Genomic DNA, 72,089 nt, shown 5'->3' on the forward strand with positions numbered 1-72,089 from the left:
TTTCTCTCTCCTCACTCTCTCTCAATCTCTTTAAAAAGAATTTTTTTGAAACAACCTGCACAGGCGTGGACTTTTTGTTTAGAGAGATTGAGAGGGATGGAGGAGAGAAAGAGAGAGAGAGAGAGAGAGAGAGAGAGAGAGAGAGAGAGAGAGAGAGAGAGAGAGAGGATCGTATGTGGGTGAGGGAATGCTGCGAGGGAAGAGGCTGAGGCGGTAGAGATCCTGCATGTTGTAGGATCAACATATCTGTGCTGATGTGCATCACGAGACCTTGTACTCTGGCACAAGGAGAGCTTTTGCATGTTGATGCATCTCGACATAAGCTCTTGTCGCACCATTTTTTTTTGGTGTTGCGTCTTGAGTAGGTTTTTCCCGACCCAATCAAGCATCCAGTGTGAAGAATCATGGTGGTTGTTGGACTAAGCGAGGCAGGGGAGAGAGAGGCTAGAGCACGCGCTCCTGCGAGGCAAGAGTTCAGAACTTCTGTAGGGGATGGGTAGAGGCTGCAAAAGAAGACCTCCAGACTCCGAAGAGGCGCAGCTGCTAAATCGCACTTCTCTCTCTCTCCCTCCCTCCCTCTCTCTCTTAGTCAAAAAGAAACTCTCTCTCTCTCTCTCTCTCTCTCTCTCTCTCTCTCTCTCTCTCTCTCTCTCTCTCTCTCTCTCTCTCTCTCTCTCTCTCGATCCAGAATATTGTACTAGGTGTGTTCAAAATTTGAACCGCTTGACACAAAAATTTAAGCTTTACAAAAGCCGATCCAATTGTATGATAGAAAAATTGTATTCCTCAAAAAGTAAACCTTATTACTGGCCAGTTTCTTCATCGATGTTGCCCATATGGTGAGGCAATTCATTTTTAATATAGCTTTCATGGGAATCACTCCAGATTCTCCTTCTCTCTACCACTTTTATCTTTGAGGCAATTCATTCTTAATATAGCTTTCACATGAATCACTCCAAATTCTCCTTCTCTCTACCACTTTTATCTTTCTCTCCCTCACCTCCAATGTGTGTATTAGTTTGCATGCTCTCTCTCTCTCTCTCTCTCTCTCTCTCTCTCTCTCTCTCTCTCTCTCTCTCTCTCTCTCTCTCTCTCTCTCTCTCTCTCTCTCTCTCTCTCTCCCCATACACGTGTTGCACACACTTTGTGTTGTACCATAGAAGCCCTGTGACATGGGTGAGAGAATTTACGATGAGATTGCTATTGAGGGTTGTCTTGTGTGGTGGTGCTTTGGTGGATATGTATCCCCAGGGGCACAGAGGAAAAGGGGTAAGCAAGAATTGTTTTTGAGTTTCGATCATCTCCAAAAGAGACGACTTCAACTTTATAATACCAATAAGCTGTGGAAGCCAGCCAACAACATCCATGAACTCACGATGAGAGAGAGAGAGAGAGAGAGAGAGAGAGAGAGAGAGAGAGAGAGAGAGAGAGAGATACATAGATTTTATTATCGTCCTTGGAGGTCAAATATGACCTATGGGACCAAAGTTACATGTGATGTAGTATGTGTATGGCTGATGAGTGACTCTCGATGCTCCAAAATTGTGAGCCCACACTTTGGCTGGGAGAGGAAAGTATGTAGGTCTAAGATATGGCTGAAAATGTGAGAGAAGCAACTTTGGATGTGATCAAAAGCTGAGCACTCTAGTAGTGTGTGGTACTCGGACTCTCGAATTTGTAGTGAGCATAATGTGCACAGTCGATTTGACTCTTCTCCATTGCCCCAACACCTATCTCGCATCGAAGGAAATGGGAGCTAAGCCGAATGGCTACGATAGTGCGTACTGTCAACAAGGGGATAGGGTCAAGCATGTAAGTGTGAGTACGGTTTCCTCTTTCAGCGAAGAACATGGTTTTGTAGTTGGGGGCAATATGGGTGGTGTAATGTATGAAGCGTGACCCACCGGATTTCTCCCAAGCCGTAATACATTGGCGTTGTAGAAAAGCTTCATTCACTTGGGAGTCAATTGAAGCATCATGTAGCAAGTGTTATGCATCCCATCTCCCAAAACACTTGTTTATGTCTTGCATCCATCCCATACTCAAGATCTTACTTTTATGCGTCTTTTGAATTTTTTTGCTTGCTTCCCATGCAATTGTAGGAAGTCGATGTGAGGGGTTTTGATGCATCTTTATCATGTACTCCACAACCCTTTCCATGGCCATAATCTCAATTGGGAGACATCCCGACTCAAGAAGTAGGAGCATATATGGTGTTTGTGTCTTCACTTGAAGAAAGTTTGTAAGAAAATGCTTTTGGACATTCTCAAACACTTTCCAAGTAGAATTTTAGACGCTCCTCCCCCACACTTCAACTCCATAAAGAAGAACCAGTGTCACCAATGCATCAAAAAGATGCTTCTTTGAGAACCCAACACTTGATGTTTTTCGCATTACACATGTTCTCAAATGCATAATATGCTCTCTTTCTCGCTTCCAAACGATGCATAGCACATTCATGCCACTTGTGATTGGATGGAATCTCAAGACCAAGGTACTTAAAGCTCTCAACAACTTCATGTGTCTCATTGTTGTACACAATGCATGGCTTCTCCTTATGGTTGGTTTTCACAAGCATAACCTTTGTTTTGGATTCATTCACAATCAGCCCACTATACAAGAAAAAGTTCTCAAGGACAACCATAAGCTTTTGTGCATCTTCTAAAGTGTGTGCTAGAAGCACTACATCATCTGCATACAACAAAAGCATGATTACCGCATTGCAAATAGTGACTTCTTCAATGCCTTCTTCTTGCATAAAGTCAAGTACCATTTGTTCCAATTGATCGATGCATAGAACAAAGAGAGTTGGTGACAATGGAGATCCTTGTTTAACCCCAATAGTGCTTACAAAAATTTCTCAAATTTCTCTTCCCATGCGCAATTGACAAATCACCTTCTCATAGATTCGAGAAACCGCAAGCATAAACTCACTTGGCACTTGGAGTTCTTCCATCCTTCTACACAAATTATTACGTGGAATCATATCAAAGGCTTTCTTAACGTCCACAAAACAACAATACAATCACTTGCCTTTCAACCGAATTTCCTTTATGAGAACACGAAGAGTGACAAGATGATCAATGGTTCTATGGCATCAACAAAAACCCGCTTGTCCCTTTGCACGTCTGTCATTATCTTTAGTCCAATCACTCAATTTCATCTCCATTATGCACCCAAATAACTTTTCCACAAGAGACCCAATCATTATAGTCCGGTAGTTGTTTACATTCTTTACATCCCCTCCTTTATGCAAAGGCTTAACCCAATTAGTAATCCATTCATAAGGCATACCATGTTGAAGTGCAAGGTTGAACATATTACACATCCACTCATGGGTAAAATCTCCCATCCATTTGATCATCTCCGGCTTGATACCTTGAAGATCTCCCGCTTTGCGAGTGGCCAACTTTTCAAGCCCAACCGCATACATCCTCAATAGTAAAAAAAGAGGACATACATGGGAGTGAACCATAAAATGACATCTTTTCAGCATTTGCTTGCTCATATAATTGCTTACAATGTGTGTACATATCCACAAAACTCAATTTACCAAAATTCTCAACCCGCTTGCCCCTCAAGTTTCTCTAAAATCTTCCACATGCATGTGCATTTTCTTGGACTTGAAAAAGTTGTTGCTTTACTTCCCATCTTCTTCTCTTATTTTGAATCAATGCTTTGTATGTATACAAATGACTTTGATAGTTGTCTTTGTCCATAGTTGCATCAAGCTTTATCAAGGACTTTCGAGCATCTTGACATTCTTTATCAAACCACCTTTTGCGTGATCTATCTTTGTTGATACCATGGAGATGATTTATGGAAAAGCATTCTTCGGCACAAGAACAAATAACTTTCTTGAAAGCTTCCCATTTAGTTTCCAATGGTGCATCATATTGAAGCTTTGTCATCCATAATTTTTGCTCAACCATGTCAATGTACATTGATGCCCGTTTGAAATCCATACATAGTGATAATTTCTCTTTCCTTTGGCTGAGAGATTATCATGCTTAGTTGCTTCTCCACATAAAAGTTCAATACATAAGGTACAAAGGTCGGATTCGGGGGTCCATTGGCCAAACAAAAAACTCTTTATGCGATATATGATGGCTTCGGAGAGTAGCATATAGTCAATCACACTGTCCCCATTATGTCTCCTACATGTAAATCCATTGGTTCCACTCCACAAAGATACACCATTGGCAATGAGCATACCCGTGCTATTACACATGTGTAAAAGTATGTTTCCATAGTGATCCGGATCTTTCTCATCCATTGAAGTATGATCATACAAGTGAACTTCCTCCAACTCCCTTGAAATGTATGGCATATTAAATTGTTAAGTATCATGTTGCAATGTTTTTGTGCGAGCATTCATATATCCAAATACAACAACATCACCTTCACCTTTGAGATAAGCAATGTCCTCTTCTAAATCAAAAAATGACTGATCTCTATCCATGCAAGCATAAAAGGGAGAATCATGATGAGGAATGTAGCAACCGGCTACAAAAATGGGTGCTCTTTTTGGTGTCATAATTTTTAGCCATACATAACATTTGTACTTGTCATCTTTCAAAATTGATACAAAATCTTTCAATCCTTTCTTAACCATACATGCTACCCCTCCTTGTACTCCTCGTTGCTTAAGATTCTTTGACCACATCAATGAATGTACATTGTAATTCTCGAAGCCGTATACCTTTGTGTATCATGCTCCCAAGTTTCAACAAGAAGTACAACATCGGCTTTGCTTGTTAGTTCATCAATGCCAACCCCCGCATTCCATGGGTATCCATTACAATTCCAAAAGCATATTTTAATTGTAACTGGGTCTCATAGGTCACACATCCCTATTTGCTTGAGGGACTTGCCTCCTCCTTGAACACATTTTCTTCATGAGAGATCTCCTTGTTTTTCTTATTCTTTTCCTCATATGCCTTGCGATGCATATTTTGTTGCTTAATAGTGCGATCTTCACATACAAAACATTTTGTATCCCTCAAATAGATCCAACTATTATCAAGGATAATCTTTTGCTTGGTCTCATCCGGCATGGTGCATACAATTGGTCATTCTCCCGAGCAAGGAGCTCCTTGCTTCCCTACTCTATGTGCTCCATAGACCATAACTCCGGACACGCCAAAGTGGGTTTTGAAGAAATATTCGATAACAATGGCAAGAGAAGGAGGTGTCTCTAGCTTAACTTTGGGAATTCCATGAATAACAATGCTCTTGGAACGCCACTCCCGTTCCTTCAACTCCTCCACATCCACATTCTCAACATTCTTTGTTTGAACCATATCTTGCATGAGTGAGGAATTAGAAACTACATTGCTACCACATACATCAGCCCAAGACTTGTTTGTGCATACATTTTTCATGGTGCATACATCCTGGCTCATGGTGTCAAATTTCTCCTCTTTCAATGCATGGTCATGCTCTACTTTGCTCATCCGCTCCTTCAAAGCATTCAAATCCACAAGAGAGCGTTTACATTCCTTGACTTCCTCTTCAAGTTGCATCAAACATGTTGTTTTCATCTCAAGTGTCCTCTTGAGATTCTCATTCTCAACCACAAGTACCCATAGTGTGCCATTCTCCATTGCAAGTGCTTGTAAGTCTTTGCCTTGTTTGTTTACGGTCTCTTGCAATTATACCAAGTATGCCATGATCATGGTTTTCGATGTCGTTGGTTGGGTGGTTGTGTTGCTATCTCCACACTTAGGATATTTTAGATCATTTTCCACAATGGTTAAGGACCTTGTTGAAGAAGAAGAACCCTTGCGAGTGCCGGAAGACATTGTACGTAAAATAAGAGATGAGAGTTAATTTTCTTGAACCTGTTTACTTCAAAAATGCTGTTACAAAAACACCTTCCATAACTCTAATTTTTTTTTGTATTTACATCAATGTGTAGAGGGCTTTGTGCTCTTTGATTGAGGCTATAAATCATCCAAATCGGAGTTTGGATGAAGAAGTTATGATGAAAAGAGTGAATTGTTGTCTACTAGGTCAAAAAACGGATGCGTTTTTTGTTGGGGAGAGAGAGAGAGAGAGAGAGGCTCAGTGGGGATGCAAGGAGGTAAAGAGGTATATTATGGTGTGGTGCATTGGCAAAGGAGGGAGGAAGTTGTGAGGTATGGGGCACAATAGTAGATGGAGGCTATGGGGCAGAAGGAACAGCACCAAGGATGCGAGAGCAGGAGGAGGTGAGAGGGAGAGTCCAGACGACAAGGGCACATGCAGAAAGGGAGAGGAGGAGTGATGGAATCTTTGTGTTAATGGATTTAATTTTATGTGGAGCCATGGCAGAGGCGGATTTTTTTCTAGCTGCATCACTGCAACAACGACAGACAGTTGCAGCTCTCCTGCGCACTCTCCTCAAATGTGCCCCAGAGCCAGAGAGGGCAATCTATGGACTGTGTAGAGAGAGATGAGAGCTGAGAGAGAGAGAGAGAGAGAGAGAGAGAGAGAGAGAGAGAGAGAGAGAGAGAGAGAGAGGTTAGTATGCATGTAACCAGAGCTATGTTAATCCAACAGCTTACCCATGACCTCCTCTCTTCATGCATCCCAACCTTCCTCTCCGCTTCTTCTACTCTCAACCTCTTGTTTGAGAGTAAGATAAGCGGCCCACTGTTGCTTTCTGCACCAAGGTTTACATGGAAGCTGGGCACGCACGACGTTGTTAGCAGTGTAGACGCAAACTCACTTGCACCCAATTGCAGATGTAAAGCTCTTTAATTCGTAAGCCCCAAATCCGTGCAATCGCCTGCCATCTTGCTACCATATACATGTGGTAGTGATGTGTGTGAACACACTAGGACCGCCGGGGCATTTTTTCCCTCTTTAGGCGTTTTTTTTCCCTGAGCATTGTATATACGCCCATCACTCTAGGGCTATCTATCTTTCCATTTGCACACCAAGTAACACACTCTCTATTGTGTGCCTTGAGCTTCCTTCATCTTCTCCAAGCTGTGTGTGTTTCTCTGCAACCCTAATTCCAACAATTGGTATCAGAGGAGGTTACGTCCTCCCGGGCTTAGTCGCCAATTGCTCCAGCACACGCCTGCTCACTTTCTCCGATTACAATGAGGTTTGGAAAGCGTTCGTAGGTCGACAAACATTTCGGGAGAACTCATTGAGCTCAGTCTGCTCAGATTTTTGATTCGCGCTTAATTCGGCCTCCATTTCCACTACGGCAGGTCTACACAGGCAATTTTGTCATTTTGTGCAGAATTTTTGTCAGTGCCAATTTCTGCATAACAGGTGCCTTACAGTCTTCTACGGTTTGTGCTATATAGCACGTTGTTCCCGCTCCGTTTCTCCTATTTTTGGGCAGTTTTCACATCAGGTGTAGCATTTACCATGGCTGACAACAACACATATGTCTTCAAGATGTTTGCTACTGAGGAAAGGTTGGATGGGGACAATTACCCTATGTGGGCTTATATGATCCAACACGTTCTTGTGTCAAAGGGCATCTGGAATATTGTGCAGAGCATTGATGTACGTCCTAGTTCTGAGGATGTAGGCGATGTTGAGGATGTTGCAGGTTTTGCTGCAAGGATTGCTGCTATTAGAGTTGTTTTGCCTACGACAGAACAAGCTCGTTGGGATGTAAAGGATGCGTAGGCTCATGCATTGATTGCGTTGTCTGTGAAGCGCACCATTGTACTCACATCCGTTCAACAAAATCTGCAAAATAGGCTTGGGATATTTTGGCTGGTCTTCAGTGCAAGTCGCAATGAGGCTAAAATTGCTTTGCTGCGTAAAGAGCTGGAGTCAAAGATTATGCATGAGGAAGATGATATGGACACTTTCCTTGCTAGTGTCAAGGATATCAATGAGCAACTTATTTCTGCAGGTGAAGTCATTTCAGACAGTTCCCTTGTGCAGACTGTTCTTGATGCCTTACCAGATTCTTACCAGACTTTTGCTAGTACTTGGAGACTTATGACCCAAGGAAATCCTGAAGTTGTCAAGTTTCATGCATTATGCCACATTGCTGTTGCAAGAGCCAGTCACTTTCCAGAAAAAACAGGACTAGACAGCGTGCAGTTGAACAAGCTTTTATTTCTTCTCAAAGAAAGGGTGGTAACAGCAATGCAACCACTACTTATGGTTCTGCTGCGAGTGGCAAAACTTCTGTTCCCAATGCCTCTGATGCGTTGCCATTATTGTAAAGCTAATGATCACTTGATCAAACAGTGTCCTATGTTGAAGGAAAAAGAGGGTGGTTCCATTGCAAATGCTGGTTCCATTACAATTGCAGCCATTGTTGAGTCTTCTGTAAAAGGAGACTATAATGCTGATGTTGATGCAGAATGGGCTTTTAGCTTAGAGTGCACTTACAATCCTGTTGTCCATGATGCATGCTTGTCAGTTGTTGCAGATTCACATGTGTGGTATTTTGACAGTGTGCTACAAAGCACATTACCTCACATCGTGAATTGTTCACCTCTCTCGAGTCTGTCCCTCATGGGACTTCAATCACTTGTGCCAACAATGTCTCTTATCCGATTCAGGGAGTTGGAAAGATTTTGTTTACTGCTGCAAATGGTAGTTCCTTCACACTTGTTGATGCACTTTATGTACCAGGGATCAAGAAGAATCTCTTGTCTGTATCTACACTTCCTAGACTTGGACTTGTAGTCAAATTTGTGGATGACAGATGTACAATTCATGATCTCAGTTTTGGTGATGAAATTGTTGCATCTGGCCTTTTGTGTCGTGGGCTGTATAAGCTCACTTTGTATGACAAGTGTGGACAAAATTTTACAAATGCTGTTGCAGATTCAAGGGCTATTTCAGATGCAAAACTTTGGCATGCACGTTTTGGTCATCTGAATTTTGCCAGTTTGTTTGCAAAAATCTGATATGGTTGCTTCTTTGCCGCCTCTTGAAGCACCTGTCAAACATGTTTGTGAAGGCTGTATTTTGGGTAAGATGCAGCATTTTACATTTCCAAAGGATGGTTCAGCTCGGACCACATGCAGGTTGCAGCTTGTGCATAGTGATGTTTGTGGGCCCATGCAAACTCCGTCCTTGGGCAATTACCTTTACTTCGTGACTTCCATTGATGATTACTCCAGGCATGCATGGGTACTTCCGGTTAAAGCAAAGTCGGAAGTTTTTATGTGCTTCAAACAATTTCTGGCTATGGTTGAAAATGTCTCGAAATGTACTATTGGCACCCTCCATCCCGATCGAGGGGGGGGGGTATATGTCTCATGAATTCAATGCATTTCTGGCTAGTCGTGGGATAAAACACCAATGTACAGTGCCTTATACGCCTCAGCAAAATGGTGTTGCTAAGAGGAAAAACAGGCTTTGCCACATTCTTTTTGGCTTGAGGCCATCATGTGTGCCGCTTATGTACTAAACAGGTGTCCTACGAAAGCTTTGCAGTCTATTACTCCATATGAAGCATGGCATGATAGAAAGCCTTCTATTGAGCATATGCGTGTTTTTGGCTGTTTGGCATATGCTTTGGTGCCACAAACACAACACAGAAAATTGGATGATAAGGCTGTCAAATGTATTTTTTTTGGTTATAGTGCTGAAAGCAAAGGTTACAGGTTGTATCATTCGCAAACAAAACGTATTCTGGTTTCACAGGATGTAGTGTTTGTGGAAGATTCTGTTCAGCCCTTGCTGTCATGTACTAGAGATAGTAATGTAAGATCACATGACATTTATGACACTTTGTTGCCTCTTTTCAGTGGTGGAAATCTGAATGTAAGTTCCAATGAGGAAAATGTACAGCCTATGGGGGTTTCTAAAAATGTTACGGATCAGCCTATTACTGATGCAGATGTACATGATGTACTTGATGAGGAAAGGGCTGAAAATGAGCAGGCTAGAGGTATGCCAAAATGGATGGTGCACACTTTGTACAGTAAATTGGATGCACCTTTGTCTAATCGTACTCGTTTAGGCTCTCGCCATGCATCTTATGCATCAGATTGTTATGCTTTGGATGTGTCTAGCTTACATGATGTTGAGGAGTCTCTGTCTTTTGATGAAGCACAAAATTCAGAAAATTGGATGGCTGCCATGCAATCAGAATATGATGCACTTATAGAAAATGACACATGGACTTTATGTGATTTGCCTCCTGGCAAAAAGGCCATTGGTACGGAGTGGGTTTACAAGTTGAAACGCAAGCCGGATGGTGAGATCGATCGCCATAAGGCTCGACTTGTTGCAAAGGGTTATGCACAACAAAAAGGCATATATTATGAAGAGACTTTTGCTCCCACTTGTCGTATGACTATTGTGCGTTTTCTATGTGCATTGGCAACTCATTTTGGTTGGGATGTGTATCAATCAGACATTGTTACTGCTTTCTTGAATGGTGACATATTTGAGGAAGTTTATGTAACGCAGCCTCACGGTTTTGTCATAAAAGGACAAGAGGACAAAGTGTGCAGATGTAAGAAGGCTTTGTATGGGTTGAAGCAATCTCCTCGTGCTTGGTATGAGAAAGCTGACACTCATTTGGTCAAACGAGGCTTTCGTAACAGTCCAACAGAAAGCATATTGTATGTAAAATGTGAGGGTGATGTACTTCTCATTGTGGTTCTTTATGGCGATGATTTGCTGATCACTGGACCAAATGAGAGACATATTGCTGAATTTAAGGCTGATTTGAATTCTACTTTCAAGATGAAAGATTTGGGGCTATTGCATCATTACTTGGGTATATAGTTTAAGCAGTGTGATGGTGGTATTGCCTTGTGTCAGAAAAGTTACATAGAGACATTGCTATGTAAGTTTGGACTTGAGGATTGCAAACCTATTGCCACTCCCATGGAAACAAGTTTGAAGTTGAGTCTACATGATGCTGGCGATCCTGTTGATGTCACTCTTTATCAAGCTAATGTTGGCTACCTCATTTATGTATGCAACACGAGGCCAGATATTCAGTTTGCAGTCTCATAGGTCAGCAGATTTATGCATAGCCCAGGGTCTAAGCATTGACAGGCTGTCAAGAGGATTTTTCGCTACCTTAGTGGCACTTTACATCTTGGCTTGTTTTATCCCAAGGGGGGATCATTGCCGCCAGACTTACATGCTTTTTCGGACTTAGATTGGGCTGGTTGTTTTGACACGCCAGTGTCCACAAGTGGTTTTTGTTTCATGCTCGACAGTTCATGTATATCAGTTGAGCAAGAAGCAACCTACTGTGGCCACTTCGAGTTGTGAGGCTGAGTACAGGGCAGTCTTCACAGCTACGGTTGAGTGTGTATGGCTCAGACGCCTGATGGCTGATTTGGGTGTTGGATAGGACACTGCCTTTACTATCTACACTGACAGTCAGAGCGCATTGGAAATTGCGAGGAACCTAGTTTTTCATGCTCGCACAAAGCACATTGAGGTACATTACCATTATGTCAGGGAGAGGCTCTCAGCAGGAGAGATCAACTTGGATTATGTGCCAACACAGGACAACCTTGCAGATCTTTTCACAAAGGCATTGTCTCGTGAGAAGCTTGAAGCTTTTTGCAAAGCTTTGGGCTTACTCCCCTTTTTGGACTGATCATGTCCTTAGGGCATGGCACTTCCCTTTACTCATGTGCCAGCTCTCGTTCATTGCATCACTCCAGAGGGGATTTGTTACCATATACATGTGGTAGTGATGTGTGTGAACACACTAGGACCGCTGGGGCATTTTTTCCCTCTTTAGGAGGTTTTCCCCCCCGAGCATTGTATATACGCCCATCACTCTAGGGCTATCTATCTTTCCATTTTCACCCCAAGGAACACACTCTCTATTATGTGCCTTGAGCTTCCTTCGTCTTCTCCAAGCTGTGTGTGTTTCTTTGCAACCCTAATTCCAACACATCTGTGGCAATGAAAAGCTCATAGGCTTCTCCATCATCTCGATGGCAACAAGCCCAACACCATAGCCATTCCATTTTGTGATATGTTGCTGCTATTGGATAGGCTGAAGGTTGTGTCATAACGAGTTTGATGATCCGAGCTTCTCAGACGAGCCCTGTTGTTGAAGCGAAGGTAATGAATTGATGAGCCCTGTTGTTGAAGCTGATGAGATTGTTTATATGCATTGTACAACTTTTGAGAATCTACTCTCTCTCTCTCTCTCTCTCTCTCTCTCTCTCTCTCTCTCTCTCTCTCTCTCTCTCTCTCTCTCTCTCTCTCTCTCAATAAAAAAGAAAGTCTTTGAAAGAGCGTGCGCCGGCGCATGCTCTTTTAGAGAGTTTCTTTTTTATTAATAGAGTATGTGCTATCCATTTTGGAAAAATAATAAAAGATGTAATATTTTGTGGATGTCTTGAGCAACCAAACCAGATGGCAATACACACATGGGGGGGGCGGGGGGGGCGACCAAAGCAAAGATCGTCGATGCACGTGTCATAGACCTGAGTAGCAAGGTGGCGGCATCACCCTTAGCAAGAGGCGACAACGGAGGTGGGGGGGTTGTATTTAAATAAAATAAATAAAGATGATGAACCAACATCTAAATTACCTTACTCATGTGGTTAGCGCAAGGAATGTAACACTAATCTGTCCGAGTTCAAATCCGCTAAATGGCCCTGGGTTTTGCTGCTCCATGTGCACTAGAGAAAGGTATTGAGAGAGGTAAGGATACGAATCTTCCCAGATTCGTGTGCAATATAATAGCAAAGCAGCCAGTATTTCTATGAGAGGGAGAAAGGAGAAGTGAGGGTTTCTGTGTGTGCTATTGCAGCCATCCCATCTTGTCAGCACTTTCCTCTCTCGCCGGAAAGCTCTTTTAATAGAGTGTGTGAGGGGATTAGTGGCAAACAGCTCAATGTCGAGGCAAAGGCATAGGGGAATATTTCCACTAGTGCAAGTCATGGTCTAATGAGCCTTTGGCTTGAGTCACACTCCTCGTCTAGTCACACTCCTCATCCAGCTCTGTTGATAACTCTTTGAAAACTTGATGAGGCAAGCATTTTGGAACGATTTGCAGACAGACATAAATATCTCTCATGACCGATTCAATGCAGAATATGGTGTCCACAAGAGTTGGTTAATGTGACATAGCTCCAAGGAGATGCAGTAGCATTGTAGCGGAATTCAAGTAGTAAATCATGCAAGTGCAATTAGGAAGCCAGAGCTAATGGGCCATCCAAGATTGGGAAGAAGCAGGAGGCATGAGCAGTAACTTGCACTCCTATGATATGATTCCTACAGCCGCCAATATTTCAGCTAACTACAAGTAGTAGTGCAAGCACCAGTGTACAGCATTCAAAGAGCATAATAATTCATTGCTTATTAGATATGATGCTGATCACTGCACAACAAAATTTCAAAAAACTCTCTTCTAAAAGATCTTCTCACAAACAATCGGCCACAGAGCGTATGATAAGGCCTATGATAGAATTGAATGGGAGTTCATAATTCAAAGTCTATATGATATGGGTTTGGACAGATTCTTTTTCACATTCTTTTTGGGAATGCATCAGCTAGAATTTCAGCTAATGGTACTGCCATCATAGGTGAGAAAAGAGATACTCTTTCCTCCCTCCTTGAACTTATTTAGCTTTTGTGACCTTTGCCATGCAGGGAATGATTTGCGATGTCCTCCCCTCTTGTATTGTCTAGGAGAATAACCATAGCTTTCATCAGAAGAGGAGGAAGGTGAAGAAGAAGGAGAAAAGGATGACCTCTTCCTAGCCCTTTTCTTCCTTTGTTTCCTCTCTTCTCCTTCGGAATGACGAGGAGAGGGACTGTGTGTTGATCTTTTCCTCTTGGGAGGAGTGGGCGATCGTTTAGACCGTTGTCTTTGTGGAGCCACATCTTCAGAGGAACTTAAACTTTCATTGCTTTCTTGCTCTTTGGATTCCTCCTCTCGTATGGGAGAGAGTCTTCTTTTGGGGGTCTCTTCAAGAGGCCTCCTAAGCTCTCTCTCCTCTTGGAGAGGAAGGGAAATACCATAAGCACGAAGTTGTTGAGTAACTTTGGCTTGCAAAGCAGGGTTGCACATAGCTTGCTGCAACCTAGTTACGAGATAGTTCACAAACATGCGAGCATCATCAGTAGCACCTTCATGTGCAAAATCAAAACTATCAATGTTCATTATACTCTATTGATTATTGTCAGCCATGGTAACAAAATTTATGTATGTACTTAGTGTATTCTTTGGCAATTCAAAACTTTAGTTGCCACTCCTTTTAGCCTTTGAAAATTGGCTCTTAAGTATCTACACCCATGGCTCGAAGTGGTTAATTATAGAGAGTAGTGGAGTAGGTCTAACATAGCAGAGTTGTCGAGGGCTAGCTCCTTTCGGACTTCTTATGGCTCAATAATGGTAAAGCCATAGGCAAGTCTAAAAAGACTCCATTATTAAGTCCAGGTGTGTACCATATCCCACATAGTGGGCTCAACAAAACTGACAATAGATCCTAATTCCACTTACCCTAATATAATTAACAACATCAACCATTAATAGGCTACTTAAGGACCTCTCTTCTTAAGCAAGAAAAGAGAAACCAAATGCTCTGATACCAATGTAATGAAATTAGCCTTTGAACTTGAGTTGGAGCAGAAAGTGAATAACATATTGAGCATTTCCTTGAGCATTCCTTTGTTTGTAGATGTAGAGTGAGAAAGAGAGTGCTTGGATGGAGAGAGCAACACTAACACATTACTTCATTAACATGGCATGAACAATACTTGTAAAAGAGAGTGAGAGTTTAGAGAAAGTGACACCAATAGAGGACTGGATTAGTTGGAGTCGGTCCCCCCTCCAATAGGCATTTGTATTACAGATTCTTCCATGACGGAAGACTTGTTTACAATACAACTGTTTGTGTTCCTTGAGACCTTCTTGATGAGGTGAAGATGGAAAGCTTCACTCATCTAGCCTTAGCATAAAAACAATAAACATGATTAGCATGCACTTGAAAGATGCCCAGCCTCAATCCCAAGACCTTAAACACCATGAAAGGTGAGGAGAGCTGGCAGGGAGTGAGGAAAAAGAGAGAAGTAGAAGTAGCTCTACGAGAAAGCAATACCCCCTTGCACATAATCACTCATAGCTCTTGTAGCATATATTAGCATAGTGAAAATGGAGATTAGAGAGATTGATAATCAAGCATAAGCATTCCTCTTGTGTGGATTTGCATCCATAGCCAAGAGCTTGTTGTAGTAGGCACTCAACTTCTCAAGCTTGGAGAAGGAGGTGGAGTTCTTGCTTCACAAGAGTGTGTGAAGAGAGAGAGAGAGAGAGAGAGAGAGAGAGAGAGAGAGAGAGAGAGAGAGAGAGAGAGAGAGATGTAGCTTGGTCGACCCCCTTTCCTAGGCTTCCCTGGAAGCTTATTGGGCCATGTAGCCCTCTAGCCAATGAGATATTGGCTCCCTTTGGGGCAAGGTGTGTAGCCTCTTGACAAGTTTCCTTCTTTCCCTCTTGTGAGGTTAAGGTAGCACCCCCCTTGCTTAAGCACAACCCTTGCCTGCTTGAGCAGTGTGACTCTACACCTGACATGTGGCCCCTTTCCTCTCATGAGAGTATGGGACCTTGGTGATGTGCACACACTCTACTCACTTCCCTCCTTTGTAGGGCTCGACCCCTCTTTCGCAGCAAGTTCTTTGAACTTGGTAAGCAGGCAGGCCCCCTGCTTAAGCACAGCCCTTGCTTAAGCAAGCTGCCCCCTTGTTCTCATTTGGGCCCCTTTACCATTGGCCCCGTGTTGAAATAGATCTATAAGCACATCTATATCTTAACCCTTGTTCCCATATATTCTCCCACATTAAGTGATCAGTTTAATATGAGAAAATCATTTGGGTTGGTTAGATATTAGATTTTATGATAGATAGAGGTAGAGGGAGAGATAGAGGGGAAAGAAGGAGAGAGAAAGAGAGAGAGAGAGAGAGAGAGAGAGAGAGAGAGAGAGAGATAGAGAAGAGATGAGAGAGGGAGAGAGAAAGAGGGAAAAGAGGGAGGGAGAGGAGAGAGAGGGAGATATAGAGAGATAGGAAAAGAGGGAGGGAGAGGGAACGAGAGGGAGAGAGAGAAATAGAGATATCCGTGGAGAGAAAGAGGGAGAGAGATAAATAGAGATATCCGTCGACAGAAAGAGATAGGTAGAGAGAGGAAGATAAAGAAATAGGGAGATAAAGAGCAAGGGTTGTAGACGGAGCAACCATTTTGTGGTGTGTGTAGTGCATGTATGCTCCTGCTTCTGTAGAGTGCTATGAAAAAGACCTTCTTTACGTGACGTCAACAGACCCTTGGAAATTACTTTCTACTCTCTTCTCCTTAACTTCTCGTTCTTTCTCTCTATCTCTCTTCCTATCTCTTTCTCCCCACCAAATAGGCATTAGGTTGGAGAGTTTTAACGATATCGTACCTCAGAATGGAGGCAATGTAATCCCTCGAACAAGGAGCTGCTTTGTGAAGAGATGCTGCGCAAGAAGCACAATAAAGAAGCTCTTCTTCATAGCACTCTGCAAAAGCAAGAGCACTCTCGCAACACAAAATGATGGCTACATTTACAACCATAACTCTTTATCTCTACTCAAAACGATGGCTACATTACATATATGTATATATGTTTGTGTGTAGATATATATTTGTTAATGCATGTATGTAGACACTAAGTACGGTAGTATAGCACCCGAAGGTTAGATGTTTCCTCTTGGGTATAGTCCTTTTTTAATCGTGGCGTTGTGGTCCACTCATGCATGGATTACCGCAATGTAACTTTGGTTTTACTACGGTTGAGACCGTGATGATATCTAAAGAGGTACACTTGACCTTTGGCACTACTAGCCTCTACTTAGGTCTACTAGTATGTATATGTATATGTATCTGTATGTTTGTGTGCTAGTATACTTGTGTACGCATTTATAGATGAGTGAGTAGGGGGAAAAGCTTAATCTTATATTGCTCTTTGTAATGTAGATGTCAGACGATAGACCTACTTGTGGGGAGCAGTCAACTGGCTCTTCTTTTGGTTGGTTCACATCCCAGGTGGGCTCCCACCTGGGCTGGACAAGCAAAGAAATAAAGAATGTTTCTGGCTAGTTAACCCTAAACCATGAGTGTCATAGGTTATTTTTGTTATTTGCAGCCATGACCATTCTACAACTACCCTTCTCAGGTTCCTCCACCAGTCGTAGATCTAGACCTACAGCGGGCTCTCTCTTTACGAGACCAGTACCTCCGAGAGATAGAGAATTTGTTTGCTTGCTACATTCTGCAGCAACTTGCGACCTAATGTATTTCTTCACAAACTACACCATGGGGGAGTCAGGGAGGGACTCCTTACCTATAGAGCCTCGCACCAACAACAACTCAGTCTACAGCCCCTTCTTATCGTCCTACTCCCCTTCCATCGCAGTGTCCCACTCCCATGGCATCGTAGGGTCCAACTTCCATTGCATCACAAGGTCCAACTTCCGTCGCATCACAGGGTCCTACGCCACTCCATTCCACTCTTGCTTCGCCATAACACCGAACTTCCTATAGCAGAGCGAGTCGGCGCTCATCTTAGGGCAGCGAGCGCCGTGAGAGACGAAGCGGCTACGGATCTTGTGGTTTCGCCTGTTTTGGTAGTGGCAAGGGAACGGAGTCCCCACTTTTAGAGCGTACTACCCCTGACATAGAGGACGAGCATACTGACGCACCCGTGCCAGACACGCATGGGCGCTACTATAGGGTTAAATATGACGGGGAGGTGGACTTCGGCATAGCACAGTGTAGGGCATTTCAACGCCATCTAAAAATTCTTATACATTCAATGTATAAGACCTGTTTTATAAAGTTTAGAGACCAACTTCCCAATCATGCACGATACATTGAGGATGCTCTATAAGCTAGATTTCCAAATACCCCCGATCAACGTTTTTCACAATAGTGATTGGAGGGCTACATAAAGACATTTCTAAAAAACAAGCAGTCCAGTGTGCAACGCGCAACAACCAACCAGGTCAGAGATCCAGACAGGAGCTACCATGGTGGTAACATGTTAGACGCAAAGTGGGAGTGGGAAATTCAAGAAAAGAGCGATCAAGCTACGACAGGCTCATCATACAGACAACAACGCGAGGCTCGCGCCAAACAAACTCCCACACACTATGGCTCAGGAGGCAAGGGATCTTGAAAGGACAAATATGTAAGATTGATTAAATTATAACGTCAATTGGTGATTTATAAAGATTGTAGTTGATAATTTGGTATTGTTATTGCTAACTTTGGAAAATATCACTCTCTCTCTACCAACCAGAGAGATAGTCAAGTATCAGGAGCGACATATAGAATTTGATACTTGGCGATGGTTATTCGAAAACAACATCTCTCGCGAGCAATTCAACGCGGAGGTTGTATCACTACAAGCGGTAAGTTTTAACACGTAATTTTGTATCAATTGTTTTGAGCTGTTGATAATTGGTTTATTTGGTTTGGATTTATGTAGAGTCAAAGTGATCAAACGTACGTGCCTATGAACGATGACGAGATATAGGAGGACTAGATAGAAAAATAATTTGTCCAAACTTTTGTAAAGTCCCAATGTGGCACAATGTATGTACAACTATTTACTTTTTATTGTAACTTTTTTAAATAGTTGATCTTCTGCATATTAAATTGTTAAGGTAAAGTACTAAATTCAATTTCAATTCTTTGGTATTTTTTATACTCTTCCAAAAAAAATTTGATGTTTCATTGTTTCATGCAAGTCAAAAATAAAGGTGCTCATTTGGGCCACCCAGTTTTGGGTGGCCCAAATGAAGAGCTTTATTTTTGAATTGGCGTGTAGCAGCAATAAGCGCAGTAATAGATGCGACAACTATGGCGATAATAGAAGCGGGTATATTGCCGCAACTATTACCGCGCTTATTGCTGAGAAACCACTACCGCGTCCATAGCCGCGGTTATTGCCGCTCCCACAAATTTTTCTCTCTCCTTTTTCTTTTGTTTTTCAGCGGCAATGCTAGCGGTTATAGACAACTCCTCTTATAGTGTTATAGCAACCCCCTCGAGGCAGGTTACTAGATGAGTTTAGTAATGATGTGTAGGATTTTGGCAAGGCTTGAGCAATGAGAATAGGGAAAGGGTCCCATTTATTGGTGAAAATTTAATAGATAAGGGATTCTATAAAAAGTCCTTGAATGCACGTGACATATAGGTTTTATATATAGGAACCCCCTCGAGGCAGGTTACTAGATGAGTTTAGTAATGATCTATAGGATTTTGACAAGGCTTGAGCAGTGGGATTGGGTAAGAATGTCTACGCAATGGAGTTGTACCAATTGTGTTGGCCAACTGGCCGGACATCCCACTTATTACTACCCCATCTACTAACTTAACCATATATACACTTATTCTTTAATAAATAAGGAGTTGCAATAGTATAACGTTGATGTGCACTCCACCCAACAGCAGGTCTCTCTCTCTCTCTCTCTCTCTCTCTCTCTCTCTCTCTCTCTCTCTCTCTCTCTCTCTCTCTCTCTCTCTCTCTCTCTCTGTGCTCTCGCACTTGCACTCGCACATGCTTCCCGCGGCACCTTCAACTGTATGCAAGAACCTGTGAGGAGATGGATGCCTGAAAAACCCGAGACAAGGTCGATGCCAAAAAGTGCTCCTAATAAACCCATTATAAACACCATCTCAATAGCACATAATAGCCATAAAACAGCTATATACAATCCCAAAATAGTCTCTGAATAACCTGCACTTGTGTCTTGTACCTGTACCTATACCTGTAGTAGCAAAAGTGGAGTTGAAAAATACAACTCCTGAAGCGTAGCTCGGATGAAGCTTTTGACTGCATCCTATTGTGGCTCCTTATTCCTTTTGTATTAAAGAATAAGTGTATATATGGTTAAGTTAGTAGATGGGTTAGTAGTAAGTGGGATGTCCGGCCAGTTGGCCTGAATCCCAACAACAGGTCTCTCTCTCTCTCTGCTCTTGCACTTGCACTCGCACATGCTTCCCCCGGTACCTTTAAATTGTGCACAACATCTGTACATTGTTTCTATTACGAACGGGCATTGCAATTGCGGCTCATTGCTCAAATTTAGCATGGCTTGAGCAATGAGATTGGGTAAGTGCATCCTCATAGAGAATTTACCAGTTGTGCATGGCATATATGAATATTATTTCAATTACAAACCAACATATGGTTTTCATGTGGTAGTGGGGGTGTTTTTTTCAATCCGGTCATGGCTTGAGCAGTGAGATTGGGTAGGTACATTTACACAGTGAATTTGTACCCATTGTGCACGACATCTGAACATTGTTTCGATCAAAAACCATCATATTGCCTTCATGTGGTTGCAACGGTCAATTTTTCAATCTTGGTTAGCATATTTTTTGTGAACATTATTTTCCATAGGACATTCTAGAAATGGATGTGCATGTTGTTTACAAAATGGACATCGCATCTCAAAATGGATCTCATTAAGAACCAACAAACCATCAGACAAACTCTCCTTCAAGGCAATAAGAACATCACAAAAAAAATTAATAGGTTAAAAGAAATTGGTTTCTCGCTCACAAGAAGGGCATGCCAATAGAACCACATTTGGACTGAGATCAATGTTTTAGGAAAAATATTCTCTCTACATCAACAACCATGGCATTGTAGAGGATGATATGACCATGGCAACACTTGAAATCGCCTTTGCTAGTCCTCTTTAAGTACATACGCAAGGCTTTTGATGGAGGGCGCAATTTTGAACAGGGCCATTTTTAAGCCTTGCTAGATTTCTCGCCTTTCCTCACCACATTGCCGTACCAATTCCAACCAACTATGTTGTAGATCAAGGTTTGCTTCAAACGGCTAGTGATTGCTCTCGACAACATCTTTCTCCCATGCAATCCACTTGCTCAAACCAATCCACTAGTTGCCAATTCACCTCCTCGAGGTCCTTGCCAATCCTTGACTGTGCTGGTTGTTTCCTCTTGTGCCCACACGTTCTTTCCTTCTTGTGATGGCTCCCTCACTCAGTAATGGAGGACCAGGGATTTAATATTTACGTAATTACGACAAATTTTGTGTGATCACAAGGTCTTATTGACACATTTACATGATTACACTAAACATAATCACACAGAATCCGGTTAAGGGCGACCTGCAAACCCAATAAATTCTCACCGGGCTTTTCAGTATTCCCGACGTGCCCGCCGGGATTTTTCATTTTCCCTGTGGGCCCACTGGGAATACTGAAAAGCCCAGTGGGCTCACAGAATTATATATACGCGGGCTTGATTGGGCCCGCTGGGTGTTATTTCTTCTTGCTTTCATCTTGAGAGAGAGAGAGAGAGAGAGAGAGAGAGAGAGAGAGAGAGTCAACCACCTTTGCAGGTACGTCGAGAGGAGAGAGGAGAGAGGGGGCCATGTGGGAGCGTGCTCTACGTCGCAGTGCACGGCAGCAGCAGAGTACCTGACCACATGATCCGGGTATGTGTTGTGTGGTAGCGTGCCTTTTGTCGTATTGTGCGGCAGTAATAAGGTACCTTACCACACAATGGGAGTGTGTGTAAGCTGTTCTACGGAACAATGCTTATCAAGGGGGCATCACCTCGGTGACACGGGGAAGATGGTGTCCTTGTGGTAAGTATTGGCTTACTGTCTGGGTACTACGTCGGTAACGCGACGAATCTAGTATCCTTATGGTAAGTCAACTTCCCTTCCCCTTTTCCAAAAAACATATGGGCATTAGTCGGTAACGCGGCTATATGATGTTCGTATGCAAGCCATTGTTTTTCCTTAGATTCAGGCGGCACTCAATCGGTAACCCAGCTAATAGAGTGTCGTTTGTTAGAAGTATCTGGTTTTGCATAAATGTGGCGTTCAAGTCGTTAACCCGACCGTATGAACGTCATATAATTTGTATGTGCATGTACAATTAATTTTTTAAGTATCAAGTATTTGAAATACTTGGTCGGTAATGCGGCTGTGAAGAGTATTTCATATACAAAATGTATGAATTGTTTGATTTTGTTGTTTTTAACTGTCCATTTGAAATTATATACTAGCTAATAATATTCAACAGAATAATTTACTCATCAATCATCTCTATTTTAAATGTTCCATTTGAAATTATATACTAGCTAATCATATTCAAAAGAATAATTTTCTCATCAATCATCGCTTTTTTAAATGTTCCATTTATATAAATTATATGTAAAAAAGTATTTGCACACAAATTGCATGTTAAATATTCTTTTTTAATCTTTTTAAAGAGCATCAATTATCATCGCTTTTTGATTGCTACATTTACATAAATTCTATGTAAAAAAGTGTGTGAACACAATTTGCTAGTCCAATTTGTATACCTCCAACGTTTTAAATGTTTTTGAAGCTTTTAAGTCGGCGTGTGCTTTGTTTGAATTAGTATGTGCGCATGGAGAAAAATATAAGTTAAAAATTCAATATATGTTGAAATGTGCCAGACTGTTAACACTAGAATGGTAACCTAACGGGACATAAAAGTGTCCTTCAGGGTTTTGGGAAAAATTTCCAAAACCATAGTAGATCCACTCATTTTGAAAAATCCTTTCATGAGCTTATAGTTCAATAACTACTACATATGGAAAAAATGAGAAACTTGTAATTTTTCTCATCCCTTGGTCACTACAAACCTCCAAAGTTGATGGACCAGTGCATTTTGCCCAAAACAACAATTTCTTATGGTTGATTGCATATAAATAAGAGTGGAGAATTTTGTAGGACATGAGATAAAATGCCTCGTTAACTTCAATTGGTTGGTGACCAAAACATATGGTTGCTTTTACCTCACTAATTTTTTTTTGGGCAAAAAAAATACAAAAAAGTTGCATTTTTGCCATTCTGCGGACCTATCATCAAAGTTTCTATAGTCACGCTCAATACAAATACTATATACATGTTTTCTTAGTTCCCTTTGGGCCTCTGGATTCAAAAGGAGCAATATATCATGTCAAAAGGATAATGGATCTCTTACAATTGGAACCTTGGGGGCAATGATAAAGTGCTAAATACAACAAACATGAAAAAACTGGTTTTAGCATTATGACCTCTAGAAACCCATAGAAACTACTCAATATCTAGCCAAGTTTGTAGTCCATGATTAGATATGGTTACTACCTACAAAATACACACAATTGGCCTAAGAAACTAGCAATATTGAGAAAGTTATACTTGCTACTCTAAAATGTATCGTATTCTTCAGCAATCAAAAAACTCAACCATCATCATATACTATGCTATATAGCATATTAGGTCCCCCAAAACTGAAGGAAGATTAGCTTTATGTTATACATTACACTTACATAATCAAAATTGAATTTGGATATCAAGAAAGCCACCAAAAAAATCATAAAAGTGATAATTTTGGCCAAAAAACAGGATTATGCAATTCTTGTAAATTGGTCATAACTTTCAATTTTAACACTTAGCTCTCCCTACAAGCATCAAAACATGTTGAGAACTATGAAGGCCTAACCTCTAGCCATCTAAACCTCACAAACATGAAGTTTAGAGTGGTATAGTTGCCAAACATTTAAAAAAAAAGCCAAAAACAGGACTCGTTTTTTCGCACAGTTTAGGTTCAAAAATGTTGAGTAAGGTTAATGGTGAGATCGATACTAAAAAAAAAATGCTAAGTTTTTTTCAACTCATAAGGCAACTTTGTGGATATATAGCACCTAGAAATTCATTTTCATACTCTTCAAATAATTCAAGCAAAATGGTCACTTAACAGGTCCTGTTACCATTCTAGTGTTAACACGTATTGTTTGATCTGAATTAAGTTCTTATAAACCACTTGTTTGATCTGCATTTTACACGTGTAATAGATTTCAATTTTTATCAATATTTCCTTGCACATTTCTTAAAGTCTTCAAGTGGTGGTTAAGAGTTTACTTGAGATAGTGTGAGAGTGTTAGTGTCATTCGCAACCATGAATTTGTATTTGATATGCTGATTTTCCTTGTCCAGTGCAAATATGACGCCAGATCAAAAGAAATGTATTATGCATGCCATTCGTAAAGAATGTATTTTGGCAATCTCATCATGTGCAGCCGATCGCATACAGTAGATTAGTGAAAGCGATGTCTACATCAAAGACCTCACTAGCGCTATATGGGAGAAAACAGAGCGCAGGTTGCGACTTGAAGGCCAATACGAGTTGTTGCTTCCAGTAGGGATACGAGAATTTGACCTCCACCACAAGGTTAGGACAGTGTTGGAAAATATGAAAGTATGTTGTAGAGACTTAAAGGAAGATATCCCACCTGGCCTGCGACATGTCAAAATTAGAGCTCTGGGATAAATTGTGGGAAGAAGACAAAGTAAAGATGAAGCGTGTGAAAGCGCAAGACCAAGCAGCCTTACCCAAGAGATTGAAGATGGCCCAAGATGTGCAAACAGCTTTGGGAGGTCGATCTGATGCCAGCGGCACCGGCACAATCATGTGCACTGCTTTGAATGCAAAGTGCGCTCATCTTGTCGGCATCCCTCGCGAAGCCTTGGTAGAAGGTATGAGGATTGGAGTAGGCTCCTTCGGTGTGTGCACATTGTACACCATCAAAGGCATCTCATTTTTTCCAGACCACATTACATATGTGGAAAAATGTTACAAGGGAGGGATTGAGAGAAAATTTGACAGCTTTCAGATAGAGCAAGGAATGCAAACGCTTCACCCCTCCATTGTAAGGTGCATTGGGTTTACTACCGAAGCTCCTTGGATCACAATATTCCCATACTACAACGGGGGTACTCTGGGCGACATGATGTGTCGCTTCCCGTTCGCTCACGGATTGTTCAGACGACACATGCACAGGCTACAACACGGCTGGAGGTCATTGCCTGTAGCAAATCTTCTTGTAAGCAAGATAGACACGGTGCAGATCAAAGCAGTGATTGAGTAGATGCCAACCATTTGTCATGCCTTAATCGACAACGTTGTGGCTTCCCACTCAGCCGGTATAGTGCACAGTGACTTGCACCCGTTCAACATAATGTTGGACTTTACTCACGCCAATAAAGCCCGTGTCGACATCATTGATTGGGGTATGATGTTGAGAACACCAGCTAAGCGTGTATCAAATAATTATCTGTATCCAAGTGCACAGTCGAACGAAGCAGTTTTGGATGCACAGAGAGCAGGGAATGCCGAGATGGCTAAGCAACCGTGGATTGCTCCCAAACTATACGATCCACGGTGCACCGATGCATACACAAAATCGAGCGACATTTATGCATTGGGCTACCTATTTGACATGCTGGCAGATTTTTGGAGTGCAGCCAGAAAAGTTTATTTTCCAGAAGAAGTTTTTCACCACCCGGACGAAGATGTTATGAGGGCTATTCGAATTAAAGTAGATTGTTGGATGAAGTTAAAAGAGCAGGAACAAAGAAGGAATGCTTTTGACGTGTTGATATTTTTCAAAGAACACTTAAAGACAGACCCTAACCCTGTCCAACGTCCACTTGTTGAACTTGCACCATCATTTTATCCGATTTAAACATTTCTATGATATACATATGTCTTGTCCACGGTATTCTATTTTTTATTGAAGTGTATTATCTAGTTTGAAGTGGTTCACCTAATTGAGTCAATTTATATCTTTAGTCATTTCAAATTTATCATTTAACTGTCAGTATTTAAAATTTGCCTTGTAGTTCAATTAGTTGCATTTGTTGTGGTTTGATTTAGTGGATTCCGCGCACTTTCCCTGTGAATGAGAAGTTGCTATATTCTGCATATGTGAGATTGTTGAATCGTGAGAATATATATTTGCTAATGATATTGAATATTTGTCTATCTGTTGACTGCAGCTCTAAGAGAAAATGGCCGATGAAGAACAAGATATTGGCACCCAATCACTGCCCGATGATCAACAACAAGCGACTGTTAATGCATTTCAGTGCATGAAGTCTCTGGCACTCGGCACAACAAGCGACGCGTACTACTCGACGACTCTCAAAGTGGGCAAATCCAAACCACATGCAATGGAAAGAGGTCAATAAAGAAGTGACAAAGGACATGATCAAGACAATATGGCCATGTGAGGATGCAGAGATCAAGAAGAAAGGTGGAAGGTTTCGAAGTGCAACCATGATGCGATCAAAGAAAACGATGAGAGGATTTATTTGGAGGTTTATGGCCATCCCCTGCACAATGCAGATTGTGCGCTATATTTTGCAAAAATGTTATATGTTCACTTTGTGCAACAGCGACCAATAGACTTCTCGTCAAAGGAGACAACTGTTGCCACTCATGATTTAAGGGAGAGTTGTGTCACTTTCACCAGAGATGAGCTGACATTGATAGTGGAAGGCATTGACCTACAATTAAAAAGAGAGAAGGATATTTACATGAAACAGTTGGCAGAGAAAGATGCAGAAATTACACGACTTTATATAGCCACCCAGACACCCCAACCCTCACAAGTCCGGATGGAGCAAAGCATTCATCGCTTAAGTCAGGACGTTCAAAATCTGACACAGCGAGTGAGTCCAATACCTGTACAAGGGATACACATCAGCCCCCTTGTCATGCATTTGGAGTTGGTCTCCTCGTCTACTTCAGATGTATCTTCATCTTCCCAATGTCCAGTTTTCTACAAGAATTTTGATGGATGGAGTGGATATTATACATTGACATGTGGTCATTATTATCATTTACTTTGTCTTATTCGTTTAATGCAAAATAGTAGTTGATGTGCAATCTGTTCACAAGATATTCCACAAGGAATATATATTATGTTTGGCATGGCAAACGAATATAAATTCAAGCAAGTACGCCCAGATACCCCTAGCACAATTAGAAATCTGTTTGATGAGCAAGATGCTGCTTCAGGGAAACACAATTGAGATGGACAAACTATGTACTATCGCGAATATGAAGCATTGTAATTACTCAAAACACATTTGAATACAAGGTCTTTTACAATGGTTTTTGACATTTACTCGTTCTACTCTCAAGCTATATTGAATCTGTTGAGTAGTTATCTGGTTCTAAGTTTGAGTGTTATGGTTCTCCTTGTAATTCAACCTCCACATCTATTATCAAATTCTCTTCTATTTTGTCTACAGTGCATTGAGATACACCAACATTGAACTCTTGTTCATTTTTGTTTTCACAATCATACAACCAGGTTGGCATTTCCTCCTCGTAGCCAGCACTTTCAATGTGATTCAATATCTTTTTGTTGCAAAACATATACACTAATTTTTCTGCTCTGTCTGCTAATGTCTGTTGCGAATAGTGTTGTGAACATACTTGTACATACTCCAGTTTCTCTCTGAACTTGAGTTTGCTGCACATTGTGTGAGTACTTACATTGCAAGGGGACATAAGGTAGAGTAATGCTCTCCACCATTCATCATCCCACCACTTCCATGCAGGTTGCTCTTTTGCCATTACCTGCACAAAATAATTCGCAAAAGGACCTTCTTTTAATATAAATGCACTTATTTCTTTGATGCAATCAATTCGGTCCTGAACGTTGGAGTAGAACGTGTTGACCACGTGATAGAAATTGCTTACCACCTCTGTATTGGACATCAGATCTAAATTTTAATACTCTAGATCGAGCATGTAAGCAACACTATGGAGTAGACTATGAGCGCTCTTCCACCTTGCATGAAAATACTTAGCCAAAATTTTTCGCTGTTTGCCAATGAATGGTAATCGCCACTCCTTCTCTACTACAGACTCTTTCAACTCTTCAAGATTTTCAAGACTCTGTTGGACTGAACACCATGTCATCCACACTTTGCCCAAGTTTGGCACCCTTTGACCAAGATTGCGGATCGCGAACATAACGGGCATCATTACATGGTATGCATCCATTACACTCCTCCACCAAGCAACCTTGTTTACATTGCTATGTAGACATGTAATTTTATCTTTCACTTTTTCTTTCTGCTCAAGCTACCATTCATCAAAGGAGGCTGCGCAATTGAATTTGTCAATCACAACGCATTTATTATGGAGAAGTGATTCCAAGGTATAAAAGTGTGTGCAGAATCGAGTTTCAGCAGGAAGTTTCAACATCACTGACATGCGCATCCTATACAAATCGAGCACTCTTTGTTGTTTCAAGAAAAATTTCACAACCTGACGTGCTGTATCAATTATTTTGGCGAACCATGTGGTTTCTTCGCTAGTGTACCAATCTTTCATCACCAAGTTTAAGCCGTGCGTATTACAACCATTGGCAAAAATGTGTGGAAAGCACTTCTTTGTTAATTTATTGGCGTTTTAAAACAATTCTTTGCGTTGTCCATGACTACTTGAACGACATGTTCAGCACCAATTTCTTTAATTACATTAATCAAGACCTCAAAAAAGTATTTGCCACTTTTAATTGCACTAGAACTATCAATCGCCTTTATAAACGTTTCTCCCCTTGGAAAAACTAGCATTACATTGATCAGTGGTCTTCTATGAACATTTGACCACTCATCACTCAGAATCGTACATCCTGAAAGCGAAATATTCCCAAGTATTATTTTGCCAACACGCTCTTTGACTTCGATGTAACATTTTTCCAAGAAAACATTTATTATCATGTGATAAGAAGGAGTTGAAAATCCTGGACCAAACTCACCGATTTTCTTCCAAGCAGCCTTCCAATGATTGTTGTCTACCATGACCAAAGCACTTTTAGTAAAGAATATTGCATTGGCGAGTGCAATTTGTGCTTCTTCTAAAGTCTGCACTCGAAAGCTTTGACGTAATGATTTTTGACGCATTTGACAAAGTCCACCTTCATTGTGACGTTTAAAAGAAACACTGCCTGGAATTTCCTCTCCTTACGCAGGTTGTTCTCCAAGGTTAGTTGGCATCACTATAGGATCTGCGGAGTTGACATTTGGCTCTGGGAACTCTTGACTCGAAGCCACAGAGCTATATATCTGTTGTATCTTGCCACCCTTTTTGGCGAGCTCTTCTCTCAAACGCTTTGCAACTGTAGGTGCCTGAGGATGTTCACATTTCTTACAACTACTTTTAGTGCTACCCAGAAAATGATCCCTAATATGTGGTGCACCGCCTGATTTTGTTGTGTGACAAAATTTACATTGCCACTCCATATATCGGTCGCATATGTTGTGAGCATAATCCCACTCTTTACCATGAGCTTTTTTATTTTTTGGCTTCTTCGTACCACTTGTGCCCACATTTTGCTCCATTGCTTTTAAATTAAAACTAAAGACAAAAGAACAAGATGTTCCGTTTTTTAAACATTTTTCTTATTTTCAATATATATTATAATTTAAAAACCATCCAATATGAAAGTAACCATGATACACAATATGAGATTTTCAATGCACGCTAGTCAATCCACATATCGATCACCTATATTGTGAGCGGTTAACCATACACATTGCAATGTAGTCTATGCATGGCATAATAACTATAAGAATGCTATGAATCTCTCTATGCAATAATTATTATAATGATTATTTATATGTCCACTTTGATTTTCAAACAATAAGACACATCTAATTTCAATTGCTACAAAAAAACAAACGAAAGCAATAAAATATATGATTGGTCATTTCATGTACTCATAATCTATCGTAATACATAATGCACTCTCTGTATAAACCAATGTGTTAGGACACCGGCAAGGCCGGACTAGACAAGGGCAAGGCCGGCTAGGAAGTATTGAAAGGGAGTCCAACTAGGGCAAAGGGCCAGGGGCTATGCTATATAGTAGGTGGTTGGGTGGTGGACTCCTAGGTTCTAGTTTCACTTGTCTAACATTGGTATCAAGAGCTTGGTTCTTTTTTGGGAAAGGCACAGCCGTGGAGGAGGGGAGCCACACAAACTTGCATGAGCAAGTTGCATATCAGGGTCAGAAAACCGTGGAACACCTCTCCTGTGAGGAGGACAACAGGCAGGCATTTCGTGGGCAACCCCCCTTGCAAGGAGGAGCCGTTGAGGCAGACCTGCACTAAATTCGTCCGTTGCGGGCTCTACGGCTTCGCGCCGAGCGGGGGAGCATTTCACGACCCTGGGCCAAAGCCCCTTGCTCACTACAGAGGCCGCCATAGCCGTTGCGTGGTCGTTTTTTCACACTACAAGGGCGCCAACCCCCTTGAGGGTTAGTGGCCACACCCTATTTTCAAGAACAAGGGGCGGTACCTGTTGGGGTATAAAGCCCAATGTTGTCGCCCAGGTAAGTGGGCGGGCCGCCAGGTATGTACACATATTCTTTTGTAAAAACCTAATAAGAACTCACTATGCTCTACACATTACAGTAGAGCGAGTTCACCATATCGTCGTGATCTTCTTCTCGCACTCTCTCTCGCGTCGCACTTCCGCTCGTACTCCTTCAACTGGTATCAGAGCTCAGATCGAGGCTCGGGGCAGCACTGCAGGAGGCTAGAGTCACCAGCTCAGATTGGAGTGAAATTCGACAGGCGAAGACACGGCCCCAAATCTTGTGAGCAAGCCCTAAGGGCTTGGTGTTCTCAGAATTTCATTCTGAGGTAATCTCGGCCACCGTTCGGCTTCGACAAAGGTCTACGCAGGCCATTTTCGACTACGTGGTCTCGACGGGTGCAGATTCGACTTTGCAAATTTGGGGTTTTCGGCCTACGACTGCAGGTGCTGAGGATATCGACACTCCCAGAGTGTTGATTTGTGGTTTTCTACACATCGAAGGACGGCTCACAGTTCTTGGAGGCGTGTCACATACGACACAGGCGCATCTACACACAGACTGTAGGCGACATCCACTAGTTCATCAGGTAGCTTGTGTTTGCTGCTTGATATTCAAGATTTCATCCTGACATTGCAGGTACTTCCACATGGGATGTATTGTCAGAGATGATGTATGTCTGTTGAGGGTTTGCTGGCTGTGAGTCACGCAGCAAACAACCGCCGCAGCGGCTACAACATATAGTGGGAAATTTGTGGATGTATGACTTTGTGGGAAGTCTATGTACTGTCAGATTTACTGCAGCCTTTGTTGAGGGTCGAGTGAGGTTTTATTGAGCTGGGGGATTCTCGAATGTTGAGATCCTTTCAGTGATACAGGTCTTGGAGCGATCCCTCAAGCACCCTTAGATAGGCAGCTAGGATGTATTGACTGTGAGTTAGACAGTTGAGATTGCATCTTTGCTTTACTGCCGTTGAGGCATTGTCGCAGTCTATGCTTATAGGACAGTGACAGGACAGTGAGAGACAGTACAGGTGCACGACAGGTTTACCCGCAGCTTACAGTGTCAGAGAGACAGTGTTTTTTGCGCTGTTTTTTGGTCTGTTTTTAGTACACCAGAGCCATTTTACAAAGGAGACTCTGCCAAAATTTCTGCAGAATCTGAAGCTTTCTTGGTTCATTTGACAGGTTGATATTGGTTCAGAGGTCAGTTCACAGGGGAAACTCTGCCGAATTTCTCCCAGAAAAGTAAACTACTGTGAAGCGTAGCTATGGCTGGATCACAGGACACTGCTCTTTACAATATCAAGAAGCTGGATGGAACCAATTTCCCATTGTGGAAGAAGCAAATTTGGCACGTGTTGGTACAAAAGAAGCAGATAAAACCTATAAAGCTCAAGGGGATAAAACCAAAAGATATGGACGAAGATGAATGGAGCGAAATGGATGAATTGGCACTTTCTACCATTATGCTGACTTTGGCAGAAAGCGTTTACTTCAATGTAGCAGACGAGATGTCGGCTTATCAAGCATGGTTAAAGTTGAGTGATCTTTATGAGAAGCAGAGTGCATTCACAGGTATAATGGCTTAAGAAGCTTGTTGACTTGAAGATGAAAGAAGGGACACCTATGTCCAATCATCTGAATGAATTCAACACAATCTATAGTCAATTGTCAGCTCAAGGTGTCAAGTTTGATGAACCTGTTAGAGCTATGTTCCTGTTGATCACATTGCCGGAAAGTTGGGACACTTTTCGCACAGCTTTGATTAATTCTGCACCTCCAGATGGTTTGAACATAGCAGGTGTAGAAGGAAGTCTACTTACTGAAGAAACCAATAGAAAGACAATGGAAAAAGGCAAAGGAACAGCCTTAGTTGTCAGGGGAAGGACCAAAGAAAAGTACAAAGGTGGAAAGAGGAATCAGTCTCGTAGCAAGTCCCGCAGTGCTAAAGGCAAGAGTGACATAGAATGCTACCATTGTGGCAAGAAGGGTCACATGAAAAGAGACTGCAGAGAATGGAAAGCAGAAAGAGGCAAAGAGAAAGCTGAAGACCATGGTGAGAAGAACAAGTCCTCAGTGAAGATTCAAGAAATAAATGTGACAAACACTGTTGCAGAGGATGACAGTTGAGTGTCAGGAGACATCTACTTCTTGAAGAATACAATGGACTCAGCTCTTCTTACAGCATCTGATGGAAATGCACTGAGTGAATGGATTATAGACTCAGGTCAGGGGCATCACTTCATGTGTCTCCAAACAAGGAGTGGTTTACCTCTTATGTGACCACTAAAGATCATGTTTGGCTAGGCAATGGGCAGACATGTGAGATCTTAGGTGTTGGAAATGTTCAATTGAAGTTTCAGAATGGCTCTTCTTTCACGCTGAAGAATGTGAGACATGTTCTCGCAATTACAAAGAGCTTGATCAGCACAGGTTTACTTGATGATGCTGGCTACGTCACCACTTTTGGACAGAACATGCGGAAGATATCCAAGGGTTCTATGACAGTAGCACATGGAGTAAAGTCTGGAGGACTTTACATGATTTATGTATCAAATGTCTCTAAAAATGTAATCAATGTAACCGAGCAGCCGAACGTTTCTTTGTGGCATAGCCGGTTAGGACATATGTCCAAGAAGGGAATGGAAATCTTGTCTTGTTCTGGTTATTTGCCTAGCTTTTCATTTAATGATTTTGAATTCTGTGAACATTGTCTGTATGGTAAGCAAACACATCAGCCACATAAGCATAGAAGCAGTAGAAGAGATACACAGTTGGCACTTGTTCATAGTGATTTGTGTGGACCTATGCCTAACCTATCTCTAGGGGGAGCTTCTTACTGTATGACATTTATAGATGATTACTCGAGGAAAGTATGGGTTTACTTTCTCAAGCACAAGGATGAAGCGTTTAGTGTTTTCAAAACGTTTGTGACACTTGTGGAGAATCAGAGTGGCAAGAAGCTTAAATGCTTACGCACTGACAATGGTGGAGAGTATGTTTCAAAGGCCTTTCAGGACTTTTGTGAGTCAAAAGGTATAAAACGTGAACTTACTGCTCCTTACAATCCTCCTCAAAATGGTGTTGCTGAGAGGATGAATAGGACCATACAAGAGAAGGTCAGAAGTATGTTGTCTAATGCACAACTGCCAAATGGGTTTTGGGCTGAAGCTGTATCAACAGCTGTTCATCTTATAAATAGATCTCCTCGCAAGGTTTTGCAGAAGGATTCAGTGCCAGAGATGGTATGGTCAGGCAAAATGCCCTCATACAAGCATATCAAAGTCTTTGGCTGTGAGGCATATACTCACGTTCCAAAGGAATTTAGGAACAAACTTGAGCCAAAGAGTAGAAAGTGCATCTTTCTAGGCTATGGTATTTCTAGTGAGATGGGGTACAGACTTTGGGATCCCGAATCCAGAAAGGTTGTCCGCAACAATGATGTTCACTTTAATGAATCCAAATATCATTCTAAACCAGAGAGGGTTGAGGAGATTAGAAGAGTTGTCTTCCAAGAAGATGGACCTGCACGTACAAGACAAAATGTCAGGGCTCAAGAGGATCAAGGACAGGATAGAGTGGAACCACAGGTTGTGGCTGAGCCTGAGCCACCTATTGTGCGTAGATCTGGACGTGTCACGCAACCTCCTGATAGGTTTGTTCCATCTATGAACTATGTCATGTTGACTGATTGCAATGAGCCTTCATGTTACAAGGAAGCAGTGCAAATGAAGGACTCCGGGAATTGGCAATTGGCCATGCAGTCAGAGATGACAGCTCTGCATAAAAACCAGACATGGAAGCTAGTTAAATTACCACGGGGCAAAAAGGCTCTACCTTGTAAATGGGTTTACAGGTATAAAATCACCGCTCATGATAGTCAGCCAAAGTACAAAGCAAGGCTTGTTGCCAAGGGCTTTAAGCAAGAACAAGGCATTGACTTTGATGAAGTCTTCTCTCCGGTGGTCAAGATGACTACATTGAGATGCTTTCTTGCATTGGTTGCCATATTAGATTTGGTGTTGCACCAAATGGATGTCAAGACAGCGTTCTTGCATGGTGATTTAGATGTGGAAATTTACATGCAGCAGCCAGAAGGGTTTGTTGAGAAAGGCAAGGAAGATTGGGTATGCCAGTTGTTAAAGAGTCTTTATGGCTTAAAACAATCACCGAGGGCATGGTACCATAAATTCCACAAGTTTATGCTTTCTCAAGGCTACAAACGTAGTGAGTTCGATCACTGTCTATATACAAAAAAGGCTAAGGATGGCAGTTGGCTGATCCTTATTTTGTATGTGGATGACATGTTGATTGCTGGCAAGCACTTGGAAGAAATTTCAGCTTTGAAGTCAAAGATGGCAAAATCGTTTGACATGAAAGACATGGGTGAGGCAAGTCATATACTTGGTATGCGCATTGAGAGAGACAGATCAAAGAAGTTGATTTGGTTATCTCAAACAGAGTATATTGACAAGGTTTTGCAACGTTTCAATATGGAGAAGGGAAAGGCACTGAGTGTTCCATTGCCACCATATGTGAAACTTAGCAAACAAGATTTTCCTGTGTCTGAGGAAGAACAGGCTGAAATGGATAAGATTCCATATGTGTCTGCAGTGGGTAGTTTGATGTATGCAATGATTGCTACTCGCCCAGACATTGCATTTGCAGTGGGAGTAGTAAGTCGATACATGTCAAACCCAGGCAAGAAACATTGGGAGGCAGTGAAAGGAATATTGAGATACCTGAAAGCTACAAAGAGTATGCGTATATGCTATGGGAGTCAGGAGCTAAGTGTAAAGGGTTTTACAGACTCAGATTATGCAGGTGACTTAGACAACCGAAGGTCTATGTCAGGGTATGTCTTTACATTGGCTGGTGGAGCAGTATCATGGCGTTCTAGATTACAAGATTGTGTTACTGAGTCTACTACAGAGACTGAATATGTTGCAGCATCAGAGGCATGCAAAGAATCAATTTGGCTTAATCGACTAGTAACAGATTTGGGAATCAAAGAAGAGATGCCTGTGTTATATTGTGATAGTCAAAGTGCTATACAATTGGCTCGCAATCCAGTTTATCACTCAAAGACAAAGCATGTGGATGTGAAGTATCATTTCATCAAGGAAATGCTCGAGGATAAGCAACTTCACCTTGTCAAAGTTCACACCACAGAAAATCCTGCTGATCTACTTACAAAAGGACTTCCCTCAGAGAGCTTTGCGCATTTTTACAAGCAGTTAGGTGTAGGGTATTACATCACTTCTCTACATCTCTTGTATATTAGCTTGTATAGTAGCTTCTCTCACACTTAAAGTACCACATTGGACTTTAAGTGGGAGGTTGTTGGGGTATAAAGGCCAATGTGGTCGCCCAGGTAAGTGGGCGGGCCGCCAGGTATGTACACATATTCTTTTGTAAAAACCTAATAAGAACTCACTATGCTCTACACATTACAGTAGAGCGAGTTCACCATATCATCGTGCTCTTCTTCTCGCACTCTCTCTCGCGTCGCACTTCCGCTCGTACTCCTTCAGTACCCACTGTGGGGTGCCCCACCCCCTCCCTTGTGTGCGGATTCGGCAAGGTCCGACAAGGTGCGGCATCTCGACATGGCTGGCATAAACTTCGAGTACCCAATTCTCTGCATACTACCGGCAGAAACTCAAAAAGCATTCCGACGGGAGTTCAAAGTACAATTACCTTTCAAAATTAATTAACAATCGCAAGTATAATTGATTCGGCTACCAAGGAATTGCAGAATTCCCTATACGGAGGACAATTCGGATCGATTTCCACCGGGATACTATCAATTTTGACGAAATTAGCAAGGCTAATTACACTTTGCAAGTGCTCTCAATCTCAGGTATTTTTTCTGACTATTCCTTGCACCGCACTGTGTCGCCATGGATTCAAATATCAATATGACATTTGATTTTGAGCAAAGTACGCTTGATCCTGCCAATGATGGCCCGCGGCCGGATCCTCTCAAGGAGAGTATCCGCGACGCTACGGCAGGTGATGACACTTACGAATTGCTCGATATTCAAGAATTTCGTGCACTTTAGACATGCATGACAATCATGGATGAAAATTATTAAAGCTTTAAATGCAAATGTTACTAAACTATCCACATTAGTAATTCAATTAATACAATAGCAGTCCAAGGGTCCTGCTGACACGCACATGCATGAGCACGTTGCTACATAAGGGCAAGGCCCAAATGCTGATACGTTGCATCCTCTCACTGCAAAAGAGGTGGATGAATTGTTGAAAAACACCAAACCATCGATTTTTAAGGGAGAAGACCGAGACCGCAATAAGGATGCAATGAATATCTTTCTTAGCAAGTGGGATGGAATTCACGCCTTACGGCGTACTCCAAATGTAGTCAGAGCTCTGCAAACGAGCTTAACTCTGGAAGGCAAGGCCTACAAATGGTGAATGTCTCTCAAAGAGAAGAACATCATACCACAGAGTTGGCCAGTGTTTGAAGCTATGTTTAGCAAAGAATTTCTTCCTACAAATGAGGCAGATCGGAATTGGACGGCTTGGGACACATGTTCCATGCGCCAATACCCATCATTGCTTAAATATATCTCTCACTATCGGGATGTTATCCTCAAATTGGACGGGTTAGATAACTTTCAACAAGTACAGGGGTTTGTACGAGGTTTGACACCAGAGCTTAAGAAGTACGTCAAGACCCAAGACCCTAAAACACTTGAGGAAGCCATAGTGAAAGCACATATTCATGATGATCCAAATGAAAAGAAAGCACATAATAGTCACGTGCCCGTTAATACACATGGTAATATACGCCTCAGTATGGGCACAATAAAAGGAAATTTATAGTTGCCAATTTAGATGCATCTAAAAAACCCAAGGGGTCTAGGGGTCCTCTCTGATCTCCTGAGGACTTTGATAAATCTAAGAAAGAAAAATTATGTTTTCAATGTTTAGGAAGCGTTCATGGCAAAAAGGATTGTCCCAAGGGGAAATCTGCTGCTCATGGCAATGAGAAAGCAGTACACACGGTGCAACTGCTACCTCTTGAGTCTTCCTCACGCTTCTCTACAGTGGAAGTAACACACACAGAGGTGGTACATAATGCTGTCTCACAGCTTCCATGTGGCAACAAACCTTTGGACCACATGAGTTAGTACGTATGCACGGATCTCTGCAAGGCCACAAGGTGTGCATCTTGGTAGATGACGGCGCTACTCACAACTTCATCAATTATGGATTGGTGAAAAAACTCAAATTGCCTCAAACTCCGAGTACCCACCGCTACAAGGTAGCAATGATGAACGGACATGATACCAAAATCTGGGATACTCAATGCTGAGTTGTTCCGTTGGAAGTACAAGGTTACTCCACATGCTTGGATTTTTAGGTTATGAACATGGAAAGGGCAGATGTGGTTCTTGGTAGGGAGTGGCTGCATAGCCTAGGACCATCACTGAAGCGTAGCTATGAGCACAACAGCTTGATGTTTGAATCCCATGGGGCACATGTGTTGTTGTTAGGAGAGAAGGATATACCTTCATCACCATTGATTTGTACCTCTGAGATTATGCAGTTCATTTCTGATAATGAAATAGATCAAGTTTTCTTGTGTTACTCACTGTCTCATTTTCTTTCTAACATTGAATATGTTGAACATTCCTCAACTCCGCATGCTTCTCTCTCATCTCTTCCACCAATGGCTAATTCTAAAAAATCAAACATTGCTAGTGAGTTACAGAAATTATTAAAGGAATTTCAAGATGTTTTTCCTAATGATTTGCCACCAAGATTACCACTGACACGATCGGTGCAACATAACAACGACGTGGCTGCAGGCTGTAAACCTGTTAGTAAACCGCCTTACCGTATAAGTTATTCTGAAGCTGCTGAGGTGGAATGTCAGCTTGCTGACTACCTTAGCAGAGGGTATATACAACCCAGTTCTTCACCATGGGCCTCTCCTATCCTATTAGTGAAGAAAAAAGACGGCAGTATGCGCATTTGCGTAGACTACCGTGGCTTAAATGCGGCTACGGATAAGAACAAATATCCATTGCCCGGAGTAGATAAGCTGTTTGATAAAATCACTCATGCTCGAATTTTTACAAAAATAGACTTGCGGTCAGGATATCAGCAAGTCCGTATTCGACTTGCTGATATACCCAAAACTGCATTCCGAACACGGTTTGGACACTAGGAGTTCTTGGTGATGCCCTTTGGGCTAACCAATGCGCCCGCAACATTAATGACACTTATGGATAGTGTCTTGAAGTCGTACTTGGGAAAATTTGTCATTGTTTTCCTCGATGACATTCTAGTCTACAATGCTTCTGAAGAAGAACACTTACAACATCTCAGGCAGGTGTTTGTGTTGTTACGAACAAACAAATTATATGCCAAGGAATCTAAGTGTGATTTTCTAAAAGATGAAACTCACTATTTAGGGCATGTTATTTCAGCTAATGGGTTATATATGGATCAATCCAAAGTGGATACCATCCGAAAATGGCCTTCTCTTGAAAATCTAAAAGAGCTACATATTTTTTTGGGATTTGCAAGTTTTTACCGAAGGCTTGTTAAAAACTATACTAATATTGTTGTTCCCATGACGGATCAACTAAAAGGCAAAGGCAAAGCTTTTCAGTGGGGATCCACTCAACAACACAACTTTGATACGCTCAAGGATGCATTAGCTACAACTCCCATACTGGCTATTGTAGATCCTTTGAACCCATTCGTTTTGGAAACGGATGCTAGTGACCGTGCTATTGGAGTAGTCCTGTTACAAGACGGACGGCCAATTGCATTTGAAAGCAAGAAGCTTGATGCAGCTCAGCTGAACTACTCTGCTTATGAGCGCGAAATCTATGCAACAGTGTCTGCCTTAAAAACATGGCGGCATTATTTCTATGGTGCTCAGTTTGAGATTGTGTTTGACCATGAAAGCATCAAATGGTTTACACAACAAACGGATTTGAAGGGTCGAAAAGCCAGGTGGGCCGAAATTCTTCAAGAATATGATACCAAGCTAAGATATCGTAAAGGTCGATACATTATGGTGGCTGACGCTCTAAGTCGTATGCCGGAGATCAATTCTCTCTTGTTCATGGAACTTCGTAGTGAATTTTTGGATTCTCTCAAAGGCAAATATGAGCATGATGAAGCATATTCCAAAGTGTGGAGCCATGTTCAAATGAGGGATCCTTCTCACTCCAACGATGGTAGTGTAACGTTAACCTCCACACCGAGTTTCCCTCTATCGAGTGATGAACTACAGCGATGGAAGCATTTCACCATCGACAATGGGTACCTACTCCATAAGGGGAGAGTTTGTGTACCAATAGAAACAGACATAGACATTTGGTGCCAAATTCTTTATGAATTTAATGATAGTCCAAGTGCAGGGCACCCGGGTATTAGAAAAACTTATGCTCTCGTACGACGATAGTTTTATTGGCCAGGTATACATGGCTTTGTTCAAGCTTATGCCTTTGTTCATGGCTTTGTACACATGTTGAACCTTAGCTAGCCAAGGATATGGTGTTAGACTGGGAAGAACATCCCACACTGCATTCTTACTGTAAGTACAAAAAAAACTATTTGATATAGTGAATTTTTTTCATTATCCCATTGTTTTTCTCATTTTTTGATTCCATTCTAGATATATTTCCTTCAACAGCTGTGGAATGGCAGCCTGTGGAGAGTCTAAGTGGGACGTTCAAAGCAATGCATCAAGGGATTGCAGATGCTATGTATGTTGACAGCCACCTTCCTTTTACAAAACAATGGATTTGTTTGTCTATTTTGCAGAATACAAAGTTCCATCACGAGAAGGTGCATATGGAGAACTACATCAGTTACCCATTCCCACCATAAGTTCACTTGACTGGGAAGCTCTTGATGCATGTACTATATCAAGCTTCAAATCCAAGATCAAAGAAGACATCCTTAAAGCTATGTCTCCGGGCAGGATATCAAGAAGGATTAAAGTTCAATGGTTCTTGCCTATACATGTCTTTGTGGCATGTTTCAAAACAATGGATTTGCAGAGGACAAAGACGATGTGGCTTAATAGAAGACTTTCTATGACTGAACTAGATAATGTTCTTGGAGACGGATGGAGCACCAAAGAAACTTTCCATATTGGTGACAATATTAGTTGTAGAGTAAGCCCAAATTCTATGTCTATCTCATATCAACTATGTCATCAATCATTAGTTATGGGCTATGACTATAGGAGATGGAGAAGAAAATTAGGTAGCTGGGTTCCTCTCGACTCTGAGGAAAATTGTCCAGAGTTTGAACTAAAGGTCACAGTCCATCCACACACCGAGTATAGAAGCCTGATAGTAACAACAAATTGGAGACTAAATGATGTTAGAGAATCTCTTGAGTTTCTTGATGAAACATCTCCCGAGTATAGATTCAAAGTGGATGAAATTGTGGTGAGCACAAGGATGGAGAATTCAACCTCTTGCATCACATGCCTTCCCCCAAAAAGAGTTGTATTTGAGCCACTTGCAAAGGACTTGAAAAAACAAGTTCAATATTGTAATCATTTTGCAAATATATTTATCTTTTCTCTACTTATGTTGTTTTAAACTTACATGACATCATGATACACATTTAAGAATCGACAGTTGGTATTAAGTATTTGAAGTACAAAATTATGAATCACCAAAGGGTATATATATATGTTCATATGGACAAAATGAACAAAAGTGTACATAGCTTTTGTGGACTATTCAATCATGAAATTCCACTTTTCTTTTTTCCTGAGAGGATTCTGCATCCTCAGAGACCCTTTTCCTTTTGTGTTCAGAAGGGGGTGAAAGTTCAGGAGTGGGTGGTGGTGGTGACTTGGCAGGGGTTGGTGCTTTGGGCCCCTTAGGGCTTGCTGGCTTGGGTGATTTGGAAACTTTCTTTGGCAACATGAATGGTAGCTTGAAAGGTGAGCTAGGTGCCTCCCCCTTATTGTTCTTAAGTGTACGACGCTTTTGAACCTTGAATTTCAATGGTGAGTGGAATGGATGGCCCTTTGTATCTGCTCTTTTTTTTGCAGGGCTCTTAGTGGGACTCTTTCCCTTGGCAGTCTTCTTAGTGGGACTCTTCCCCTTGGCAGGGATCTTCTTTTTGGTAGGACTCTTCCCCTTGGCAGGGATCTTCATCTTCGTGGGACTCTTCCCCTTGGCAGGACTCTTCTTGTGATCCTTTTTCTTTGTATGGATCTTCTTTACATGACTTTTCTTCTTTTGATCCATTTTCTTTGCATCCAAACCTTTGGTGGCTCTACCTTTCTTTGGTGGCAAAGGAGAATTTGGATCATTTGGATTTATTGATCTTTCCAAAACCATAGAAACAGCCTTCTCTCTCATCCACGTGACCCAAGACTCTGGATAGTCATGCAACTGAAAAAAATAGAAAAAGGAACTAAAGGAAATGAGAACATACATACATAAAACATCAAAGTAAATACATGAACCACACTTACAGTGAGTGTAGTCATCTGGCACCTTGACTCAAGATATCTCCATGCATTTGCAAGCACCCTCCATCCACAAGATGTTGAGTCTGTCTGTAAAGGCACTTTTTGATTGTAGTACTTGAAAGCTTCTATATTGTAATCCTTATTTGTGGTACTCAAGTGACCAACAATAAGTTTGGCAGCACTGCAAGAAGACATTGAATCAAAAAGATACTAATAGAAAACAATGGGCCATCATCAAGCATAGATTATGCTTCATACTTACAGTTTACTTTTCCCATGGATACTTGACAATGAATTCATAAATATAATATCTTTCTCCAAAAGATTGAAGATAATAAGACTCCAATGTCCTCTACAAAATAAAAAACAATTAGCTAAGAATACCACAAAATGTTAAAAATAACATGTAAGGAGTTAAGAATTACCCTTCAACATAGGGGTATAATATGTAATTGCAGGTCAGTATGTTAAAATCATCAAAAAAACTTGAAAGGGTTCCTTGCTTGTTAAAAAGGCACTGTGTCACTAGAGGGTCAAGTATGGCAATTTGCATAGCTAGAGCCTCTGGAAGATCCCTCATAAGACACCTGGAAAAGGAAACACAAGCCCCAATGAGCCCCTTGTGCCTGTCTGCCTTGCACATGCACTAATAATTAGCAAAGCAACACATACCTGAGACAGATATAGAGCACAATGTCACCAAGCTCAATGTTGGGATTTACAAGCATACTTGTGTCTTGAGGGAATATGTCCAAATATGCCTCAGTATCTCCAAACAAGGAGACATCCACCACCATTTGGCCTGTGACTTTTTCATAAAGAAGAGAGTTGGATGCTCTTAAAATTTCAGCTTGCTCTTTAAGGATAGCATCCTCTGATATCATGTATTGCTCCCTCTCAACTTCCTTTCCTGCTTTGATATCCTGGGCCTTTCTTGTCTCGTACTCATGTGTAACATCCTCAATGACAACCCCAGAATCTTTCTGCTGCCTGGAAGGAGGGATGTTTAAAATTTGGAAGGCTCTAAGATCCTCACTAGGAATGAGCTCAAGAGCCTTATCAAACTTGTACCTTAACCTTGACACAAGCACAAAATATTTGCTCATAAGTGTGACCCTGTGAGCAAATGCAGCTGCAATGTAGCTATCATTCATAAAGTCTATGAGAAAATCCTCAGCAGCTTCCTGAAGGCACATCACAGCTTGAGATTGCCACCTTACTGAGACAAAAGTTTTGATATTCATCATACTTACAAGTCTATCAGATATCTCTTTGACAACTCTCATGAAAGAGAGCTTTGGAATCAGTAGACAAGTAGACTTTTGTGCTTTCCTTATTTCTCTTAGGGATTTCACCTGATAATTCAATCTTTTTCTGGCATTGGGCCTCTGACGAGGTAGTGGAGGGGGTGCTTTCTCTGCATCTTTCTCAACATCATCTATTTCTGGATCAGTTGGGGCTTGGTAGACCTTCCTTGCAGTCTGCTTAGTCCTTGCCATTTGGGTAAAAGAACATAGCACCACGCGACAGACGCGTCACCCACTACCTGCAAGATGTTTCTATTGCGCCATGTGTGAAGAGGAGGGTGACAACAACACGATGCGATAGAAGGGTGACCCAGGCTGTGGAATATGTCTGTATCGCTTCGTACGTGAGCATCGGAACCTCCAAAGAAAATCTCACAAAACGCCCTGTACGACGCGATAGAGGGCGCACCCACACCCTAGAACATCACAGTATCGCGTCGTATACGAGCTGTGAAAACCTTAAGTAAGCCGAGCAGAAACCCCTGCACGACGCGATGAGAGCCTCACCTAACCTTTGCAACATGCGCCTATCGCGTCGTATGGGATGCCATGAGTATTTCAAGAAACAAGACCTTCACAAAGCGATAGAGGGCACACAAACACCCTAGAACATCACCGCATTGCGTCGTATGCGAGCTGTGGAAACTTTTAGTAAGCCGAGCAGAAACCCCCATACAACGCGATGTGAGCTTCACCTAGACTTTGCAACTTGCGCCTATCGCGTCGTATGGGATGCTAAGAGTATGGGAAGTGGTAGAAGGTGCGCCCACATGCCCAACACATCCAGGTCGTGTCGTTTGAGAAGAAGCTTGGCTTGGCTTAGTGGACGGTTGACGCCCAGCGTGGAAGAATCCAAAGCGCGGATGACTCGAGGTGCGGGTAGTTGAGGATGACACGACGCAAATGTCGAGTATGGGAGAAAGAAAAGAATGAGCACGTGACAAGGCTTTATAAACATAAGACCGTCCGTACGACGACCGTTGTGCGTAGGCCACGTGACACGTATGCATGGTTGACACGTGTCACTAACGATCATATTTTGGATCTTATATAAAGCTTGGTCTCGAATGTTATTAATGTTGCACGTTCACTTGTCGCATACGACGCGAGTAATTATTCATTTTTGTGTACTAATCCTCTCATCCCGCACGATCTCATCCGTTGCAATTGCACATCGGTGGTCCCTCCCCTATCGTGTCTTTTAGGATTCTTGTTTGCTTTGGTGTGGCTTTGTCCCGTACGACGCGCAAGGAAGCAGTTCCAAAGTCTGGGTCTAGCGCGTATCGCGTGGTTCGGCGTTGTTGTCCGTTTTGGTGTGGCTTTGTCTGCGCAGGGAGGCAGTTCCAAAGCCTGGGTCTAGTGCGTATCGCGTGGTTCGGGGTTGTTGTTCGTTTTGTTGTGGCTTTGTCCCACACAACGTGCAGGGAGCAAGTTCCAAAGCTTGGGTCCAACGCGTATCGCGTGGTTCGGGTTTGTCATTGGCACTACTACATTTGCAAACGTTGGGCGTATTTCTGTACCTTGTACCTAGCTTCACCTGTCGACTTTTCCTCTACCATGATTGAAGGCCGGGAGGAGATTTTGGAGGAGAGTCCAAGTGAGAAACTATTGGTGGCTGTGATGGATGGTGGTGACATGGAAGTGTACACCAAAGCATATGAAATATTCAACCCTGTGTTTGATCTTGAAGCTTTGTTAGACCATTTGAAAGACTTCTTGGCAGAAGAATTCAAAGAGTTTGAAGAGGCACTTGAAGGCAAGTGTTTGGTTTTAGATGGGAAGGCTTATTGTCATCTAACCGAATATACTACAAACTCAATTGAGAAGAGCAAAGTAACAAGGAGGTTTGGAAGATTTTCTAAGAAGACTTCCTTTGTTTGTCCACCTACCATTTCTTGTCAATTACATTTAAAACCTTGTAACCTTGTTCCAAAAGAAGTTGCTTTTCTTTTCTTTTTGTTCCTTAAAGTTGACATGCAAGGCAAAGCTGATGAAGTGAAAGATACAGATGAGGCAACAAATAATTTTTTTTCCACAGTTTTGTAGCTTGACATAAGTGAAATTCTAGAAGATGAGGAAGTTGATGTTGTAGTTGAGGAGCAGGAGAGTGCAAATTTTGATGTTGCTCAATTTAGAGCTAGTACTGTCATTGATGAGCCAGCAGACGAGGTAGAGGTATCTGAAGCTTCCCTTACTATTCCAAACCTTCCCTACTTCTTTATCAATGGGAAAGAGTATATCCCTCTCCATCATATCCAGTGTCTGCTTAATATGAGGGAGGACTACTGTATTGCAACCATTTCTGAAGCTTTTGAGGTGGCCAAAGATTTTATTGACACAGAAGAAGAGTCAAAAGAGGAGTTTTTGGCACTTGATCTTCATACATCCAATAAATATTTTTTGCCTGCTCCTGATGCACTTGCTCTATGCATGAGAAGAGTGGAAGAGGAAAAACCTTCCCTCAAAGATGAGGATTTTGAGAAGAGGCTTGTTGAGCTTGGCATCCAATCTTTTGGAAGAGACTTTAAGCTGAAAAAAATTGGAAAGGAAGTTGACATAAGAGAGATGACCGGATCATGCAATCTCCTTCAAGAAAAAGTCATTGCCGAAGATGAATTGCAAAAGGTGATCTCCCTACTGAAATCTTTTTTTTTTTTCAAGTTAGTTTTAATTACTCATTGTTTTGTTTTGCAGATTGAACTCCTTGACAAAGACAATTTTCGTGGGAGAGTTAAAGGCTCGAGAGGGAAAGCAATAGAGGGCTCTTCAAGAAGGGATGCCTCCTCTCTCATGCACTACATGCCTACATTGGATAGTGCCACCTTCTGTGCTTTCCACATGCAGTATTCTGAAGATCTTGAGTTGCCAATGTTTGCACTGAAGATATTGTCACGGTTTTTAGGGTACACTCCCCTTCAAATCAATGTAAACAAGATCATGCTACTTGAGAGAGCAGCAACACTTAGAATGTTTGGATATGCTACAGGATTCAATGCCTCAAGAGCATGATACTTTCTTTGCTACTCTAGCTATGCAGCAGCAGCTGAGGAGACAAATGTCAACCTTCTTGGGGGCTATAAAAGAAGAAAGTTTTTTAGATATAGGGGTGATATGCCTAGAGATATAAAAAAAATCAAAAACTGATGTAAATTTGACAATTTTTTGCACCAAAATATCTTTTTTGAATTTGGATCTTTTTAGAAAGATTCAGTACAAAGTTTCAAAGTGAAGCATTAATCTCAGATCTGTGGTTGAGCAGCATGGTTGTTTGATCTCATCCGTTGTAATTGCCTCCTATAGAACCAATTGAATAATTCCTTTAGTGCATTGCTCCTTCTTTGTCTACCTCCCTTTCTCGTACATTTGAAAAAAGAAGTCCTCGCTTGCTAGTGAGATTTTTCCATTCTCTGAGTATTCCATGTTGCAAGGGGTCCTTGTTTTGCAAAATATGGTCCATGCAGGTACAGAATATGCTAAAAATAAAAAAAAAGTTAGTTGAACTCAATAGGATGCAAAGTAAAATACTATCCAGACTTTAGAAAGTAATTGAATACTCACCAAGTAATATGTGATGTCTTTTGCTCCCCAAGCATCTGTAATAGCAATTATTAAAAGCTTTATTGTTTTTTTAAAGTCATCTGCATAAGTAGCAGAGCTAACTTGTTGTCTCAAAACTTTCAAAAAATTGTCGAGCTTCTTCCACACTTCCATGCGTTTGTTGGCTACATCTGGTCTACTTTTGACATTGGTTGTTATAGCACAAAGATCCTTCCAGCAGTTCCACATAGCATCAACTTGTTTGTTGTCATGGTTACTCAAAAATCTTCTGGCTTTTGCACCACCCATTGAAACATCTTGCAAAACATCACCAGTTCCTTTTGAAAGAGTGGGATCTTTTTTTAGATGCACTTGACCACCATGAAAACCCATTTGAGAGAGCAAAGCCTCACATTTTTCTATGCATTCGTCTGCAAGTTTAGTTGGCTTAATAGAATATGCATAGTCAAGATGGAGTCGAAGCAATTTGTCCAAGATTCTAATCTCTGCATGCATTGTGCATATATGTACATTTTTTAAATCTATTGTTAGAATTGGATTCCAAATCATAGAAGACGATGGGTAGTCGATGACGTTAACACTATTCCTCGATGGTGCTTTTCCAACCTCGTGTTCTGCAAGCCATCCTTTTGTTCCAGTGCTTGCCATGCAATATAGACATGGATACTTGGTATTGGCACCTCCACATACACCAAACATGCACTTTAATGCTTTTAGGTTGGCACTCAAGTGCCATTCTACAAAAAAGTCACCCATGCCATCTACACAGAGTTTTTCACCTGCATTTTGGTTCTGTATAACAGAAGGGATATCGGTCTGCAAAAACAGCCATTTCAATGTATCGTGATTTTCTACTGGTATTTGAGCTGCTCCAATCCACCAAAGTTCCATTTCTAATTGAGTTTTGTGGTATGGGAATCAAGCTTACCCTGGCTATAGTCCAATGCTCTATTCATAAGGGATATGGATACTCTTTCCATTTTTTGACATTTTTGAATTTGAGCTTCATCCAATTTCAGAACAAATATAAGTTTTCCTTCACAATCTACTTCTTGCATATTATAGTATCTCACCATAGCAGATTGAACAATTTTTATACTCATCCAAATGTTATTAAACACATTATACTCAAAAGAAGATTTTTTTTTCTGTTTTTCATATGGCATCGTTCCTTCTATATGATAGTACTCTCCAAAATGTTCGGGTATTTCTTCGTTTAATAGAGTCCTAACTTTCCCAACATTATGAGGCCTAGGCAACCCAAAAGCTTTAATCTTGTAATACTTTAAAACCTGAAATCAGGTTTTAGAGATTTAGAGATGGCCCTGTAACCCCTTCTACTCACCCCCACTGTGTCACAAACTTCTTGCATTTGAGAAGGTTGGACCAGTAAACCCATATCTTTCAGTAAACTTTGAAATACCAATTTTTCCTGAGTTTGATTTTCAGGAAGTTTCAAAAGTTTAAGAATATCACTTTTGTTCATTACCTCATTCAAAAATCTCACCCTTTCTTGACCCCATTGGACATATCAAATCCTAAAAGACTAGTCACACGTTCTCTAATAATCTTTAATCTTTTTTTTCTTTGTCCAGAACCTTCTGTTAAGTTTACTACATCTCTCATTCGTTTTACTCGTGCTCTTAATCCTATTGGAGTTTCTTTTAAAGTCCGAAGTTGGTGATTTTCTTGTTTTAGAGATGCTATTTGGTTTTCAAGTTCTAAAATTCTTGTTGCATTTGAAGAAAAAACAGTTGTGAGATATTGAATGTAATGTGTATGATCAATGTGTAAATGAGATAACCTAGAACTATATCCTAGTAAGCCATCAACCCCATCACCAACAAATCTCATCAAATCATGAGGTGTGTGAAAAGATGGATACCTTTCAGTGCTAGGATCCGGTGGATACAAGCTCCCATCTGTCCATATATCAATGTTTTTCTTTCCCTCGTTGCGAAGTTGTTGTGCTTCATTTGCAGTTGTAACTGGTCTTTGATAGACACTCCGCGTAGTAGCATATTCCTGGCTTAGCTTAATGTTCAAGTGAAACTTGCGGTTATCACTAATGAAAGATGTATTAGTCATTGTAAGTAATGAAGGAGTAGAAAGTATAATGGAAATAACGTAGCAACAGAACGAGGTGCATCAGAGAAGAAGAGATAAAGCTCGCGAAAGGTGAGAGAAAAAAGAGAGATTCAAAAGTGGAAACAACTATTTGCCGCCAAGTGAAGTAAATGAAAACAAATTTCGAGGTGAGCCACAAAGGAATGTGAAGAAAACGATATCTTTTTGAATATTTAGAGATATGTATCTAGATACGCTTTAGATTGCGTAGATATGCTTTAAATGACCAAAATGGATAAATTTGGAGCCGTTTTGACCACAAACGGCTCTGCTAATTAGTAATTTAACCAATTCCTTACACAACCCTTTTTGAGTCGTTTTTGGCCCTAATGCTGAAAGCAGGAGGACTCTTACATCCTTTGGAGCTTCCCAATGGAAAATGGGAAAGCATCTCTATGGACTTTATTGTGGGTTTACCAACCACTGTACAAGGTCATGAGTCAGTATGGGTGGTCGTAGACGGGTTGACTAAACTATGTAAGTTTATTCCATCCAAATCAACGATTAAGACACCATAACTAGCCAAGTTATTTGTGGACAATCTATACAAATTGTATGGTTTGCCAAGTAACATTGTCAGCGACCGTGATCCCAAGTTTAACAGTCACTTTTGGAGAGCTGTGTTTAAACGATTGGGTACACAACTGAACCTCAATACAGCCGATCATCCACAAAAAGATGGTCAGACTGAACGAGTTAACCAGGTGCTAGAGGATATGCTAAGAGCATACGTCAGCAAAAAATAGTCAGACTGGGAAGAATACTTGTACTTATTCTTGAGTTTGCCTAAAACAATGCTACAACTGGATTTAGTCCTTTCATGCTCATGTATGGGTTTCAACCTAGGTCACCAGTTACAGTGGGGTTGGCAACCGAAAAACTCTAACAGGTTAAGGATTGTCTCCAAGACCACATGGATATGCTGAAACCCGCTCGTCAGAATGTCCGACAAGCACAGGATCGGTATAAGAAGTATGCTGATGAGAAACGTCGGCAAGTTACCTTCGAAGAAGGGAAGGAAGTATTTTTACGTGTGCCAAAACATTCAAAAAGTCTAAAAACTGGCCAACACCTAAATTATCTCCCCGATATTGTGGGCCTTTCAAAATACTCAAGCGAGTAGGTGACCGTGCCTACAAATTATTGCTACCTTCACCTTCTCGTATTCATCCAGTGTTTCATGTAAGCCGTTTACGTAAGCGGTTACATGGGGACGCCAATGTCATTGACCAACAGATTTTGGTTGATTTCATTGAACCTCCTACCTTACCGCATGAACCTGAACGTGTTCTCGATTATCATGAGTTGCGTACACATCATTATGTACGTCAACAAGCCTTAATCAAGTGGAAAGACCGACCTGAGGAAGGTGCACTTGAAAAAACATTAGTGTTCTTAAGAAGAAGTTCCCCACTTTTGTTTTTGAGGACGAAAACTCTTCTTAAGGGGGGAGTATTGTCTGGACACCAGCAAAGCCGGACTAGACAAGGGCAAGGCGGGGCTAGGCAGTGTGGAAAGGAAGTCCAACTAGGGCAAAGGGCTAGGGGCTATGCTATATAGTGGGTGTTTGGGTGGTGGAATCGTAGGTTCTAGTTCCCCTTGTCTAACACAATGCATGAACTAACCCAAATAAATCTTCAATATAAACACTCAATTGAGGACTACTTGTACCCAGTGAAGGATTGTAGCCCACCCATGCAACCAATTCAATATATAAAAGCTATTTTAACCCAATCAAGGATTATAGCTCTTATATTGTGGATTGACAAGTGTAAATCAACTCAAATGCAAGACTTCAAGGATCTTTATATGTCCGATACACTAACATAGGACATCCGACCCTTGACTATCGACTCGTCATTTACATATGCTCATCTTTTAAAACCAATTACATCCCTCATTTGGACCAATGGCTTCTTCGCAATGAGCATGATTCTCCAAGTTTTCAGTTGTTTTGGTTTCGTACCTTTATGTCGGTAAATGAATTAAAAAATTTTAGAAGTGGTTACCGAATTAAAAATCACATTCGGCCAAAAAAAAGGACCTGTGACTCTATAACCTTAGGTCAATTCACAAGGAGATGACTATACCCAACACTCGGATACACTCTCCAAAGATTTGCCTAGCTAAAAGACCGCAGTTAGCACAGTATTTACTATATATAATTACTCATGTCGAGCTTTTTTATTTTCCCAACGGGTCCGTCGGGCTATTGCATATACCCGACGGGTCTGTCGGGAAAATGAAAAAGCCCGACGAGCCCCGCAGGAAAAATGAAAAACCCGGAGGGCTAACAGACTCTATAGGTTTTTGCAGGTCAAAATCAAAATCTCGTTAACAATTAACGTGATCACGTGATTTTTTTGTGTAAATACTAAAGTTATTGACATAATCATCCGATCGTGATTACGTTAATGAAATCCTTGCTGGAGGTAGACTTTCGCGAGGATTGTCTATTAGCTCCTCTATTGTTACATGTGATGAGGCCACATGTACATCATGGGTAGCCAGATAGAAAAGGTGAATAACCAAAATTATCGCTTATAAAGGCCATCTCTTGCAACCAATTCAACGCCAAAAACAATAAAATGCTTTCAAAGCACAAAAGACCATGCATTTACCTTGGTTGACATAAGAAGACTATGCATTTACCTTGAAAACCACTGTACTTGAAGTCATAATTTTCGACTAACATTTGTATAAAGTTTCCCCATGGGGGCTAAAAGCATGTGCGCAAGCAAGCGCCCATGTGAACTGGCTCATAGGAAGTTAGGATATGGAGAGCAATAAGTGCAAAATAATGATCCGAGAGGAATAGTTAAGGACTCGGGCCAAGGGCTTTCACTAACTGCCAACTCCAGCTGCTGCTTCGTGTGCGCTCTTCCAAGTTCCCAAGTTCTACTCTTCCCTAAAGCCAGGGGCCAGGGCGGAAGGCACTCTTGCTCCCTCAGCAGCTTCTGCTGCCTCTATATTAGAATTTAGACCTACACACATACGCAGGCCCTCACAAACCTCTGGCCAACACCCACTTCCTCTCTCTCCTTCTCTCTCTCTCTCACTCACACACACGCGCGCGCGCGCGCAAACATACTCACACAGACAAATACACAAATGATCATCAGCGGTTTTACGGAAACGCCCACTACCAGTTGGAAAGAGAGTGGAGCTGGAGATCAAAAAATCATATGTACTTAGGTCATTGATGAGCTCTCCACACATGACACACACACACGCATGGAGCCCCTGAACGCAAGCAGCAAGGCTGCAGCCTGGGCCTGGTATCAGCGTGGAGCAGGATCTGCTGCTACCCTCGCTTCTGGGCGCTCCCATGAGCCCGTAGCATCCACTCCTCGGTGCAGCCTGAGCCGAGGCGGTAATTCCCCATCTCGTTTCAAGCTTGAAGCAGATATCCTTCTCTCCAGTGCATCAATTGAGGACACCTCTGATAGATTAAAGAGTCTCTACCTGCTTCAAGATCTATCTGATTCAAGCTCTTGGGGTTCTGAAAGAGTTTGCACCACTACCGGCATGTTGGCGTCTCCGCCATCAATGCCACGGTTGAACTCACTGCCTGCCTCCATTAATTCGCTTGCAGATGCGCCGGATCTTGCAATTGTGATGTCTAGCTCCAGCTATGGGACTGCTTCTTGGGATTGTGGTAGCACTTTATTCGACTCCTTTGAACTTGTGGCTATGTCGAAAAAGCTCGATGGTGCACATCAGCTGGATGAAGGTGCAATTGAGAAGGTTTGCCCACCGGTCGAGTATGCGGGTGTATCCGCGGGTGAATGTGGTGAAGATGAAGAAAGGGAAGAAGGAAAGCATGACACAGGGTTGAAACCTCTTAAGCTAATCACACCAATGAGCATCCATGAGTCATGTGGGCTAATTGATGCAGACGCTGACGCGAATTCTGTATCGAATGATTGCAAGAAGTCTAGTAGGCAAGCCATTTACGACATGTTCTGCAGATATGAAAACCTGGAGACACCAGTAGGAGCTTCTTGCGACAACGAGCACATCAAGAAATCACCAACCATTTCGCCATCTGCTCGCAAGAGCAGCAAGCAGTATCGAAGGCGCCGCCTGCATAGCTTGTCCAAGGCCTTCAAGCACCACTTTGTTCAATTGACTCACCAATCTGGGAGGCAGTCATCGGCACCAATCCACAGTTATCACCCACCAGATAAGGCGGTGCACCTTCGCCAATCAGCCGCATTACCCGCCAGGACTTCTCCGCATATACAGACAGTACAGCACCATAAAACTGCTTGTGGATTAGCGGAGTCACCAGGGCGGACGGATCGGACCATGGCGGAAGGCTGGAGATCTGAAGCTCCTAAACACAGTCTTAGAAAGCAGCACTCAAGTTACAATGGTGTGCATCATCATCACCACCATCACCATCATCACCACCATCTATTCCGACACCACTCCGACGATAGTCTCGGGGCGTTGTTACCAATAGAGCCGCTACTGGACAAGTCCCGTCCCAAGTTGCCGCTGCAGGGCTTCGTGCGTCCAAGGGAAGCTCTGTGGGTAGTACTGTGTTAGAAGGGGCATCTCTAGATTGGAAGAGCAGGTGGGGGGATACAAACATAGCTAATTGTCCAATGGAGTCTCACGGGTTTCCAATTGTGTGACAGGAGAGAAGAAGACTATATTGTATTATGTTCAGGTTAGGGCATATTCTGTAGATAGAATTAGAGTCTTGGGTTTGTTGATTAAACTGACCTTGTAGTCGTAGCTAGCTCATGATTAGTTTCATCAGGTGTTAATTAGGTCCAATCTTGGGAATTCTTTGTTGAGGCTTTGAAGCTGTGTTCTGTAATTAATGGCCTCCCAAGCTAATTGTGGGGTGTATTGTACAATGGAATGGAATGGACTTAATGATTAATTGCAAATGGATTGTGGAGTTTGATTAGCGTTGGAATCAGTCTTAATTACTTAGTTCTTATCTACTCGTAATTGGCCCCATGAGTGTATATATATATACACACATTATTGGCAATTATTGTTGTTTATTGCACGGTTTGAAACCGGTCGTGTAGTGACGAATCTGCTGCTCTGCATCGTCGTGTTGATCCTGGACCGTCCATCCTTTGGCGGGGGGCAAAAAGAGGTTGATCGGGGTGATTTTTGCACGTACTTTTTGGAGGGGACCAGAGAAGGGGGGGGGCGGGGGCAAGAAGATTATAAATTTTCTCATGTAGGAAAAGGGAGCCTTTTTCAATGTTTTTCATACAATGCATAACATCGTGAGCTTCTGCTGCACTGCATACCTAGCTAGGTACGATTGGGCGCACTGGCCGGCAGTTCCCTGCCCCCAATCGTACCTAACTAGGTATGCCGTGCCTCCCTCACACAAGCTCATAATGTTAAGTCATAATGTGGGAATTATTGTGAGAATCTGTCCAAAAATTCTTTTGGGGGGGGGGGGGCGGCGAGAGAGGCGGGCAAAATGGGGTCGTTGATCTTGGACTCCTCGATCCTTTACGGGATAAAATGGCGGTTGGACGATGTCACCATGCAATTCCCAATACGAGTAGAACTCAGTTGTTGAACAAGGAAGATGGAAGTATTTGCGTGATCCTGCATCACACAAATATTTCCCATCTCGTTCACACCATCAAATTAAGTGCACATAAATTTACGGAGTTCACATGTGAGTTCATGTCGAGTTCACATTCACTTGAGTTGACAATGTGATCAATAGTTGTAACCTTTGCACGCTCATGGTGCTGATTAAGGCAATTCAATGATTTATGGGACACATGGCGTAATGCTTTGCGCAATCATATTCCTCCTTTTATGCATAAATTGGCCATGTTTATCCAAAAGTTTGAGGGTTGATTTGAGGCTAAAGGTTGAGCTTAAAAGGCCAAGAATGTATGATGGTGTAGTGAAGGCTTCAAAGGATAAGGATCCAGGAATGGAAGCTAGAGAGATTGAGAGATCTTGAATTGCAAGAAGTTGTGAAGTCAACTCTATCTCATAACTGTATAAATATGGACAAGGTATGCAATGAAGACTTCCATGTTGCTTATTCTCTGAGCATGTGAAAGAAGAATGTCATATGCATAATGAGATCAGAATAATTTTCAATGTATGCCATCTTTATTGTTTAAGCAATATGATGTCATCCTTCATGTCGAAGATGTTGCTACTAGTAAGGTGGATGTAAGCAAGAAGGCTACCATTGTTATGAGTCTCAAATGCAAGGGCATGAACATCTTGAGTGTCCAAGTCACATGGTTGATGCTTCTAATGCATGTTCTAATGAAGATGAGTATGTTTGTGATGCAAATGTGGTTGTTGTGAGTTCTTCTCTTGTAGATGAAGTAGTCGAGGATCACATGGAGGTCAAGAAAAATAACAATGGGCAAGAGGGTAATGCATATGATGAGGGTTCTCAAGGATACTCTACGGGTGAGTGTATGCCTAAGGGTAATGAAGCAACTAAGTATACTACTTGTGTCATTGATGAAGAGTCTATCAATGAGGACCTTCATGATGTGTATGATGATGTCGGTAGTTGTGCCTTAATTGATGAAGATACTATTGAAGTTTTAGAGGATATGAACCATGATGAAGATGCTCTTGTTATGTCTTATGTGAATATGGTTGATGCTACCTTGCGTGATCACGAGTGCTTGATCCTCTTGTTAAGGAGCATAAGGTATGTATGGAAGATGGCTTACCTATCAAGTATGGCATGGATGAATTGGATGGATGCTTAATGAAGAGTGGAGAGAAAGATGGATATGTACGAGTATATGAAATGACTAAGAATAAAGTCAATTTTTTTCTTGGATCAGATGCTCAATCTTGCATGCATGATGTTGAGACGAACAAGTCTCCATATGTAGTCTTAGTTAAGAGCTCACCATACTCAACGGGAGAATCAATGAAACATATTTTTTTAACTTTGATATTGAGAATCAATTTTTTTTTCCGATGCATTCAAATGTATGATTCTTTTATATATGTATGTTCTATGGCCTTTTGATCTAGGTGGACATAATGTTTATGCTACTGCTGAGCATGAATGCTGTAGCCCGGGGGGATTCACTCTATATACAAAATGAGACACCACCTGCGAGCGGACAACTTTGATAAAACCCATATATACGACTCATATTAGGAAACATGATCCCACTTTCTACACTTATACAAAAACCAATGCAAAAAACTATCATACCCCTATCTTACATATAAAATTTAGGTCTCACATGATCTAACTGAGTAAAACTAGTCAAAGAGTGTGTATCATAGTGATTGACAATGTACTAAGGAACCACTTTTGTTGATAACTAGATATATCCTCAATGTGTCTTAGTTTGACTTTTAAACTATGTGCACATTCAGCCTACACTCTAGCTAAAAGAGGCTATTCATATTAGCGACGCTCACACAGCGACGCTCAAAAAAAAAAATTCCCGGCGTCGCTATGAGCGTCGCAAATTTACTTGTTACAAGTAAATTTGCGACGCTTATAGCGACGCCGGCTGGGCTAAAAAAAATAACAGAGAGCACCCGAAAACTCAGATCTCAGATCTGAGTTTTTCGGCGCCCTCAAGCAAGGAGCAGGTAACGCTCTCCCTCTCTCTCTCTCTCTCTCTTTCTTCTCCACACACACACACAAACACACACACACACACACACACACACACACACACACACACAAGGAGAGGAAGGAGAGCCAGGTATGCTCCTTCCCTCTCCTCTTTCTCATGTTCCCTTCCCCTCTTTCTCTCTCCCTCTCTCTCTCTCTCTCTCTCTCTCACACACACACACACACACACACACACACACATAGTGTTTTTGAGAGAGAGAGAGAGAGAGAGAGAGAGAGAGAGAGAGAGAGAGAGAGAGAGACAAAGAGTACAAACATAAACAAAAACGCACACACACATACATAAACAAAGAATGCACACACACATTGAGAGAGGAAAAGAGAGAGAGAGCATGCATAAACAAAAAACGCACACATTGAGAGAGGAAAAGAGAGAGAACATGCATAAACAAAAAACGCACACATTGAGAGAGGAAAAGAGAGAGAAAACATGCATAAACAAAAAAACGCACACACATTGAGAGAGAAAGAGAGAGAAACTAATTTAACGTCGTAGGAAGCTAATTAAAATTAAAAGACCTAAAGATCTAGCCGACGAGGAGTTGAACTCAAGACCTATTATTCAAGAGGGAAATGACATAACCAATCTATCATACTTGGCATGGGTGATAGAAAGGTTATACCATTTATCTCTTTTTATTGGCACACACATCCACACACGCGCAAACACACAAGAAGAAGAGAGTTATAGCGTCGTAGGAAACTATCTTAAAAGACGTTAAAGATTAGGTTAGATGTAGACTTACGTTAAATTAGATTTAAGTTTATTTAAGTTAAATTAGATTAGATTTAGGTTTATTTTTAGTTAGATTTACGTTTATTTACGCTAGATTTAGATTTACGTTATATTAGATTAGATTTAGGTCTCCATAGACTGCGATGCCTGCATGAAGCGGGTGAAGAAAGCCCTCAATGGAATATAGGGTATTGCTGCCTTCACTCATGGTGGGCTCCGTCGATCCAAAAGTACTGGTGAAATGTCTTCAGAAGATATGGAAGAAGGTGGATCTTCAGGGCGGCAAGAGTCACTACATCCCCGACAATGACCATCTAGACAACCTCTAGTCATTCAACAACAACTTCAAAGTTAGTAACAAGAGCAAGAACGGTCCAAAGGGCCAATTGCTGTCGTCAGATGTGGATGGAGATGAGGCAGCGTCACCGCCGGAAGTTAACTCTCACATCTTTAGTGATGAGAATGCCAACTCTTGCCGAGTTATGTGAAAAATTATGTGTTAAATCAGTTTTAAGGTTCTTATAATCCCTGTTAGTTTAGTTCTTTGTTTTTAATATAACATAATTTACGTTAGATTTAGATTTATGTTATATTAGATTAGACTTAGGTTTATTTAGGTTTACCCACACACACACACACACACACACACACACACACACACACACACACACACACACACACACACAAGAAGAAGAGAGTTTTAACGTCGTAGGAAACTATCCCAAAAGACGTTAAAGATTAGGTTAGATGTAGACTTACGTTAAATTAGATTTAGGTTTATTTTTAGTTAGATTTACGTTTATTTAGATTTACGCTTCTTTACGTTAGATCGAGTCCACACAAGAATTACTTACGGTTTAGGGTTTAGAGTTAGACGAACAGTGAAAAGATCTACTGTGAAAAGATGTTAAGATGCTGTGAAGTGCTAGAGGCAAAGGGGTTTTGTCCACTACATGCAGTATCATGTAGACGTGGGTCTGTAGATTTCTTGTACCCACAAATATAGGTATTGACCAATAAAACGAGATTATAACCCGGTGGTTCTGATCTCCGTGCACCTCTAGACCGAGGTGTGCAGGGATTGGACATGACTAGAGAATGTGAGGTAGAGAGAGAGAGAGAGAGAGAGAGAGAGAGAGAGAGAGAGAGAGAGAGAGAGAGAGAGAGAGAGAGAGAGAGAGAGAGAGAGAGAGAGAGAGAGAGAGAGATAAGACGAAGAATGCCAATAGAATATTAAATTTGTTGTCCAGGTTATAAGATTTTTATCCTCATTATGAGTAGTGACGAGGATGTGGGACCGTCCAACCGAAACACCTATCTCTCAACGAGGGTCTTATGTCCTTGTAATCAATGCAAGCATGTTGTGCGACGGACAAGACGTGTTTCTTTGCAGCACGTTCGCGAATTTGGCGAGTTCGATCCATCTATTATAGATCGAGTTGTTGCCAATTATAACTCGTCGGACTCTGACGCTGGCCAACAAGCAGCAATCTTGCAACCCAATAGACGTGTTCGCAAGCGCTTTGGTCAAGTAGCATATGTGAGGCCACAAGATGTAGCCTCTGACAGCTCGGGGGATGATCATGCAGAGCACATTCCCAACGAGGCAATGTTTGAGCCCAAGATTGATGAAATGATCGAGACGATCATGGATTCAGAAAGGCTTATCTATGATGATATGAAAAGTGAAGCCGATACGCCATTGTATAATGGAGCACGTATGTCTAGATTGAAAGCACTCCTGGTTCTTCTCAACATGCAGGCAAAGTTTGGATGGAGTGACACTAGCGTCACAGCGCTTTTCAGGTGATCTATTACAATTAGTTTACTTTAATAAAACTCTAAATGTATAATGATCTGATAGATTTTTACACGACTGTATCGTATTTTTATGTTGTGTAGATTGCTTAAAGAGCACATACTACCAGCTGACAATGTGATGCCAGATTCCCAAGATGAAGCAAGAAAGATTTTGCAAAACTTGGGGATGGATTACAATTCTATCCACGCTTGTCCTAATGACTGCATTCTTTTTAGAGGGGAATACATAGACATGGAGAAGTGTCCGAAATGTGATTCCGACCGAGAGGCTAAAATCAACCGATTTTGCATGCTTCACAATCCAGTGATGCAAAAGTGGATTTCACAATATGAGGATGCAAAGCAAGAGCGACAAAGGGCACGAATCGAGTGGAGACGGGGAAGACGACCACCGATGCACTATCCGACGGGTCTGGAGAGCCTACCAACATTCATGAGCTTAAGATGGTTGCACAACCAATTGAAAAGCGCACAACAATGCGGTGACGAAGTGACTGAGGAAGAGTGGGAGTACTCTCGGGGTTGCGCGACCAAGGTAAGTTTGCAATGTACGACTAGCTAGTGACTTTATTTCTAAACGTTTGAACGGCCACTCATAATCTTTGTTCGTTGTAGTATAAGTCATACACAGCAGCATGGTGTAAAGGTCGACATTTTAGGGTGGAACGGATCGACAAAAAGCGTTTTACTCAAGATTGTGGAATCATGGCAAAATTTGAACAGTCTAGTCGACGACGTTCCTCTGATGCAGATCCTGTGGTGGCGGAACTCACTTACTTCGGCACGCTACAAGAGATTTTGAGGATCGATTACAGAGGATTTTTTGTCGACTTGTTCGACGTGCAATGGTTCAAGATAATCATGGAGGGTCGCAACGCTACTGTGCGTAGAGGAGAGTCTGGTTTTCTTGAGGTGGATTCTACTAAGAAATGGACTGACCTAAGAGACACTTTCGTACTACCCGAGCATTGTGAACAAGTAAGTATGTAAATAGTTAACATCCCCCTTTTACAAGTTATTTTCTTGAAAGCTCTCATGTAAGTTATGTGGCTCTGGTAGGTAATATTTCATCCTACAAAGTCTACATCAAACTGGTGGTACATCATAGAGGTAGCCCCTCGTAGTGCAAGGACGTATGAAGGCTACCATGTGCCAATCACAACGACATCAATGGAGGAGATCAGAGAAGATGCTCAATCGACAGCCGCTGCGGTGGTGCCAGACGAGCATCAAGATGCTACTACTCTATATGGGGTGCATGCAGAGGAGCTACAAAATGAAACAGAGGATATGTGTTTAAACGGAGAGCTCTATATAGATATAGGAAGTTATGCTGAGTTATGCGAGGATGAGAGAGAGATCTCTTAAAGCCACAAATATTGTATTTGAACAATTTTGCTCCGTGTTGTAAAAGCTCTGGCTCTCTAAGTACCTTCCATGGTGTATAACACTCTTTTCTACTCGCGCTCACATCTTTTGATTGAAAATTCTGAGTTTTCGACTTGCCTCTTCTATCACTCAATTCATTGCGTCATTGTATTTATATGCGTCATTACGTCATTGTATTTAATGGTCTTTGCGTCATTGTCTACTCTATTCATTCAATATTAAGTTTAAATATTTGTGTGTTTAATGCAGGTATGGATGATGAGGAGTTTCTTTCTTCTTTGTCACCGCAGCAGAGACAGTGGTACATGGAGCGTCATCGCTCTGGCGCATCATCGCGCGTTCCTACTCCATCCGCATCTCCCTCTCTTTCGGAGCATTCGGCGTGCTCCAAAGCTTCGGTGTCGACGAGACGATCTTCACACTCGTCTAGACACCGGTGCTCTAGTGGTGGCGGTGGCGGTTGTTGTGGGGATTCCGCCGCCGATGCCTCCACACCGCCTCGTGTTCGACGAGGCTCTTTACCCTCCCCTTCTTTGCCCGCCCCCACACCAGCCATAGCATTGCCATCTACACCAGGTTTTGCACGGCTGACTGTTCCTAGCAGCTACACGCCTCTACCTACTCCGCCAGGAGCCACCCCACTCGACACTCCTCGCTTCGGGGCCCAGACGCCGGTGGAGACACCTGACGTCCGTACCCCCATCGACACGCCGCTAGAGACCCGTGCCGGGACACCCAGGTTCACGCGTCACCGGCCAGAGGGCTTGCCTTACTCCGTCGACTTCAGCGGCGGCATCATCATGGATGATGACGGCAAGAAGGTGATCTCGTGCATGCGTGGTCTTTGCTCTCAGCTGTTTAGACACTACATACTAAACAAATGGAGTGAAGTACCAAGTGATTTAAAAGCCAGAGTCATCAGCATACTTCATGATGAGTTTCCCGTTCCAACACGGGATCAGCGCTTCAATGAAGACCTGATGAAGATTCGAATGCGCGAATACTGCAAACACAAGCGTTTCGAAGTGCAAAAAGCAATCAAGCATGGGTGGAACAGGCCAGATTGGCTGGCCAAAGAAGATTGGAAGAATGCGAAGAAAGCAGCGCGCGAGAATCCCGATAAGTGGAAGCAACAAAAGGATGCAGCTAGAGCGCGAGTAGAGGCAGGGAGCTCGCACCACTTGGGGAGCAGTGGATGGGCATCATTTGAGGCCGATTTTGTAAGTGTTTTTGCATTGCTCTTTATGTTCGATAGTTTAGGGTTTATGAGTTTTTTAATTCTAACATAATGAAATCTTTGTATGTTTTGACAGTGGTCGATGACAGGATGTGATCCCACACCGTACGAGCGTGAGTACGCAGGAAGGAAGGGCTTAAACGCCTTGATGGACATTCTCAGTTCTCGCGGCGGCATGGTTAGTATTAGGGTTTACTCTTTTCTATTTTTTGTATTGTTTTATAAATGTCGTTATATGTTTATACTTACTGAAAGCTGTCTTATTGTCTTTTTTTGCAGAATCCGACAGATACGCTGCTTGGACGCGATGAGACGTCTGACTAGACGACGTCAGTTTAGCCGTAGCTAGATAGCATTAGTTTAGGGTTTCTCATAGCTTATGTATCATGAGACGGATTTTATACGTCTTTTTGAACCATGTATATTATTACATTTGTCACCGCAGTTTATTTTGCCAATCAATTCTTTATGCCTATGATGTTGTACAATTGTCATTATTACATTTGCCAATCAATTCATTTTGCCTATGATGTGTACAATTGTCAATTTTACGCTTGTCAATTTTGCAAACAATGCGTCTTGTGGGTGACTATTTTGGGTCTATTATCTACCCTTGCACTTTTTTAAAAAAGTGAATCAAGTACAATATGGTTGATGGGTGGCAGGGCATTCAATGTCCTGTCACCAAAAAAAATTTCTCTCGGGCGTCGCTATAACCGTCACTATTTATGGCTCTGGAGCGTCGCTATGAGCGTCGCTATAGACTTCTGTGTAAACATCGCTATAACCGTCGCTATGACCGTCTCTATATAGCGACGCTTATAGCGACGCCTATAGCGACGCATATAGCGACGCTCTCGTAGCGACGCTATTAGCGACAGTTTTAGCGACGCCGGGGGTTATAAAAACCCAGTGTATTTCCGTCGCTAACAGCGTCACAAGAGCACACAACCTCTTGTAGTGAGCTGCTAGCTACTTGTCCAATTATGACCCATCTAAATTACTCAAAAAACATGGTTATAAAGTTGTGTTAGGTTCTCCATGTAAATTTTCATCTATACAAACTCTTTATAGCTTTCATCCCTCAACAAATGAACTATAATCACAAAACAAGCATTTGATACAAAGAATTGCTAGTTCTTGCATGTATCTTTGTAGCTATTGACTCACAAGTTTGAGGAAAAACTCTTTTGGGAAGCCATAATTTTGAAACACAAAAACTTCCTCTTAGAATTTCATTTTTTCACTTCCCCCCCCCCCCCCCTTCGCCCCCTTAAATATGATAACCCCTCCCTTATTTTTCATCTTGGGAGATAAATTATTGGGGGCCTACCCCTAGCTTATACACTTATGTAGCTTGTAAAAAAACTCCCCTCCCCTGCACTTACGTGGTACGATAAGTTTTCCATGGTGAACCCCCGGGGCCGTAGCACACTACAATTTGAGAAAACATGTTGTGCATATTTTGAAGAACCATTTTTTTGTACATATTGTACCTATGATGATTCCATGGAGTGACATAAGAGTCTTATGTTAAATGTAAATGTTAACAGTGTTGTCTAAAAGTAGTTATAAACAGTTTGGCCCAAAGTCAAGTGCTCGAGGGTTTAGTTTCAAGAGTTGGAAAAATGCCATGGCAAGAATAAGGTGGAGACTAGAGGTCTCGCTAAGGCGGACACCTAAACATTGGCAAGAAAACAACAGCAAGGGGCACCTCTATAGCAATGTCTCCAAATAGCTCTCAAGAGACAATATTAGCACCACAAACCATATCAAATGAACTTCTACAAAACCACAACTGAAAGACAAGTAATCCCTTGGAAATTTACAATCACACGCCACCCAAAAGGAAACTAGGAAGCACCTCCCTGGCATTGAGTTACAACAAAAGAGGCCAACCAATGCACTTGAGGAAAAGAGCCTCCCTCTCCACAAATTGATTCTTTAAGAACAAAATTTCAAAGTGTGCACATGCCACAAAACATGGAAGCCTTCACAACTTACCATACACTAAACTGCCTAACAGATTTCCATATCATGTACCCTGTAGGAAATGGACCACTATGTGCAAATATAAATAGAAAGCTGCCATGGCATGACTACACATAGGAAGGGCTAGTCGATGGCAAAAAGCTGTATCCAAAAGCATGAAGGAGACATAACAAACCAAAAAACTATAAAATTTTGATGATAAGCTACCCCTTGCTTGCCTACAACTCACATCTCACTTATATACAAGTTTTTACTCAAACAACACCTGTACATGTACATATTGTGATCTACCTGCTTGCACTACATAGGCGACTTGCCTTTTGTGTACATGTGCCTGACACACCAAGCTAAAAAGGCCACAATGTAAACACATACATACCGTCATGTCATTTTGTGGCATCACCATATGTACAATGTGTACAAAAAATGGCTCTTCAAAATGTGCACAACACCGTCTCTCCCTCATCTGTAGAGACGATTTGAAATGATTGCAAACTCTAAGGCTTTCACCTCAATGTATTTCTATCGCAATTTGTTGACTCTTTTCAGGAATACTCAAGTTTTTAGGTATTGAAATATGTATTTTTCCCACTCGAGTGCTACAATCACTCGAAACATGGGTACCAAATTTGGTATCTTCATTGCATAGCAAGTTTTACACAGTTTGATATACTCGTGAATGGTTTTATGTATATGGGGCTAGTATACTCCGAGTCCAATCAAGCGTTGATATTTTTGTTTGGGCTTACTATGAAATTTTATGCTTTGGACATAGGATGACTTTAAATAGGTTTGTATTTCCCCTGGTTCAATGCATATGCTCAAGATCTTGTCTAAGTGCCTTGGATATAGATATTTCCTACTAATAGGAATCGAGGTTTTCTTTTCTCAGTCTCCTGTGGGTAGTACTCCTTCAGCTTGGTACCATGAGCTAAAAGAGGAATCGGGTATCTGCTCCATTTTGGCACCATTTCAATGTTAAATAGATATGATTCAGGTAGGTCATCATCTATTCCTTTAGGTTCTTCTCCATGAAACATCCTTGATAGATGATTGGCTCTCTGATGGGTGATGCCCTTCTTGACTACAACAGAGAAGTCAAACTCTAGTAGTAAAATAAACCATCGAATAATACATTCCGTTGTCAAGAATTGCGTAGTGCGACTAGGAAAGCGTTGGGCCTCTAACTGTGAGGATTCGTAGCAAAATCAAGCAAGGCGTAGATGATTTGAAGCTAAAAACACACTCAAAAAGAACAAAACTCCAGCTATGAAATCTCCACTTTGAAAAAGAACCAAGATTAACTCAAAACTCTTGTGTGTGTGAAGATTAGGTGTAGTCTCGCTCCCAATTGTACAGATGCAGTGCTCTTTCGACCTGTTAAAAACCCTATATTGACGCTTTGATTTTTCATTGTGACCATTTCATGGAAGCTTGAGAACTTCATTGGAGAAGCCCAAGTAGTTATTTGAGGAGGAGAAACCCTAATTGGAGTCCTCACAGCCTCGAACATGTAGTGGAAGTAGCATGGGATTGCACTAGCACCTTGTATTAGAATGGTTGTATCTCCTTTCTTATATGCCCAAATGAGATCATTCTTGGCTCTAAAACTCCCCCCTCAACTTGAGAAACAACAGAAATGTCATTGATGTAGCATTTTCAGTCATTTTGTGCTATTTTTAGGCTAATTTTGACCATTTTATGACCATTTTAACCATTTTTAGCCCAAAAAAATACTCCCTTTTTGTCCGTAAAATGCCCAAACGAGCTAGGAAAATTTCCTAAATTTGTGGGAAAACCATTGGGCTCAAATTTCATGTTAGAAATCATTTTTTCACTTGGTAAGCACTTTGGACACGTTGGAGAGGGGGAATAGGGAACACACCCAGCACACAAAATATCTGCCTCTCTATAGCCTAGGGATTCCACATCACCCCTAACCTCTCAAATAACACCTTCAAATTGGCTAATTTGCACTAACAACTCCACTTTAGCACACATAACAACTATCTCACACCTTGCAAAAAACACCTTGCAGCACAAATGCACCCACACTGCTCAACTCACCCTTTCTGACTCACAAAACACTCCTATTTTGCCCTCTTCGTAGCACCTTCAAGCTGCAGGCAAACCCTCTGCAAACAATGGCCAATACACAAAGAGCAAGAGAAAAGGAGGCGAAGGGGGAGAAGCAACACAAGAGACAGGGGAAAATATGTGGTATTATTGCATAGGGGAGTAGTACAATCAAGTATGCAGCTTCAATGGCAAGCTTGGCACTACACAAGCTTGCAACTCTCAATCACCCACTCAGGCAAAAAAGCCCTCAAATTTTCACATTTACATCCTTTTATAGGGGTGCCTCTAGGAGGTTCAAAAAAGAAATGATGGATGAGTTTCTCCCCCCGTGGCCTTCACTTGGAGCTTCTTTTAGAATTTGTTTGCATTGCAACCACTTGGCATAGTTCATTTTTGGAAATAATTACATGGTGTGCACATTCTCCTAATGTCCCTTCAATTTGGCCGTCCGGCTTGCTCTCCTTGGACCTTTGAGTTTGCTCTTTTGCTTTGGCTTGATCTCCCTTGCTTGCTCTTTGGACATCCTTGGCCTCACTCTCTCTCCACTGTGGGACCAACTCCTTTAATGAGGGGGGGAGGCAATAGCGAGTTCGCTATTGCCCTCCCTTGTTTACTTCAAAAATTTGGGGCTCCAAGGAGCCGCAGGAACCACCGCCTGTCGAGATGCCACATCATCAACCAAAGGGCTGCCGGCCACTACCTTACGCTCTCGAGCGCGCCACTGCGCCCCCACCAGAGGCCAAAACCGTCGACAAACGCCCCAAGGCGCCACACACAGCGCCCGGCAGGGCCGCCCACGAGCGCCATAGCCAACGGGAGAGAGCTCCCCTCTCTCTCACCTCTTGTGAACACTAAAGAGCCCACACTCTTATATATATATTGCTGCCGCACGACATTTCACTGCGCATATGGGCTAAAGCCTTTCCACGTGGCATCCTCACAAGGCCAAGCCTTCAAGGCTTTGAAAAAACCACCTTCTTTTTTTTTTTTTCAACAAACTTTGTTTCCCCTTTCTTGCCCTGCCTGCTCATTGGCCCCTGATGATCCATTTGCCGAGCCGTCGAACATGGCCGCAAGCTCACCATGCCGACTTGAAATTTCTCGGCTCCAACCGCATTTCGGGATTTCTCAAGACCCCATACTGAGGGCGCAAAAGTCGATCAAAACATCTGCAACCAACTTTGGACAAAGGCACCCAATTTTCCAACTGCTGTAACTTTTTGCTCCAGACTCCGTTTGACATGCAGTCACTTCTTGCTAGCTCCGTATGATGCACACCCTGCTATAGAACTTCGTCGGTGCTCAAAAGATGCCAGGTGGCGGATTCTCCAATGTGGCCAAGGGGGCTCAGACCCGGCCCCCGGAAAAAATTCAGCTGACTGTATCTTGCTAACCAGAGCTTCGATTCGCAATCTGAAAAGATGGGTAGGCTCCATAAGTTGAGCTCTACGCATCTATACCTTGACTTCCACTTGGACCACTTGTCTTCAGCTGCCCTGTCCGGCAAGAATTTGCAATTCATTGAAATTTCAACCTCCAATATCTTGGGCTCTGTAGCTCGGTTTGATGAGCCGTCTGGACCTGCTCCTTCAACACTTCAAGCTCTTCATTCCTGGACCCAAAATATGCACTTTGCATCTCCTTCATCTGCTACCCAAATTAGCCCATCATGGAGCCTTCCTTGGCCTATAAGCCGTATCAGGCATACAATTTTGCTGCTACCTGTCATCCCCTGATTATCCTAGCTGCTCCAGCCCTTTGCCATGTTTCTGCTTTCCTGCATATATCTGTCCATGCCACCTTCTAGAGACGACACACTTTGGCTCCACCAACGTGTTTTACGCCCGCGCACAAAACCTGCTATTTTTTGCCAAGATCGCACGATTGAACTTTCTAGGCAAAACGAGCATGCCACTTCGAAACACTTGACATTTGTACATTTCTAAAGAAAATTAGGAATTCTTTATTGTGGCAAAACATGCAACGGTGCCACGTTTTCGGCTTCGCCTACCCGGTAGGGTATGTACAGGCCTACAACCGTTGGCATCCGTTTTCGCATATATCACACTATGTACATTGTAGCATTTGGTCCACACATCAAAAAATTTAAGAGTGAGGTAGATATTTTTATTTTCACATTATGCACGTGCCACGGCACGACATCCACCCCCTCTAAACCTGCACATCCTCTGGTATGTGACACACATATCTTTTTACAGCAAGTTCAATGTTCATTTAAGTCCACATACATGTCGATTTCATCATCGCTTGCAACAAAATCTAACGCATTATCCTCTCGTTCTTCATCCACATCCATAACATTTTAATCAGAGCCTTCATTCTGACTTTCCTGTGAATCAAAGGGATCTGTATCACCTCTTCTTTTGAATAACTTGATTGGGGAATCTTCATTTCTGTCCCGTCCAACCCATGCAAGGTACAAGTTGCATTCCCATGTACATGCTGAACCACATAAGGACCAAACCATCTGAAGGAGTACAAGCGGAAGTGCGACGCGAGAGAGAGTGCGAGAAGAAGAGCACGACGATATGGTGAACTCGCTCTACTGTAATGTGTAGAGCATAGTGAGTTCTTATTAGGTTTTTACAAAAGAATATGTGTACATACCTGGCGGCCCGCCCACTTACCTAGGCGACCACATTGGGCTTTATACCCCAACAACCTCCCACTTAAAGTCCAATGTGGTACTTTAAGTGTGAGAGAAGCTACTATACAAGCTAATATACAAGAGATGTAGAGAAGTGATGTAATACCCTACACCTAACTGCTTGCGAAAATGCGCAAAGCTCTCTGAGGGAAGTCCTTTTGTAAGTAGATCAGCGGGATTTTCTGTGGTGTGAACTTTGACAAGCTGAAGTTGCTTATCCTCGAGCATTTCCTTGATGAAATGATACTTCACATCCACATGCTTTGTCTTTGAGTGATAAACTGGATTGCGAGCCAATTGTATAGCACTTTGACTATCACAATATAACACAGGCATCTCTTCTTTGATTCCCAAATCTGTTACTAGTCGATTAAGCCAAATTGATTCTTTGCATGCCTCTGATGCTGCAACATATTCAGCCTCAGTAGTAGACTGAGTAACACAATCTTGTAATCTAGAACGCCATGATACTGCTCCACCAACCAATGTAAAGACATACCCTGACGTAGACCTTCGGTTGTCTAAGTCACCTGCATAATCTGAGTCTGTAAAACCCTTTACACTTAGCTCCTGACTCCCATAGCATATACGCATACTCTTTGTAGCTTTCAGGTATCTCAATATTCCTTTCACTGCCTCCCAATGTTTCTTGCCTGGGTTTGACATGTATCGACTTACTACTCCCACTGCAAATGCAATGTCTGGGCGAGTAGCAATCATTGCATACATCAAACTACCCACTACAGACGCATATGGAATCTTATCCATTTCAGCCTGTTCTTCCTCAGACACAGGACAATCTTGTTTGCTAAGTTTCACATATGGTGGCAATGGAACACTCAGTGCCTTTCCCTTCTCCATATTGAAACGTTGCAAAACCTTGTCAATATACTCTGTTTGAGATAACCAAATCAACTTCTTTGATCTGTCTCTCTCAATGCGCATACCAAGTATATGACTTGCCTCACCCATGTCTTTCATGTCAAACGATTTTTCCATCTTTGACTTCAAAGCTGAAATTTCTTCCAAGTGCTTGCCAGCAATCAACATGTCATCCACATACAAAATAAGGATCAGCCAACTACCATCCTTAGCCTTCTTTGTATATAGACAGTGATCGAACTCACTACGTTTGTAGCCTTGAGAAAGCATAAACTTGTGGAATTTATGGTACCATGCCCTCAGTGATTGTTTTAAGCCATAAAGACTCTTTAACAACTGGCATACCCAATCTTCCTTGCCTTTCTCAACAAACCCTTCTAGCTGCTGCATGTAAATTTCCACATCTAAATCACCATGCAAGAACGCTGTCTTGACATCCATTTGGTGCAACACCAAATCTAATATGGCAACCAATGCAAGAAAGCATCTCAATGTAGTCATCTTGACCACCAGAGAGAAGACTTCATCAAAGTCAATGCCTTGTTCTTTCTTAAAGCCCTTGGCAACAAGCCTTGCTTTGTACTTTGGCTGACTATCATGAGCGGTGATCTTATACCTGTAAACCCATTTACAGGGTAGAGCCTTTTTGCCCCGTGGTAATTTAACTAGCTTCCATGTCTGGTTTTTATGCAGATCTGTCATCTCTGACTGCATGGCCAATTGCCAATTCCCTGAGTCCTTCATTTGCACTGCTTCCTTGTAACATGTAGGCTCATTGCAATCAGTCAACATGACAGAGTTTATAGATGGAACAAACCTATCAGGAGGTTGCGTGACACGTCCAGATCTACCCACAATAGGTGGATTAGGCTCAGCCACAACCTGTGGTTCCACTCTATCCTGTCCTTGCTCCTCTTGAGCCCTGACATTTTGTCTTGCACGTGCAGGTCCATCTTCTTGGAAGACAACTCTTCTAATCTCCTCAACCCTCTCTGGTTTAGAATGATATTTGGATTCATTAAAGTGAACATCATTGCTGCGGACAACCTTTCTGGATTCGGGATCCCAAAGTCTGTACCCCATCTCACCAGAATTACCATAGCCTAGAAAGATGCACTTTCTACTCTTTGGCTCAAGTTTGTTCCTAAATTCCTTTGGAACGTGAGTATATGCCTCACAGCCAAAGACTCTGAGATGCTTGTATGAGGGCATTTTGCCTGACCATACCATCTCTGGCACTGAATCCTTCTGCAAAACCTTGCTAGGAGATCTATTTACAAGATGAACAGTTGTTGATACAGCTTCAGCCCAAAACCCATTTGGCAGCTGTGCATTAGACAACATACTTCTGACCTTCTCTTGTATGGTCCTATTCATCCTCTCAGCAACACCATTTTGAGGAGGATTGTAAGGAGCAGTAAGTTCACGTTTTATACCTTTTGACTCACAAAAGTCCTGAAAGGCCTTTGAAACATACTCTCCACCATTGTCAGTGCGTAAGCATTTAAGCTTCTTGCCACTCTGATTCTCCACAAGTGTCACAAACGTTTTGAAAACACTAAACGCTTCATCCTTGTGCTTGAGAAAGTAAACCCATACTTTCCTCGAGTAATCATCTATAAATGTCATAAAGTAAGAAGCCCCCTAGAGATAGGTTAGGCATAGGTCCACACAAATCACTATGAACAAGTGCCAACTGTGTATCTCTTCTATTGCTTCTATGCTTATGTGGCTGCTGTGTTTGCTTACCATACAGACAATGTTCACAGAATTCAAAATCATTAAATGAAAAGCCAGGAAAATAACCAGAACAAGACAAGATTTCCATTCCCTTCTTGGACATATGTCCTAACCGGCTATGCCACAAAGAAACGTTCGGTTGCTCGGTTACATTGATTACATTTTTAGAGACATTTGATACATAAATCATGTAAAGTCCTCCAGACTTTACTCCATGTGCTACTGTCATAGAACCCTTGGATATCTTCCACATGTTCTGTCCAAAAGTGGTGACGTCGCCAGCATCATCAAGTAAACCTGTGCTGATCAAGCTCTTTGTAATTGCGGGAACATGTCTCACATTCTTCAGCGTGAAAGAAGAGCCATTCTGAAACTTCAATTGAACATCTCCAACACCTAAGATCTCACATGTCTGCCCATTGCCTAGCCGAACATGATCTTTAGTGGTCACATAAGAGGTAAACCACTCCTTGTTTGGAGACACATGAAGTGATGCCCTTGAGTCTATAATCCAGTCACTCTGTGCATTTCCATCAGATGCTGTAAGAAGAGGTGAGTCCATTGTATTCTTCAAGAAGTAGATGTCCCCTGACAGTAGACTGTCATCCTCTGCAATAGTGTTTGTCACATTTATTTCTTGAATCTTCACTGAGGACTTGTTCTTCTCACCATGGTCTTCAGCTTTCTCTTTGCCTTTTTTTGCTTTCCATTCTTTGCAGTCTCTTTTCATGTGACCCTTCTTGCCACAATGGTATCATTCTATGTCACTCTTGCCTTTAGCACTGCGGGACTTGCTACGAGACTGATTCCTCTTTCCACCTTTGTACTTTTCTTTGGTCCTTCCCCTGACAACTAAGGCTGTTCCTTTGCCTTTGTCCATTGTCTTTCTATTGGTTTCTTCAGTAAGCAGACTTCCTTCTACACCTGCTATGTTCAAACCATCTGGAGGTGCAGAATTACTCAAAGCTGTGCGAAAAGTGTCCCAACTTTCCGGAAATGTGATCAACAGGAACGTAGCTCTAACAGGTTCATCAAACTTGACACCTTGAGCTGACACCTGACTATAGATTGTGTTGAATTCATTCAGATGATTGGACGTAGGTGTCCCTTCTTTCATCTTCAAGTCAACAAGCTTGTTAAGCCAGTATACCTGTGAAGTTGCACTCTGCTTCTCATAAAGATCACTCAGCTTTAACCATGCTTGTTAAGCCGACATCTCGTCTGCTACATTGAAGTAAACGCTTTCTGCCAAAGTCAGCATAATGGTAGAAAGTGCCAATTCATCCATTTAGCTCCATTCATCTTCGTCCATATCTT

The 72,089-nt window shown here is 41.9% G+C and overlaps 1 protein-coding gene and 1 pseudogene across 1 annotated transcript; both read left to right on the forward strand.

The window, feature by feature from the left end:
- The first annotated feature begins 24,757 nt into the window (after positions 1 to 24,757).
- On the forward strand, positions 24,758 to 25,450 carry LOC147427056 (uncharacterized; annotated as a pseudogene).
- Positions 25,451 to 51,435: 25,985 nt separating this feature from the next.
- LOC147427057 (uncharacterized) lies at positions 51,436 to 53,511 on the forward strand. The gene has a single exon (XM_086498374.1). It carries the CDS (start codon positions 51,827 to 51,829, stop codon positions 53,144 to 53,146), a length of 1,320 nt encoding a protein of 439 aa, XP_086354500.1. The 5' UTR covers positions 51,436 to 51,826; the 3' UTR covers positions 53,147 to 53,511.
- The last annotated feature ends 18,578 nt before the right edge of the window (positions 53,512 to 72,089 follow it).

The sequence above is a fragment of the Adiantum capillus-veneris genome, chromosome 24, assembly GCF_014529385.1.
Source record: "Adiantum capillus-veneris isolate H3 chromosome 24, ASM1452938v2, whole genome shotgun sequence".
In the NCBI taxonomy this organism is placed as follows: Eukaryota; Viridiplantae; Streptophyta; class Polypodiopsida; order Polypodiales; family Pteridaceae; genus Adiantum; species Adiantum capillus-veneris.

Coding starts and splice junctions, on each gene's coding strand:
- LOC147427057 (XM_086498374.1), top strand. CDS start 51,827: ATGGAGCCCCTGAACGCAAGCAGCAAGGCTGCAGCCTGGGCCTGGTAT.